Source organism: Sceloporus occidentalis, unplaced genomic scaffold (assembly GCF_023333645.1).
Source record: "Sceloporus occidentalis isolate IW3139 unplaced genomic scaffold, rSceOcc1.0.p SCAF_39, whole genome shotgun sequence".
Classification (NCBI taxonomy): Eukaryota; Metazoa; Chordata; class Lepidosauria; order Squamata; family Phrynosomatidae; genus Sceloporus; species Sceloporus occidentalis.
Window position 1 is genome coordinate 2851744 of NW_028317019.1, and position 72089 is coordinate 2923832.

The following is a 72089-nucleotide window of genomic DNA, read 5'->3' on the forward strand; positions in this document are numbered from 1 at the left end:
GTTCTATTATTGATTAATATTGCCTTTCTTAAATCACAAAAATATATTAACCTAGATCCACTTACCCTAAATTGCCATGTATATTATCATGTACACAGTCTTAAAACTTCAGTCCTCTGTAAATCTATATCTTTAAATAAACAGCTTATCCATATAAGTATCTCATACAAAACATGTAGCCATTTTGCCCCATTTGGATTCCAGAAATTTGAAAAACCCCTCCCAATCTTCTTTAACTTGGTCTTTAGATTTATCTTTCATAAACTGTGTCAGTCTGTCCATTTCTACTCCTTCGTACAGTTTATAGATCCAGTCTTCAACCGTCGGGTTTGTCTGACACTTCCAGTGTTGCGCATAACATATCCTTGCCATAACAACCATGTAATACAACATTTTTTCCTCTCTCCCTTTTATATTCTCTTCAAATATTCCCAATAAAAAACATTCCGGCTTATGTTTTATCTCTCTTCCCATAATTAAATTAATTTGATCATTAATGTCTTTCCAATATTTTTTGGCAAATTTGCATGTCCACCAACAATGGTAGAAGGTCCCAATCTCCTTCAAGATATTAAGAACCTTGCAGTTACAATATTTGTAAGTATATAATATTCAATTCATACAAGCTATTAAAGAAAGAAATAGACCTAAGCGTCCAATTCTGAGACTAACTTCCAAGATCCGCTCTTTAACTCTCTCTCTCTCGATCTCCAACCGACACAATTCCCCCAACTGTCTCTTGGTCTCTCAGACCTTATATCTCTTTCTCACGGAAGCTTCCAGAAGAACCTTCATCTTGCTCTCTGATTGGTCAAGAGAGCCTTCCGTAGCAGTGATGTCATTCTGCATTTGCATAAACCTCCCTTTTCTGCCTGAAGAAGACCTCCATTGAATGGAGCCCAGTCATTACACTTTCCCAAGGCAAGGCTTGCACCTATTTCCCAATGTTGTTCTTGGGGTCTGCCTTCCAGTTGTTTCCAGGTCTTATGGTGACCTTATGGGAGTCTCTGAAGGGGTTTTCTTGGCAGGTTCCTTCAGAGTGGGTTTCCATGGCCATCCTCTGAGGCTGAGAGAGTGAGACTTGCCCAAGGCTTCAGTTCTTTTGGAAGCCTTTTTGCTTTATCTTCTAGAAGGCAGCTGAAGTGTTGCTTCTTGCTCTGAAGAATGAGAGGAACCTTCTGGCATCCAAAAGGATGTCATTCTCTGGAGTTATGTCTGATGATATGTATAAATAGGATTGAAATACTTGTTCATTTATCAAAAGGTTCATAGTGCACCCCATATCATAGAATCTCATAGCTATGTCCCTTAATAGTTAACCAAATTAAACAGTATATAAAACAAAAACATGAAACAAGATAGACAAGGAAACTGTTACATGGATTTATAATTGGTTGACTGGCCAAACCCAAAGGATAGTCAACAGTGGCTCCTTTTCATCCTGGAGAGAAGTGACCAGTGGGGTGTCCAGTGGGGCTCTGTCCTGGGCCCAGGGCTATTCAACATCTTTATCAATGACTTGGAGGACAGAAATAGGGGCATACATATCAAATTTGCAGATGGCACAAAATTAGGAGGCGTAACTAAAACCCCAGAGGACAGGATCACAATTCAAAATGACCTGAACAGACTAGAAAACTGAGCCAAAGCTAACAAAATGAAATTTGACACAGAGAAATGTAAGTTACTGCATTAAGGGCATAAAAATGAAATGCACAGATACAGAATGGGGGGCACCTGGATGAATGAAACTACGTGTGAAAGGGATCTAGGAGTCTGAGTAGACCACAAGTTGAACATGAGTCAACAGTGTGATGCAGCAGCTAACAAGGCAAATGCAGTTTTAGCCTGCGTCAATAGAAGTATAGTGTCTAGATGAAGTGAAGTAATACTCCCACTCTATTCTACTCTGGTCAGGCCCCACCTGGAATATTGTGTCCTTTGGCAGAGAAAGTCCTGGTTAATCCTCTGCCACCCCACTTTTTCAGTGGCTTTCAAAAATGTCCTGGTTTCTCTCTCCTCCTCCCACTTTACCCCTTCTCCTCATCTCTTTTGGGTTGCTGCAAAGTGACTTCCAAGGGTTTTGCACCTCATCAACTCAAAAAGGGGGAGAGGAGAGAAGTTGCCAGGGTCTTCCCTTGCCAGGAGGCTGAGGCAAATCCAAACTGCTGTGCCCTTCCCCTCTATTGTAAACCGCTCGGATTCCCAGTGATTGGGCGGTATATAAATAAAACCTATTATTATTATTATTATTATTATTATTATTATTATTATTATTAGTGTGATCTTCCTCCTAAACAACCTTGGCCATACTCACCACCTTCTGGTGTTGCTTGTCCACATGTGCCTTGCTTTTCCATCTGTGAAATGTAGAGGATATGGGAGACCACCTCTGGATCTAAATTGGGGGTGGGCCCAGTGTCCCTCAAGTCCAGAGTGCTCCCCAGAACTGTATCCCAGCCATGGCCTAAATTATATTTTTTATTATATTGTATATTATATTGAAAGTATTCAAGACAATCTGATCTCAAAGGTAGTAGCTTTTTGTTTGCTAACAGAATTTAAAGTTTATTTCCTGGACTGAATTCTGAAGTGATGAAATGATATTTGGGATGCACCATGTGTTTTCCTCCCCTTTTGTTTAGTCACTCTCTGGATGAGGACTATTTTCTATTTCAGGTGACCTTTGCAGATGTGGCAGTATATTTCTCTGAGGATGAATGGAATCTGTTGACGAAGAAACAGAAACATTTGTACAATTATGTAATGATGGACAATTATGAGAATGTGGCTTCTGTAGGTAAGGAACCTGAATCCATTGCTCTTTCTACAAAGACTGAGGTCCCTTTCATACTATATTATCATGTCACTATGGCTCCACTAGAATTATAGAATCATAGAGTTGGAATAGACCACAAGGGCCATCTAGTTCAACCCCTACTGCCATGCAGGAATACACATTCAAATCACCCACAAGAGATGGCCACCCAGCCTCTCTTTAAAGACCTCCACCAAACTCTAAGGGAGTATATTCCACTGTCAAAGAGCTCTCACTGTCATGAAGTTCCTCCTAATGTTTAGGTGGAACCTCTCTCCCTGTGGCTTGCATCCATTGTGGTGTCTCCTTTTCTCTGTAGCAACAAAAAGCAAGGCTGCTCCTTGTACAACATGACAACCTTTCAAATATTTAAACATGGATATCATATCCACTCTTTATCTTTTTTTCTCCAGGCAAAACATAACCACCTCTCTAAGCTGCTCCTCATAGAGCTTGATGGTTTCCATACCCTTCACCACTTTGGTTGCCCTCCTTTGGACATGCTCCAATTTGTCAACATCCTTTTTGAATTATGGGGCCAGAACTGGACACAGGATTATTCCAAGTGAGGCCTGACCAAAGCAGAATAGAGTAGCACTATTACTTCTCTTGATCTAGAAACTATTCTTGCATAGATGCAGCCTAGAATCACATTGGCCTGTGTAGCTGCTGCATCACACTGTTGGCCCATGTTCAACTTGCAGTCTACTAGGAGTCCTAGATCCCTTTCAAGCCTAGTTTAATTGTGATAGCAACATTCTGTAGAATATTTGAATCTGTAGTTCAGTGAAGCACTATTGCTCTCCAGTTTCTAAGGATTGTAAATACCCCATCTTAAACTGCCAATTCTAGGATTTTATGGGAAGTAGCCATGGAGATTAATGCATTTCACACCCAAATGGTACTCAGCACATTCCTGAGCAGGTTTCCTACCTTTTTTGGCCCCTCTTCAATCCTTTTAAGGGGGAAAGACCTCCCTTGGCCCTGCAATGGCACAGAGAAGGCCCAACAGTGGCAAAATGGCCTCCACTTCCCCAAAGGGATGCTGTTGGATGTTGGGGGCAAAATATTATTTCATTTCTCCCCCCCCCTTCCAGGCAATACAATGGGGGGTTGCCCCTGAGATCTCCTCCAAACCCCATCAGTACTCCATGCCTGTCTTATAGATGTTTTAAGGTTGCTCCCTGGCACTTGACCCTCATCAAAATTGGTGTCCAGGTCCCAGCCCCATTATTCTGCCTTTGGCAATGAGTTATTGGGATCTGACTCCAACTTAATTTAATATCAAATAGGGGGGAGTAAACATAGGGCTAAATCTTGGGCTAACACTTTTCTCTCTTTGATATTCAGTACTATCTGTCATTATCCTTCTTTACAGAAGAACTTGTCAGTCATGAGAGAGTCCATACAGGAGAGAAGCCATACAAATGCCAGCATTGTGGGAAAGGTTTTTCTTGGAAGTCAGACCTAGTGAGACAACAGAGAGTCCACACAGGAGAGAAGCCACACAAATGCCAGCATTGTGGGAAATGTTTTTCTGGGAAGTCAAACCTAGTGACACATCAGAGAGTCCACACAGGAGAGAAGCCATACAAATGCCAGCATTGTGGGAAATGTTTTTCTTGGAGGTCAGGCCTATTCAATCACCAGAGAGGCTACACAGGAGAGGAGCCACACACATCCAAGCAGTGAAGGAACATTATTTTTGTTTTTTAATAATCTTTATTAAATTTTACAATAAAAAGTACAGAAATCAAGAAGATTGACAAAATTTCAAATAAAGTTTTAAAGTTATGGTTTGTTAAGTTTAGGTTTTAATTGCTACTAGTATAGCCAATTGTTTTGGGTTATAAATTTGGCTGGGGATTATGGACTGTGGTTTAGGTTAGTTAGAGGGGGGCTGGGATTTGTTGCAGCTATCTAGAATAGCAATGATAGCATTTGGAATTTGTGGGATTTTAGCCAAAGACAGTTGGGGACCGGTAGTAACAGAAAGGGAGCTAGTTTCTTCAAATGTCTGGGGCAGGGAGAGATTGTGTGTGTGAGAAGGATGGCAAAGTGGGGCTCATAGTGGGGGATAGATGATGGGAATTGTAGGTGGGGGCTAGGTTTGGTAGAAGGTGGAGTTTTAGGTTTTGAGGTTTCAATATATTCTGGCAGTTCTGGCTTAAGCATATTTCTGATATGTGTTTTCAATAAAGGTCTTTGCTGTTTCAACACACTGGATTCTTTGATGCACAGAATTTGTGAATATGCACAAAACTGACACTTTCTTCTCTCCTCAATCCTCAGCTCCATTCCTAGCTGTAAGAACAGCAGAGAGAAACACACATCCATCTATCTATCTATCTATCTATCTATCTATCTATCTATCTCTATCTATCTATCTATCTATCTATCTATCTATGTGTGTATATACAGTATACACAGAGAGACTATTTCCAAAGCAAAGCCTTCCTTTCCTGCCTTTCCTGGGCTCCATTGCAGCCTCTTCAAAATCTCCTCAAAAGAAGGAAGGAAGGAACGAAGGGAGGGAGGGAGGGAGGGGAGGCTGCTGGACCCCAGTACACTCCTTCCCTTCCCTCAAAGGCCGCCAGTGGAATAACAGCAGCAGCAGTAAGGCCCTGGTGATCCCTGCACATGATCAGAAGGGGCCTTTGGATGTATGTGCGCATGCGCAGTCTCAGACCTGAAGCCATTGCTGCCCTCACAATCTGAGGGATGGAAATGGGGGACAACCCTCGTTCCTTTAGAACAATGGCTTGAGGATCTTCTGGGGGGGGGGGGGGGCTTGGGGATAACAAGAAGGAAGGAAGCCCCTTTTTCCTCACAGAAAGGCAGGGGGGGTGCCAGGCCTCCTCTCTCTCTTTCCATCCCTGCCTCCTCGGAGGAGGACTCCTTGGGGCCCAGGTACTTAGGGGGTTATTATGAGAAAAGAGGGTGGGGGTCCCTTAGAGAGAGGCATGGCCATGGAGGGGATCATGATCCAAATATACAAAGGTCTTTGAGGAGCACCCTCCCTCCTGGAAAGTGGAGCAGAGGAAAGACCCTGGAATAATGTGTCCAGTTCTGGGCACCATAATTTAAAAAGGATGTGGAGAAAGTGGAGCATGTCCAAAGGAGTGTGACTAAAATGGTGAAGGGTCTGGAAACCATGCCCTATGAAGAACACCTTAGTGAACTGGGGGTGTTCAGCCTAGAGAAGAGACGGTTAAGAGGTGATATGATAGCCCTGTTTAAATACTTGAAGGGATGTAATCTTGAGGAGGGAGGAAACTTGTTTTCTAATGCTCCAGAGACTTGGACAAGCTCCAAGAAAAGAGATTTCACCTCAAAGTTAGGAAGAAGGAACTGACAGTAAGAGCTGTACAACACTGGAACACACTCCTTCCTCAGAGCGCAGTCGAGTCTCCTTCCTCAGAGGTCTTTAAACAGAGGCTGGATGGCCATCTGTCGGGGATGCTTTGGCAATAATAGGGTTGGACTGGATGGCCGTTGTGGTCTCTTCCAACTCTTTGATTCTATGAATCCATGAGTATATACAGTATAGCCCCCAGAATTCCAAAGCATGGATCTGTCAATCTGCATTAAACCTACAGTGTAGGTGCAGCCTTTATTATCTGTCTTTTATTGCCCTTTGTCCATAAAAGCAAGAAGGGGAATGGCCTCTGCCTGCACTGAGTTCCTTCACTATCATCTTAACTGAGAAGCTCTACAAACCACCCCAAAGGGACGGCCTGCAGTCGCCCCTTTTTCTGATGGATCAGGGCTGTGGCAGGCTCACCCTATGGCCCTGATCTGGCCTTTCAAGGGTGATAAAAGGAGCCACAAAAAGCAGCTCCTTTTTGCGCCCTCAAAAGGGCACCATAGCCGCATTGCCACAGCTATGCAGCACTCGTTTGGGGCTGCGTCATGTGGAGCAGCACATGGCATCAGGGCGTCCTGGGAGGCAGAGTTGGGCATGCATTGTGAGGACACTATGCCCTGACACCGCCCCTATGCCGGCCTTAATGGCCAGTGTGTACAGGGCCTGAGTAACATCAGAGGCAGCATGTAGGCCTGTGGCTCCATCGCAGAGTGGTTTGAGCACTGGTTTATGACTCTGGAGACCAGGGTTCGAATCATAGCCCAACCATGAAAGCCACTGAGTGACCGTGGTCAGGCTACACTCTCTCAGCCTCAGAGGATGATCAAGGCAAAGCCCCTCTGAAGAAATGTGAGAAGAAACCTCCTGATAGGGTTGCCATTGTGAGACTTCGGAAATACTCTGACCCAAAAATCCACAACAACCTTCAGATAGTACAGCAAAGTTTATTGGAGGACTTGGGATTAAGTATTCTAGCCACGTCTTTGTCGAAACTGAGGGTCCCCAATAGAGTCAGAACTTTAAAATCCCCCAAACCCTCCCCTTTGAGTCGATATCCTACTCTCCTGCCTTTGATGTAGCATTCCTCCCTTTGATCTGTAGGAAGGAAGGGGGGGGGTGTTGAGCATTTGGTTCTTGTCTCTTCTATCAAGTAGAGATCTAAAGCTGTATACAGATTGGGTATCAGATTCTCAACAACCCCTCATAAACTGCCCGACTGCCAGGTCTATGTGAGCATGCCCTACGTGACCATCCGGCTTAGTCCCCATGGCGGCATCCCCCCTTATTCTTCACGTTACTATCTGTCTATCAATCTATCTATATCCATCTATCCATCCCTCTATCTGTCTGTCTGCCTGTCTGTCTATCTGTCTGTGTGTTTACCTATCCATTGCTATCTATCTATCTATCTATCTATCTATCTATCTATCTATCTATCTGGCAGCAGACACCCTGAATGCCATCTATCTATCTATCATCTATCTATCTATCTATCTATCTATCTATCTATCTATCTATCTATCCATCTATCTCTCTATCTATCTATCTATCTGACAGAGTACACCCTGAAGGCTATCTATCTCTCTATCTATCCAACTATCTATCTATCTATCTATCTATCTATCTATCTATCCATCTCTCTATCTATCTATCTATCTGACAGAGTACACCCTGAAGGCTATCTATCTCTCTATCTATCTATCCAACTAACTATCTATCTATCTATCTATCTATCCATCCATCCATCCATCCATCCATCCATCTATCTATCTATCTATCTATCTATCTATCTATCTATCTATCTATCTGCCAGAATACACCCTGAAGGCTTGACTGGATTCTGACAGTCTGCCTCCCCAAGCTTTATCTCCCCCCCCCCCCCTTGGCTTGTCAGGATAAGCCAAATGAAACTCTTTAACCAACTTGTCCGCATTTACATCTTTTACATTCACCCATTCAGCCATGTCGACAGGGAAATGTTTCCATTGCACCAAATACTCTAACTGCCCCCGCATCATTCTAGACTCCAAAACTTTTACAATTTCAAAGTGTTCTTCTCCCCCAATCAGCAAAGGCAATGGTTCCATCTTCTCTCCGTCTTCATTACTCCTCGGAATCGCTGGTTTCAACAAACTGAAATGGAAAACATTGTGTAAATGTCTGTACATTTTGGGAAGGTCTAACTCGGCTGTCACTTCTGTGATCAGCCTCTTGACCTCAAAAGGACCCACAAATTTAGGTCCCAATTTTTTGCAAGGTAGTCGGCACTTCAAGTTTTTTGTAGACAGGAACACTTTGTCCCCCACTTTAATATTCCAACTTGGTTTTCGATGTTGGTCTGCGAACCTTTTGTAGTCTAACTTAGCTTGCTTGAGAGCATCCTCAATCTTTCCCCAATTGTCTCTTAATAGTTGGCTCCAATTCCCCACCGATACTGGATCCTCTGGGGCTGGGGCTAGTTGGGGAATTACCCTCGGCTCGTAGCCATACACAGCCTGAAATGGCGACACTCCCGTACTGGAATGTACCGCCATGTTAAATGCCACCTCCGCGTGAGGCAACAAGTCCATCCAATTGTCCTGGAGGTGGTTTACATAGCATCTTAAATATCGTTCCACGCTCTGGTTAGTGCGTTCCACCTGACCATCTGTGGCTGGGTGAAAAGCTGTGCTCAGCGCTAACTCCACCCCCAATTTGTCCTGTAAGCACCTCCAGAATTGAGAAATGAAGGTCCCCCCCTATCGGAGACTATCTTATCGGGCAAACAATGTAGACGGTACACATTTTCTATAAACAGGTCTGCCAACCATGGCGCACTGGGCACCCCCTTACACCCCACATAATGCACTTGCTTGGAGAATAAGTCCGCGATCACCCAAATGGTGTCTCTGCCCCTGCTGTCGGGTAAGTCTGTGATGAAATCCATACCTATGTGTTGCCAGGGCCGATTGGGAGTTTCCAACGGCCTCAACAACCCACTAGGCTTCCCTGTGTTGGGCTTAGCTCTGGCGCAAACCACACAGCTTTGTACATAGTTCTCCACATCCTTTCGCACACCTGGCCACCAATATTTGCTTCGTAGCGTGTGCCAAGTTTTCACAAACCCCCAATGACCCGCCGCTTTAACATCATGGCAGGCTGCCATCACCTTAGCCCTCAAATCCTCCGGCACATATATTTTATTGCCCTTCCCCCACAGTCCATGTTCCGCTTGCTGTAATTCACTCCTCAAACTATTAAATCCTTGGTCCCCTTCGTAGGCGTGGCTGATCTCTAGTAGCAGCGGGTCTAAGCCTGAGGGTGCCCGCTCTTGTTCCCTTTTTGTCTGGGCTCGTGTGGTCACCCCTAGCCCCAGTTGTTGTGTGGTGAACAGCGCCTGTTTCTCCAACTCCTTCTTCTCCCCAGGTCCGTACATCCGTGAAAGGCCATCAGCCAACCCATTCTCCCTCCCTGGGATGAACTTTATGATGAAATTGAATTTAAAAAATTCTTTAGCCCATCGACGCTGTTTTGGGCTTAACTGCCTAAGAGTCTGCAGTGCCTCTAAGTTCCTGTGATCCGTCCATACTTCGAAGGGATGGGCAGCCCCCTCCAGAAATTGCCTCCAAGTTTCTAAAGCCCACTTAATAGCATACGATTCCTTTTCCCAGCATGGCCAATTTAATTGCGTCGAATCAAACTTCTTGGACGAGTAGGCACAAGGTCTGAGCTGACCCCCCTCATCCCGCTGCAACAACACTGCCCCCACTGCCGCATCAGAGGCGTCCACCTGCACTACGAACGGCAGTTCGGGGTCGGGGTGCTTAAGTATTGGCTCTGAGCTAAACAACTGCTTCAAAGTCTCAAACGCCTTGGTGCACTCCTGGGTCCAATGAATCTTGGTAGAGGGCTTGGGTTTTTCCGTCCCAGGGGAACTCTGCCCTCGCCTCTTTCTCCCTTCCCCGGTGGAGGTTTTTAACAGATTAGTAATAGGCAGAGCCACTTGAGCAAAATCAGGGATGAATTGTCTATAGAAGTTTGCAAATCCCAGGAACCTCTGCACCTGCTTGCGCGTTTTGGGCTCAGGCCAATTCAGAACATCCTCGACCTTATGTGGGTCCATGTGCAGCCCCTGGGTAGAGACCCTGTAGCCCAGGAAATCAAGTTTATCTGTGTGGAAGTGGCATTTGGACAGTTTCACATACAGTTTGTGGTCCAGCAGCCTCTTCAACACCTTTCTGACAAGCTGCACATGGCTATTCAGGTCCTGAGAATATATCAAAATGTCATCTAGGTACACTAACACTCCTTCAAAAAGTAGATCATGCAGGACTTCGTGTATCAGCTTCATGAAGCACGAAGGTCCTCCCGAAAGGCCAAAGGGAAGAACCAAATATTCAAACGCCCCCAAAGGACAGTGGAATGCTGTTTTGTACTCATCTCCTTCCTTGATTCTTACTCTAAAGTAAGCATCCCGCAAATCCAATTTAGTGAACACTTTCCCTGTGGATAGCCAGCTCAGCATATCCTTCATCAGGGCAAGTGGATACTTACTGCAGGTGCTTATGGCATTCAGGTTTTTATAGTCCGTTACCAGTCTCAGAGTTCCATCCTTCTTTTCCCTGAAAAATACTGGAGCCCCGAAAGGCGAGCTGGAAGGGCGAATAAACCCCCTGGCCAGGTTTTTCTCAATAAATTCCTTGAGTGAGCTCATTTCCCGGGGTGTCATGGGATACATCTTTGGTTTGGGTGGGGCAACCCCTGGGTTCAGTTCCATCGCACAGTCGGTGTCCCTGTGGGGGGGCAGCGCATCACATTCCTTTTCTTCAAAAACCTCCCTCAAATCTCGGTATACCTCTGGAAATCCTAATGAAGGTTGGAGCCCTGTCCCTGCGCTCATGGCGCAGGGACCTCTCATTTTTACTGTCAAGGCTTGGTTAATCTCGGCGGACGAGTGTCCTTTCAGCCTCAGATGCTGCTCGCATCCGGGGTGGTTAAAAGTCAGCAGCTTATTCTTCCAGTTAATATCAGGGTTATGAAGCGCCAGCCAATCTTTGCCTAGCACCAAGTCCCAACCCTGGGTCGCTCCTATTACAAACTGTATGGGTTCCTGGTGTCCAGCAATTTTCAAGGTTAAAAGTTCTGTCTGTGTCCTGCTGGGCACCCCCCCCCCCCCATCATGGAGCCATCCATCTGCATGAAAGGGATCTCCTCAGGCAGAGGCTCTTGTTTAATTTCCCAAGCCTGCACTATTTTGGGACTCATTAAACACCTAGTGCAGCCCGAGTCCAGGGCTGCCAGCAAAGTCCCCATAGTTCCTTTGCGCTTGTGCCCAAGTTTTACCTCCAAGAAATAAATGGGCACTCCCCCACTCACCCCGTTTGGGACGCTCCGGTCCTGGTCTGCATCCTTCGGGTGCGCCTCCAAGCGCGAAGTTCCAGTCTCCGGGTGGGTGGCTTGCCCCGCATTCTCTCTCCTCGCTCCTCCTCCGGAGCTCGGCGGCGCCTGGCGAGTTGCTTTGTCCCCAGCCTTTTCTGGGCACTTTGCGATGAGGTGCCCCTTCCTTCCGCAAGCCAAGCAGAGCCCCAGCCTCATCCTACGTTGTCTCTCAGTCTCCCTCATAGATTTTTGATGGGTCTGGGCGCCTCCTCCGGATGGTTTAACCAGGGCCTTGCCCTGTTGGAGAGCAGCCCGCTGCTTGGCCAATCGCACCCTCTCCTTGGTGGTTTCAGCCTCCCCGGCCCACCGCATCCACTCCTGCAGCCCCGCTGGGTTGCCTCGCATCATCACCCACTCTAGCAGTTCGGAGTTGAGTCCGTCCTGAAACTGACGCACCAGCATGGGCTCTGGGAAATCTGGGATCTGTGCGGCCACGCTTCTAAACTCCAACACATACTCGGCCACTGACCGCTTGCCTTGCTGCAGAGTCATGAATTTAGTTTTGGCGCGGTCTACTCGGAAGGGGTCTTCAAATCGTGCCCTCAACGCCGTCATGAAGGCCGTCAGGTTCTGAAGCTCCGGTGCCCTGCAGTCGTACAGCTGCACCAGCCACTGGGCCGCCTGGCCTTCCAGCCTGCCAGCCACGCAGCGCACCTTTTCGCCTTCGTCTGGGAAGTAAGCTCCTCGGGTCCTCATATGCCCTGCCACCTGGGCCAGGAAGAATGGGAGCTGCTCGGGATCCCCATTAAATTTGGCTTCCAGCTTACTCGCCAGGAGCTCCCTCAACGCCTCGGCTTCCCCTCTCCCCCTTCTCGGGACCGCGCTCGGTCTACCTTGACACGAGGGGGGTCGCGAGTTGGTCTCTGCCTCCTCATCGCTCGCCTCCTCCGAACCCTCGCCGAGCGACTCCATCTCTGGTTTGGGAGTGGAGCAAGTCTCCCTTTTCTCCGACGCTCTGGTCGTCAGTTGAGACATCAGGGATTTTAGTTCCCTCAAATCCGCCTTAAGGCCAGCCACCTCATCTGCCAGGTTCTCCTCCCTTGGCGTCCTCAGCATGGCCTCTCCTACGGCTTGGTCCCAAGCCGTTACTCTGCGTGCTCTGTGGCGTTTCTTCTCGTCCTCCGGGAGTGGGAACCACAGATCCTCTGGCATCCCGACTCCATCACCCCTTTGTTTGGGCTTGGCTCCCCACTGCTCACCGGCCTCTAGAGATTTCTCCCAATCTGAGATCTCTCCTGCCGCAGCTGGCATCCTTTCCAGTGGCGGGGATTCCTTGGACGTCATGAAGATGGGAGTTTCGACAAACTGTGAGACTTCGGAAATACTCTGACCCAAAAATCCACAACAACCTTCAGATAGTACAGCAAAGTTTATTGGAGGACTTGGGATTAAGTATTCTAGCCACGTCTTTGTCGAAACTGAGGGTCCCCAATAGAGTCAGAACTTTAAAATCCCCCAAACCCTCCCCTACTCTCCGGCCTTTGATGTAACATCCCTCTCTTTGATCTGCAGGAAGGAAGGAGGGGGGGGGTTGAGCATTTGTTTCTTGCCTCTTCTACCAAGTAGAGATCTAAAGCTGTATACAGGGTGGGTTTCAGATTCTTAACAACCCCCTCATAAACTCCCCCCGACTGCCCGGTCCTATGAGCATGCTCTACGTGACCATCCGGCTTAGTCCCCATGGTGGCATTCCCCCCTATTCTTCCTTTTACCATCTATCTATAAATCTATCTACATCCATCTATCCATCCCTCTATCTGTCCGTCTGCCTGTCTGTCTATCTGTCTGTCTGTTTAACTATCTATCGCTAACTATCTATCTATCCATCTATCTATCTGGCAGCATGCACTCTGAGTGCTATCTATCTATCTATCTATCTATCTATATCTATCTATCCATCTATCCCTCTATCGATCCATCCATCTCTCTCTCTATCTATATATCTATCCCTCTATCTATCTCTCTCTCTCTCTCTCTCTCTCTCTCTCTCTCTATCTATCTATCTATCTATCTATCTATCTATCTATCTATCTATCCATCTCTCTATCTATCTATATATCTATCCCTCTATCCATCTCTCTATCTATCCATCTATCTCTCCATCCATCTATCTGACAGAATACACCCCGAAGGCTTGACTGAAGGTGGATTCTGACAGTTTAAACAGCATACCTCCAAAGTGAGCCGAAGCAGCTTTATTTTGGCCTTTCTGTTCATGCCCATAATTTACTTTTATAATTGGGACTGGGGTGTGGGAGGGAGGGACCTTAGGGTTTGGCTATTATTTTAAAGGTATAGTTTACACATATTGTATTTTATTACTCTTTCTTGTAACCTGCCTTTATTCCTTCAGGAAAAGGCGGGATCCAAATAAATTATTATTATTATTATTATTATTATTATTATTATTATTATATTCACCCAGAGTTAGAGGGCATAAGAGTGGAGTGGAGTGATCACTGTTGTATATAATGATGCAGAAATGCATCAGTCAGCCTTCAAAGGAGATAGAAGGAGATGACATTGTAGATTCTTTTCCGTGTATTAACTGAGCTTTGGATAGAGTAGAAGAATGTAAATTGAGTAACAGAACAGAAGTGTAGTAGTAAAGTAAATATGAAATAGAAAAAGAAAGGAAAGTTATAATACATGGTAAAGTATAGAATAAATTAGAAGTGAGGAAGCTGAAATTAGATCTTCTTTCCTATTCTTCTAGAAGTGAGAAAGAAAGGGAGAAAGAAGATAGAGGTGGTAAAAAGTTAGGTGTGTAGCTGAAGGTATGTGTAAGTGTAGAAGGGAGAAGATAGAGTTGGGTAGAGTGGAATGATGAGAAAGAGAGTGGTACAGTTGTGAAGGAGAGAGAGAGAAAGGCGAAGAGAGGTGGAAAGAATGAGAAAGAAGGTAGTAGGAAGGAAGAATAGAGGAGGTAGGAAGGAGAAAGATGTAGATGGAAGAAGTAGATGGTAATAATAAGAACAGAAATAAGAACAAGTGTGATGTATGTTTGAATTGTAATTTTATTGATTGTATGGTTGTTTATTCTGAAAGTAAAAAGAATTTGAACATTATTTACAGTTTGACCTCAGTATCTGCTGAGATTTGGTTTCAGGACCCCTCTTAGTAACCAAAATCCCTGGATGTTCAAGTCCTATTACAAACAGTGGGGTTGTAGTATGATGCGCCTTACATAAAATGGCAAAATCAAGGTTGGCTTTTTGGGGATATATTGAAATGCAGAATCTGTGGATCCTGAGATGTGACTGTGAAATGTTGAAAAGCAGTTGAAATCATCCTATTAAGAGGAATGTAACCCATGTAATTGGACTCATGGAGAAGTGGTCAGATGGGACCAAGGAGAATGTGTTTCTTAGGTTGGTTTCCCTGGAAACAATTGGGAATCTTGGCCAAGGTTGGAGTTGAGTCAGTTGAGGCTGAGAGAAGGAGGAGAGACCTCAGGACAAGAGCATTTCTCTGGGTTAGTTTCCCTGTTTCCTATTTGATATTAGTGTTTTGAGTACTGTCTTTCTTACAGTGGAACCTACTCCTGCTTTGTGAAGGCATCACAAGTTGGACTGGTTGATCTCACCTGAAAGCATCCTTCTTATTCATTCATTCCTATTGTACGTTCATTGAACTGTATGGTTGTGTTATTTATTACATTTCATCCCACCTTTCTCCCATGGGTGGGTCTCAAGGTGGCTTAGGATACAAAATAAAGAATGAACAAAAGCATTTCTTTAAAAAGAACACATACTAGTAAAATAAGGATACTGCTATTCCTTCATTTGGAAGTTCGTTCTCCAAGATCTGCAAGGGATAATCTACAAATGTTAACTGGGAGGGAAAGAGGACATTGGAGGACAATGGCTTAGAGTCATATCACATAGAGAGCAGTAAATGGAGACTTCCATGTTAGTGGGTTGGTGAATCTGCTCTGTCTTTTAGTCAGAGCTCTCTCTGGGGCTGACTCTATTTTGGAAATGGGCTCCAGCCCCATGGATGAAAACCTGGAGGAAATTCAATGCCCCAATAATATGGAAGTCACAGTCTGTCAAAGTTTACATGAAATGTGTGAAATGTGGTTTTTGTTTTGCTGTTGTCTGTCCTGAATTTTCCATCTCCACCGAATGACCCCAAGATCAAGGAAGAAGAGAGAAGGAGAAAACTGTGACTCCTTCCACTTTCTCAACCCCATGCAGAAATGTATGAACCTCTTCCATGGCAATGCTTAGACACAGCTTTGCTCCTTAGAAAACACAAGGCTTGTAATCTTTCACAGAAGACATATTATTTGGGAGGCAGTTCAAGAAAAATCCTGCCAGGAAGGTGCCCTCAATTTCTTTTCTACGCATATAGGCTGGTGGGCTTTTTCATCCACAGTTTTATGGTGGAGGTGGCCTATGACAAACCTCCTTTGAACACAGACAAATGAAGAACTGCCTTCAACTTGACCACTAGCGATCCTGCTAAAAGTTTACATGATGAAGAGAGTTCTTCCTGATAGATCCTATGATGCTTCTCCTTAGTTTCACTTAATTTGCTCAGGTAAAATTGTATTTATTTGTTAGACTGTTCTTATACTTAAAACAAAAATCTTCTCCAGACAATGGTCTTGGAAAGAAGAAAGGTATCTCCACAAAATTGTCTGGCCTTAACATGAATGAGAAAGGCATAGTGTTAAATGAAGAAGAGACAGCGATCGTGACCCAGAGTCCAAAGCAGAAATTTTCTGACCCAGAGGAAGGGAGCCAAGTGAGTCTGGGACACTTTTATGCAAGAGGTTCTTGGCCTTAGGAGAAAAGCCGCAATATGGAAAAGGGGCACCACCTCCTCTTTCTACTCTTTGCTCAAATGGACAGGTTTTCTCTGACCTACAGAGTCAAAGCAGCCCATTTGGATGTTGAATGCGGATTGGAGGATGACTCACATTTGCCGCTGGGATCTTACTGGCATGGCTACAGGAACATGGATCTCATAGAATCAGAGGACGACCTGGAACTAACTGACAAGGTACAGAAGAAGCCTATGCACTTTCCATGTGTTTTAGAGTTGGGCAGCGTGTTCACATCTGGCTGTCTTGGAAAGAGAGTTAATTATTCCTTCCCACTGAGAATTTATCCTTAAAGTAATGGAGGTCAGAGCAGGGGAGCATTAAATCTGCCTCAAACTTTTTACTGAACTCTCTTCCCCCCAATAAATTCAATGCCTTGGACAGTCAAGATTAAAACCAACATGGATTCACTGTCCCACTAAGATGGAAACGACTAAGGGGGTTAGACACAGTGGGATGCAGACCTTTGTCTCTAGTGAGAGCCGTTCGATGAATTTTACGAGGCAAGTCAAGTTTATTTACATACCCCCTTTCTAATGGGAAAAAAGTATATAAAGTGAATTCCTTGCCATGATAAACACAGATTTAGGCTACAGATACAAGGGAATATTTGATTATACAACATTTTTGTTGGAGATTTGGGATATCTGCATTGCATATGTAAACAAAACTAGACACATTTCCTGTTAAACTTCCTGCATCTATTTGTAGAAAGGTACACAAGCCGAAATGATTTGTCTTGCTGGGATTTGCTGTTTTAGTTGATTTGGAGATAGTTATACAAACTCAATTTTTTTGTTTGTTGTATCATTACCTTTACATAACTGTTACTTCTCATTGTTATTAATACAGAATGACAGGGAGAAAAACTGTGCAATCACAGATCATGCGTTGTGGAGTTCCTATTACAGTGGAACAACCATTAATACCATAATGACCATGTGAATCAGATGTGTCACCTACAAGCTGCTCGCAGAAAACAATGTTCACATCACGTTCAAAATCATGCCTTCCAACCCTTGCTTGCCTTGCTCTGGTAGGGGACTTTTAAAAAACATGTGGGATATTCTTTTCTTTTTGTGTATTTTCCCATCCAAAGATCCTGGAAGTTGAGAGAGACAAAACGCCACAGGAGGAGCATCTCCAAACCCAGCGTGACTACTACTGAATTTGGTCAAGAAAAAGAAGCAGGAAAACGAGCGCTTGAAAGAGAAAAGCTCACAGGTGCCACAAGATCTCTTTGCAAATTTAAAGAAGAGTGATTTAAGTCGGGTAAACCTATATTCTAAAAATATGGCAAATTAAAATAGAAGAGCCGACAGCCTTTGAAAACAATTTGAAACCAAACACATGCACAAATATGGATTAAATCCAAAGGCACCGGGAAGCAAAAAGCCAAGTTTTATTTGGCATTCAATGAAATCGGTGTTGGTGCCAATTGGACCCCTGAAGGCGCCCTAGTAGAAAAGGCCCTCTCTCACATCCTCCCACCATAAACAGAGCCCACTGGAGGAACATGGAGGAGGTCCTCTCCAAAAGACTTTATTTCTTAGGCAGATGGGTCCATAGGAAGCACTCCTTCAAGTACTGGGGTTCCAAGCCATTTAGGTCTTTAAATAACTAAGTGCCTAGTTCAAATCGTAGCAGATGTAGTTTTGCAAACTTGCGGGAAGCAGTTAATGAAACCTTGAAGCCCAAGAGAGGTTTGACAGGGATGGGATCCAGTGCTCACATAAATGAGATGCTTCCAGCTGCTACTATTTTCCTTCTTAAGTATGGATCCTTTCCCTCCTCTGATCAAGGTGAAAAACAAACAAACAGCTTCATTTATATACCGCTTCATACTGAACTAACAGTGTCTAAGTGATTTACAACTGTAAGCTAATTGCCCCCAACAATCTGGGAAGTCATTTTAGCAACTTCCTCGGAAGGATGCAAGCTGGAGTCGAGCTTGAGCCCTTTCGCTGGTCTTGAACTCGCAACCTTATGATTTTGAGTGAGTGGCTGCAGTACAGGCATTTATCCGCTGTGTCACCAGGGCTCCTAAAAGCAGAAGCCCTGTGTAAAAAGGAAAACAAATCCATCAAAGGCAAGGATGAGGGTGGGATTAAAGTCTCTCTTCAGCACTCGGACAACCCGTCAGAAGAAGGAAAGGATAAGGTAAAGCACACCCCATAGATCCCATCATCAATGTCTCTCCTGTACCAGTTTAGTAAAATGCATCAGGAGATTTTTGGCTGGCCACTGGAAGAACATCCCGTGGATGATATGTTGGATTCCAGGATGCAACCTCATACTGAAAAAAGCGAGAGGGGCAGGCTGACTTCTGAGCAGGTACATTTCAGCCAGCTAAATGGAGTGTCTCCTCCATGTGCCAGCCAGCTCTTTCACAAGGGACATTGTTTTTGCTACTTCACTGCTTGTTTTGGGATTGAAAAAAAATATTCATTTGCATCTTTTAGCAGAAAGAAGGTATAAAAAGGATTCCCTTGGTCGCCTTTCCTCCATCCTTTCTTCCTTTTTTCTAGAAGCAGGGACAGGATAAGAGCCTTGAAAAAATGGGGGAGAACAAGGAGAACAAGGAAGATACAGAAAAGGAGGATGAGAAGGAGAAGAAAGAAACAAAAGAGGGGGAAAGAGAAGGTAGAGCCAGCATGATGTGGCTATTTTAGTTTTAAACTAGGTCTCCCAAAAAGTCTCTTTGGCCTGTTACAGACAGCCAAAATAAAGCTGCTTCGAGTCACAGTGGAGGCATGGTGTTTCAATGATGCATGAGTCCTAAGAGTCCAGAAGCCACACCAAAGCCATGCTCCAGTCCTTAGGGCTGGAGCGTGGCTTTGGTGCGACTTCTGGACTCTTAGAACGCATGCATCATTGAAACACCATACCTCCACTGTGACTTGAAGCAGCTTTATTTTGGCTGTCTGTAACAGGCCTTTGTCTCCTTTACTCCATCCTTTCTTCCTTTTTTCTAGAAGGATGGACAGGATAGGAGCCTTGAAAAAACAGAGCAGAAGAAAGAGCACAAAGAAGATAAAGAAATTCTTGCAATCAGTCCAGAAAAGAAGGATGAGAAGAAGAGGGGAAAAACCAAGGACAAGACAGAGAAGGTATAGCAAGTATAGCATGCCTGTTTAAATATTAAATTAGGACCCTAGCAATCAGGGTTCAATTCCCTGATCAAACATTAAAAAAACCCACTGGGTGACCTTAGGCAGGTCAAACACTGTCGGCCTCACAAGATTGCAATGGCAAACCCCCTCTAAATAAATTTGCCCAGAAGAACCTAAGACAGGTCTGCCTTTAGGCCTCCATTAGTCAAAAATGACCCGGAGACATGCCAGCACCACCAACAGCAGCACCACAACAAGGCAATGTCACACCTTCTTCCCCTCCTTTCTTTCAATGGCCAGATCCCTGATTTTGTCACATGCTTAATTTTACTTTAGGACTAATCTGCCCAATTTTCTTCTTTCACAGGCCAAAGACAGTGAGGCCAAAGTTGGAGATACAAGGAACCCACCAAAGGGCCCTGTCTACGTTGCAGCTGGGAGTGAGCCCATAGCTATCGCGGAACAGGAGGAAGAAGAGGAGGAAAAGCAACTGGACCAGGAAACATTTGACATTGTACGTTTTCTGCCACTCACATCATGTTGAAAGCATGCAGAAAAGAGTATCCATTGAACTCTTCTTCAGCACAGGATTTAAAATATATTCTTTGTATTGCTTATTGACAAATATAATGTTAGTTCATTTCTGGAATTTGTGTGGCTTCTCTCCTGTGTGGACTCTCTGATGTCTCACTAGGCTTGACTTATCAGAAAAACATCTCCCACAATGCTGGCATTTGTATGGCTTCTCTCCTGTGTGGACTCTCTGATGTGCCAATAGGTATGACTTCGAAGAAAAACATTTCCCACAATGCTGGCATTTGTGTGGCCTCTCTCCTGTGTGGACTCTCTGATGTGTCACTAGGTTTGACTTGGAAGAAAAACATTTCCCACAATCCTGGCATTTGTTTGGGTTCTCTCCTGTGTGGACTCTCTGATGTGCCAATAGGTATGACTTTGAAGAAAAACATTTCCCACAACGCTGGCATTTGTAAGGCTTCTCTCCTGTGTGGATTCTCTGATGTCTCACTAGGTGTGACTTCCAAGAAAAACATTTCCCACAATGCTTGCATTTGTAAGGCTTCTCTCCTGTGTGGACTCTCTGATGTCTCACTAGGTGTGACTTCAAATAAAAACACTTCCCACAGTGCTGGCATTTGTATGGCTTCTCTCCTGTGTGGACTCTGTGATGCATGACTAGGACTGACTTGTAAGCAAAATACTTCCCACAATGCTGACATTTATGTGGCTTCTTTCTTGTGTGGACTCTCTGATGTCTCACTAGGTGTGCATTTGAAGAAAAACATTTTCCACAATGCTGGCATGTATGTGACTTCTTTCTTGTGTGGACTTTCTCATGCCTGACAAATTCTTCTGTAAAGGAGGACAATGACAGACAAGACTGAATCTCAGTGTTAAGAGAGGAAAGTGTTATCCCAAGATTTAGCCCCATATTCACCCCTCCCTATTTGAGATTAAATTAACAAAGTTGGTGTGAGTGACCTGAGCATGACCCTGTTCTACATGCACCCAAATCCATATAATGACTGTATTCTTACTCATAAGAGCTACCAAAGAAGTGATTGAAGGGGAACTGCCATGGAGAAATCAGTGGAAGGAGATAGTCAGGCAGTTAAAAAATATTCCATTAAATGTATATAAAACTATTTCAATTGAAAAGTTGCATCATTTCCTGTGAGACTGCCATAGAGTGCTGAGTCAGAATCCAAGGCATGATGGAAGCTAACTGCAGAGGATGCTTCATGCTGTTTGGCACCAGGATATGACTCACAGCCAATACAGTATATAGCTCACATGCGGATTGGTGTGGGTTGGAGTTGGGTGTATAAGAGATTGTGAAATGGATAGAAGTCAGAGAGGAGAGTTGGTAAATATTTGTTTTATATTGCAACTCAAGATAAAGAACCTCTAAGGACTTGGAGGAAATCAACTGTGTCTGTGAGTTATTTTTAAGTGTGGAAAGTGGTTAGTGCATTGCCAATGCCTATATCTGGAGATTTGCTTCTGTACTCTGCTATGTTATTGTTGAGCTCCAGGAGTGTCGCCTTCAGACTGTGCTATACATTGGCTTGTGAATGGGATCAGAATTCAGAGCCAAGAAGGACCTAAGAGCCGGTGTGACAATCCTGTTTGGCTGAAGTATTTCCACCAAGCACCCATTGCATTTATTTCAGTTTAAGACAATTCTTTCCCCACCCAGGAAACATCCTAAAGCAATTTAAACCTTTTTGAATGCTTGTTTTCTGCCCCCAAGCAACAACTTCAGTATAAATATCAGCCCCAACTGGCTCTTCTTTAGTTTCAGTCCAGTTGCAGACAAACAGTCCATTGGTGTACATTGCTAAACACCTCACTACACTCGCCAGCCCCACTTGTTATAGTAGTTACTGACTTCTCTCCCCTTTCTGGACCCTCAGCAATTGGAATCAAGATCCATCTAGTTAATGTATTACCATTTGCAAAGCCTCACAGTATTTGCCACTCCCATCTTTGTTACCCAGTTCTTCTGTGTGTACATGAACACCTATATGTGTATATGTGTGTGTATGCGTGTATTTTGCTTTCCCCCTAAATAAAACACAAAAACCTGTCTGAAATGCCTCTGGAGTTGTGTGTGTTTCTAGACCTGGTATAGTTGGGGTGAATCCCGAGGTCACTGTTGCCTCAATCTCTCCTTTGAGCTAAGTATGAAATTCCCCTAAATGCATAGCACTTGGGAGTGTCCTGCCCAAACTCCAGCATTTCGAGTGACAAAGAGCCTCTGGAATCAACCACAGAGCTAAGAAAGCTCAGGCTGGAAAAGAAACATGAGAGAAAAAGCAATTTTTGTGTCACCGTTTCCTCTCTTCATAGACATTGCTCATAACTGCTGAATGGAACCCTTAATATGTATGAAAACAAGGGACTGGTTTCAAGTTCATTTCTTAAGTTCAGTGCTCTGCATGGGGCTACCTTTGTACCAGGTTCGGAAACTTCAGTTAGTTCAAAATGCGGCACCAAATTGGTCACTGGAACATCTAGGTCAGACCATATAACACCAGTTCTAAAATCTCTACATTGGCTGCCAATTAGCTTCCAGGCACAATACAAAGTGTTGGTTATTACCTTTAAAGCCCTACACGGCTTGGGCCCGAACTACTCGAGGGAACCCCTCTCCCTACACAATCCACCCCACACTCTCAGAACATCTGGGATTAATCTATTAGATTAATCAAAGGTCAGGCTAAGAACAACTTTCCACAGAGCAAAGACAGCCATGGCCCCCAAGATATGGAACAACATGCTGGAGGAGATCCATCTTAACACCACCTTGGATGCTTTCAAGAAAGCACTTAAAACGAATCCCTTCCGGCAGGTTTACCCACCCGACCTCTTGTAAAGAACTTAAGGAAAAATCTCACTTCTGATCGCAATTGTGCATTTTATACGAGGTTTTTATTTGTCCCAAATTGAGTTTTAAGCATAAAACCTATTATTATTATCTGTCCGGTTGGTGGCTGCCTCCCAATTCCCAAGGCATCTCTCCTGGCCTTTCCCAGAGGCCCCTTCCTCTCCGCACAGAGTTAGGCGATCCTGGCTTTGCTCCTGCCTTCCCCTCCTGGCTCCCAGAGGCCTGATCCCCTTCCCTTTCTCCATTCGCTCTCCAACCTTCCCTCTTGCCCATCTGCACTGCTTTACCATTTCACCTTCAGCATCTCTTTCCTGCCTTTCTGTTTTTCACATTGCCTCCATCACTTTATCACAGACACACATCCACAGTGTGATGCATAAAAGGGACACTTTTAGGCTCATTTCTTGAGAAAGGCATGGCAATCAATATACAACTAATGCATTAGGAAAGGCAGAACAAGGGGTCTGGTACCTGGTTTTTGATATTAGTGAGGGTCAAGTGCCAGGGTCCTCCTTAAAACAGCTTTAAGACATCTCCAAGACTGGGATGGATTACTGTTGGGGTTTGAGGGGAGGGCATATTGGACCCCAGGGGTTCTCAGAGTGGAGGTGGGGGCCATTTTGCCACTGTTGGACTACCTTTGAACCACTGCAGGGCCAAGTGATGCCTTTTCCCACAAAGCCTCTGCAGAGCCTCAAAAGGCTGGAAGAGGGGCCACAAAAGCCAGGAAACTTGCTCAGGGAAGGGCTGAGGACCATTTAGAGGCAAAAAGCATTAATCTCCATGGCTCCTTCCCACAAAATTCCAGAATTGGAAGTTTAGGATTGGATATTTAGAATCCTTACAAAGCGGAGAACAATAGTGCCTCACTAAAACTAGAAATTCCAAGATTCCACAGGAAGTTGTTATGAGATTTAAATTACATGTGAAAGGGAACTAGGAATGGTAGTAGAGCACAAGTTGAACATGTGTCAACAGTGTGATGCAGCAGCTAAAAAGGCCAATTTGATCCTAGGCTGTATCAATAGGAGTATAGTGTCAAGATCAAGGGAAGTAATAGTTCCACTCTATTCTGCTTTGGTCAGGGCTCACTTGCAATGATCCTGTGTCCAGTTCTAGACACCAAAATTCAAACAGATGTTGAGAAGCTGGAGCATGTCCAGAAGAAGGAAACCAAAATGGTGAATGGTCTGTAAACCATGCTCTCTGAGGAATGACTTAGGAAGCTGGGTATGTTTAGCTTGGAGAAAATGCAGTCGCCCCGATCGCGGGGCAGACTGCTTTGCCGCTGCAGTGCGGCAAAAACTACAAGCCCCAGAGTGCTCTGGGGCTTGCCTCGGCTCCTGATTGGCTGGTGGGGCCGGAAGGGCCGGCCCTTCCGGCCCGGGGACGCTCTGGGAGCCGGGCTTGTTGGTGTGGGGCTTCCGGTCCTCCAAGGCTGCCCATTGGTGGGCTCGGCCTTGGGGGCGGGGCCCCGCAAAGGACGCAGAGGGGAGGGGCCGAGCAGTATATATTGCTGCTCGGAGGCCTCTCCTCCTCAGTCGGCGCTTGGCTCCGAGGAGAGCGGAGCCAAGCTTGGAAGGGAGCTAGCCTCGAGCTTCTCCCTTCCATCGGGGGCCGACTGGGCCAAGGTTGGTGGGGTGGTGTGGTTCGGGGAGGCTCCCTCCCCGGATCCCCATTCCACCGGGCGCATCTGCCTTGGTCCGCGGCCTCCATTTTGCCGGCTTTTCCGCGGCCCGGCGGCCATTGGGTAAGTCCTCCCCACCCCCTGGGGTGCAGTTCGGGGGTTGGAGGCGCCATTAAGGGGCGGCTACAGGCACCAGGCCTATAGCTAGGGCCTCAGTTTTGGCGGGAGCCGCCATTTTAGCCTCCGTTTTTGGCGGGAGCGCCATTTTGTTTTTTCCTTTTTGGCGGGAGCGCCATTTTGGACGTGGATTTTGGCGGGAATCGCCATTTTTGTTAATTCAGGGGCTTCAATATTGTATTTTCTCCCCTTTTTAACCCTTTGGGTTAATGTTGCAGTGCTTGGACACTGTTATTTAGTGCTATTTTGTTTGGTCAATTGCTGTGTGGGGTTTTCCACACTTTGATCAAATTCTGCTTGCTAGTGCCTTTGACTGTGTACTGCCTTTGCAGCAGTTGCTTGTTTTACATCTGTTTTGAGATGTCTCCCAAAAGGTCAAAGAGGATTGAGTCTCGCAGGGCTCGGTTGGTTATAAATCCTCATGTTGTGCCGAGTCGGTCTCAGGCCTCCAGTCAGGGGTCTCCTATTTTTCCATCTGTGCATGCTGGCCCGCAGAGTGTGAGCATTCCTCCTGTGGCAGACTTTGCACAGCCAGCTGTTCCTGCTGGGATGAACTCAGACGCTATTGCCAACTTATCTAGATCCATCACTGAATTCATTCAGCATGCTGTGGAGGCTGGTCGGATGCCCTACACTTCTACGCCTGCAGTTCCGGTGATTCAGCCAAGACATCAGGATGCCAGCGTGTCTGTACAGCCATCCACTTCTTCAGCTATTCAAGGCTCTCAGTCTTACGGCGCTGCTTCCCGTCGTCAGGAAGTTCAGCTTTCCAGCTCATCCAGCTCTTCTAGTTCCAGCTCTTCATCATCGTCATCGGATGAGGACGACCTTTCCGGAGTTTCAGCGACACAACGGCGCCGGGAGAGGAAGAGAAAGCACAAGGCTAAGAGGAAACGACGGAGAGTGCGGAAGGCTGGTTCTGTACAATCAGCTTCTACAGGTGGTTTTCAACCTGATGTGCCAGTGGGGAGGGATGACTTTTGGGTCGACCATGCCATGGTCCCGGGTTTGCCGCGATGGGCCATTAAGAAGCGAGCTTGGCGACCCGGGGTGCAAGGAGTTTGGGTTGATCCTCTTGCAGCTGAATTCCCAGTTTGCTCTCCTGGAGAGCGCCCTCCTGGAGCTCATCTGTCTAAGAAGATACGTAACAACATTCTTAGAGGTTGCTACGTAGATGTTTTTACCTTACTGCAACCTAAAGGAAAGGAGGTGGTTGCTGTCACTTCAACCAAAAAGAACAGACATGAGCCCAGGGTGGCTGCAGCTGAGCCTACTTTTTCTAATTGGTTGGAGGGCTTCACCATCTTTGCGGCTGTAGTCTCCATGGCGTTCCCTGAGCGTGCTTGGCATTTGCTTAGCCATCTTTTGAACGTCCAGCGTGCCAGGGTTTTCGCTGGAGATGCAGCCGCTATTGCCTATGATGCCGCTTTTCGACAACATGCCTCACAGAACTCTCGTGAACGTTGGGACCTTCTTCATCACGAGATTTGGCTCTTGGAAGTGGGCACGTCTGCTAGGTTCAAGGGCTCTCTAAAAGGGCCCGCTAAGAAGGACTCTAAGTTTCTGTCTTGTTGGGATTACAATTCTAGTCATTGTACACGTGTTCAATGTAAATATGAGCATTGTTGTTCTAATTGTAGAGGGTCCCACCCAAAAATTTCTTGTTCCCGTCCTGCTCAAGCATCCCAGCCCTTTCGGGGGGGGCGCTCTGCTTCTTCAACCACCGGAAAAGGCGATGGGGCCGGGGGGCCAAGTGCCGGTCAAGCAGGGAGCCAAAAATAATGCGGTTGTCACCACTCCAGAATTTTCGTTAGCCTTTTCTCCGGTAAATCCTAAGGCTCTTATTCCACTGTTGGAAGCTTATCCTGATAAACAAGCTGCCTCCTATTTGGCCAATGGTTTTGTATTTGGGTTCAGGATTCCCGTTTCTGGTCATTTGTCACATCAGTTTCCCAAGAACTTGTTATCTGCCAGATCTATGCCTGATGTACTCCGTTTAAAGGTTAAGAAGGAGATCCAGGCTGGGCGGGTTGCTGGCCCATTCCCTTCACCTCCTTTTGTTAATTTTCATATCTCCCCTTTGGGTGTTGTCCCCAAATAAAGCTCCTGGGGAATTCAGGATAATTCATCACCTTTCTCACCCTCCAGGGTCTTCTGTCAATGATGCCATCCCCGATGAGCTTTGCTCAGTGAAATACGCTTCATTTGATCACGCAGTTCGCTTGGTCAGGTCCTGCGGCACAGGTGCTCTTATGGCCAAGTGTGACATTCAGTCAGCTTTTAGACTCCTTCCGGTTCATCCGGACGATTTTCATTTCCTTGGTTTCCAATTTGAAGGTCAATTTTACTTTGACAAGGCTATGCCTATGGGCTGCTCCATCAGCTGCTCAGCCTTTGAGACCTTTAGCACCTTTTTGGAGTGGGAGTTAAAGCGTAGGGCTTCTTCATCTTTGTTTACTCATTATCTGGATGATTTTATGTTTGTTGGCCCTGCTAATTCTAACATGTGTCTGGATTTATTAACTGCCTTTTCTTCCCTAGCTGCGGAAATTGGGGTTCCGCTTGCGGCTGACAAGACAGAGGGTCCAGCTAAGGCCATGTCCTTTCTAGGCATTCAGTTAGATTCGGTCTATGGTTTTTCTTCCTTACCTCATTCAAAAATTGTTGTGCTATGTGAACTTTTGGAGCATGCTCTCCAGGCTCCCAAGCTTACGCTTAAGCAGGTTCAGTCCCTGCTGGGACATCTTAATTTTGCATGCAAGGTGGTGACTCCTGGCAGAGCTTTCTGCGCTAGATTAGCCAGATCTTTAGCAGGTCCTCGGCTGCCGCACCATCACATTAGGATCACAAAAGGTGTTAAGGATGACCTTCGCATTTGGCTCCAATTTCTCAAGGGTTTCAACGGTATTGCCATTTGGCAGAAAACCTGGCACATTAATGATTCTTTGCAGGTTCATTCAGATGCAGCTGGGAGCATCGGTTTTGGTTTATTTTTCAATGGCCACTGGTGTGCCGAGCGCTGGCCTGAGGCCTGGCAAGGGTCAGACATTCTCAGGGATCTGACATTCTTGGAATTTTTTCCCATTGTTGTGGCCATTCACATTTGGTGCTCTCAATTTTCAAATAAGAGAGTCCTTTTCTGGTGCGACAACCAAGCTGTGGTGTCAATTATCAACAAGCAGTCAGCAAAATCCCCGAGGGTAGTGAGTTTGTTAAGGAAGTTTGTATTGTGTTGTTTGATTAACAATATTTCCTTCCTAGCTAAACATGTTCCTGGTTTAGATAACGGCATTGCTGATGCAATTTCTCGTTTTCAGTTTCAGCGATTTCGACAATTAGCCCCGGAGGCAGACCTTCAACCTACCCAATGTCCTGCTTCAATGTGGGAGGTTGGCTGTCTGAAATAATGGACGGGATTTTGGGATCCATTGCTCCTTCCACTTTAAAGACTTACAAATATGCCATAAGAAAGCTGGCAGATTATTTTAATGACTCTAGAACTCAGCATGTTTGGCCTTTGCCCACCGAGGTGGTTTTGCGTTTTTTAGTTTGGCTACGCCACAATAATGTGGCTCCTAAGACAATGTCCATCCATTTGGCTGGTATTTCTTTTTTCTCTAAGGCTGGGGGATTTGCTGATCCATGTGCCTCCTTTCTGGTTAAAAGGGCGGTTGAAGGTTGGAAACGTGCTTATGCTTGTAATAAGGACACAAGACGACCAATATGTTTACAATTGCTCTGTAAAATTTGTGCTACTCTTCCTGTCATTTGTTCTTCAAAATACGAAGTTCAGCTGTTTTGTGCTGCTTTCGCAGTGGCATTTTTTGGCGCCTTTCGTTTAGGCGAATTAGTTGCTGGGTCCAAGAGCGATTTGTCTGACAGGGCACTGCGTGCTTCTGACTTAACTTTTATAAAGCACGGTGTCTCTTTAACTTTGCGTCGCTCCAAGTGCGACCAGTTAGGTGTTGGTCAGAATGTGGTGCTACGTCGCTTTCGTGGCTCCCCTGTTTGCCCAGTTAAAGCTCTTTGACTCTTCTGGGATGTTAGGCCTTCGTTGGCCGATTTTCTTTTCATACATGTGGATGGTTTCTCCCCTTACAAGATACCAGTTTGTTTCTGTGCTCAGAATGGTCATTTCAAGTTTGGGACTCCCTGCCAGGGAGTTCGGTGGACATTCTTTTCGTATTGGTGCGGCCACTGCGGCCTCTGGGGCTGGCATGCTTGCCAGAGATATCAAGCAAGTGGGACGCTGGAGATCCAAGGCCTTTGCTGGCTATGTTCGCCCACATTTGGATCAATGTGGCGGACATTAAATCGCTCTTGGCAGGGTTGGCGGCAGGCCTCCGTGTAGGCCTTTTGTGGCGGCAGCATAGGCCAGGATCTGAACGTTGGTGGTACCAGGGCTATGGAGTTCTGGTTTGGGAGTCACAAGGTACCCGGGGGCGATGAGCGAAGGCGTCTGGCCATTGCGGGGGCCAGAACGCAGGTGCGCCTCCCGGTGACTAGGGGCTTTGTGAATTGGGGAATGCAAGGCATGGTTTGCGCTCAAGCGGTGTTCCTTAGCCCTAGGTCATCCCAAGCACCGGGTAGGGACCCGGCTTTGGATAATCAAACAACAGGGTGGATGTTTGATTGCACAGATCCTGACCTTATGCTTTGTGCCAACCCTACCAATGGTTTAATAAAGTTGTGGCCTTTCTCCCATATCGGTGTTATGTGGTTATTTTGACAAGCACATACAAGGCAAAATGCAGTCGCCCCGATCGCGGGGCAGACTGCTTTGCCGCTGCAGCGCGGCAAAAACTACAAGCCCCAGAGTGCTCTGGGGCTTGCCTCGGCTCCTGATTGGCTGGTGGGGCCGGAAGGGGCGGCCCTTCCGGCCCGGGGACGCTCTGGGAGCCGGGCTTGTTGGTGCGGGGCTTCCGGTCCTCCAAGGCTGCCCATTGGTGGGCTCGGCCTTGGGGGCGGGGCCCCGCAAAGGACGCAGAGGGGAGGGGCCGAGCAGTATATATTGCTGCTCGGAGGCCTCTCCTCCTCAGTCGGCGCTTGGCTCCGAGGAGAGCGGAGCCAAGCTTGGAAGGGAGCTAGCCTCGAGCTTCTCCCGCCCGCCCACCGCTGTTTCAGGTGGTTTTTTGTCACAACTGTTCGGCAGCATAGGCCAGGATCTGAACGTTGGTGGTACCAGGGCTATGGAGTTCTGGTTTGGGAGTCACAAGGTACCCGGGGGCGATGAGCGAAGGCGTCTGGCCATTGCGGGGGCCAGAACGCAGGTGCGCCTCCCGGTGACTAGGGGCTTTGTGAATTGGGGAACGCAAGGCATGGTTTGCGCTCAAGCGGTGTTCCTTAGCCCCTAGGTCATCCCAAGCACCGGGTAGGGACCCGGCTTTGGATAATCAAACAACAGGGTGGTTGTTTGATTGCACAGATCCTGACCTTATGCTTTGTGCCAACCCTACCAATGGTTTAATAAAGTTGTGGCCTTTCTCCCATATCGGTGTTATGTGGTTATTTTGACAAGCACATACAAGGCAAGAGAAGTCTAAGAGTGGATATGGCAGCCGTGTCAAATATGTGAAGAGATGTCATATTCAGGATAGAGCAGGCTTGCTTTCTGTTACTCCAGAGAAAAGAACATGGAACAATGGATGCAAGCTACAAGGACAAGAGATTCCACTTAAACTTTAGGAGGAACTTCCTGAGAGTAAGAGCTCTTCAATAGTGGAATATACTCCATCAGAGTTTGGTGGAGTCTCTTTCTTTGGAGGTCTTTAAACAGAGGCTGGATAGCCATCTCTCGGGGGTGCTTTGAATGTCTATTCCTGCATGGCAGAAGATTGAACTGGATGATCCTTGTGGTCTATTTGAACTCTTTGATTCTATAATTCTAAAGTGGAATCATAGTGCTCTGACAGTGAATGATGAAAGGGCCCTGAGTCTTCACAGGAAGGGAAATGGATTCAGGTTCCTTACCCACAGAGGCCACATTCTCATAATTCTCTATCATCACATAACTGTACATAAGTTTCTGCTTTTTTGTCAACAGTTTCCATTCCTCTTCGGTGAAATATATTGCCACATCCGCAAAGGTCACCTGCAACAGAAAATAGCCCTCATCCAGAAAATGACTAAACAAAAGGGGAGGAAAGCACATGGTGCATTGCAAATATTATTTTAACACTTCAGAATTTAGTCCAGGAAATATACTTTAAATTCTGCAAACAAGCAAAAAGCTACATCCTCTGAGATCCAGTTTGTCTCAAATCCTTTCAATATAAATAATAAATAAATAAATAAACTTTATTTGTATACCGCCCTTCGAAACATCAGGGCGGTTCACAGCAGACATCCATACAATTATTAAAACAACATATTAAAACCATCAATACAGTAAAAATATATAATATGATAAACAATATAATTTAGGCCATTTCTGGAATATTATTGATTGATTAAGATACTGACTATCCCAATATGTATAGTACATTTAGTCACCAATGAATCATTTAGCCATATCTCCCCTAATTTCAGAGGCAAATTTCATTTTTACAAAACAGTTCTGGGGAGTACTCTGGGCTTGAGGGCCACTGGGCCCACCCTCAATTTAGGCCCAGAGATATTCTTCCATATGCCCCAGCATTTCACAGATTGGGAAAGCAAGACACGTGGACAAGCAACACCAGAAGGGGGTCAAGATGGCCAAAGTTCTTAATGATAAAGATCACACAAGTGAGGAAGTGTACAGCAGTTTGCTTGTGCCTCCGACTCCTGTCAAGGGCAAGACCCTGCCCCCTTCTCTCCTCCCCTCTCCCTTCTATTGAGTGGATAGGATGCACACTCTTTTGATCATGGAACACATTTTGCAGCAACTGAACTGACCTGAGGAGAAGGGGGAAAGTGGAAGGAGGAGAGTGAAATAGGACATTTTCTAAGCCCCTGAAAAAATGAGGTGACAGAGAATAAACCAGGACTCTCTCTGCCAAACTGGGACAGTATGTTCTCCGCTTGCTTTCATGAGCTAGCCCAGACACAGATGAAACTAAGAGTCAGGATAGCAACTTACCAAAGAGCTGTTGTACCTTGGAAACCTGTTTCTGTTGGAGCCCAACTCCCTCCGCTTGGCCTCTGTGTCGGCCATCAGGTGGGCAGGCATCCTGGTGGTCTTGCACTTGGTCACTTCCAGGAAGAGAAGCCCCAAAGCCGTGTACAAGGAGTCTGAGATGAAGGTGCTGAGGAAAGGGACCAGGGTTAGGATTGGCTTGGTAAGAAACCCTGCTGCACTCAAAGACGCAGAGAACAGCATCCTGCTGGTGACATACACAGGTGACATATGCCTCCTTTGGGCCGATGCAGAGGTGGGCCTCCCCTTCCTCCCTCTGCACCAAACAAAGCCCCCTGGACCAAGCATAGTTTCACTGCAGCTCCCCTACACAACAGATACTCCATGCCTTATTAGAGTGGTGGGGGATTAGGGGATGGGGAATTGGAGAGGGCCCTAGTTATGTCCTCGTAACTGGATGTGAAATGAGTGCATCCTTAATAAATAAATAAGTCATCTGCTGAAACGTCCAGAGGTCCCCAGTTCTTTTCCCATCATCAGCCCGTTTCCCAAGAAGGCTGCCTCCGTACTATAGAATTAAGGCACTTTGACACCGCTTTAACCTCTCAGTGCTATGGAGTCCTGGGATTTTACCTTTGGACACTTAGCCTTCTCTGCCAGAGAGCTCTCATGCCACAACAAACTACAAATCCCAGGATTCCATAGGATGAAACCAGGAGAGTTAAAGCGGTTTTGAACTGGATTATTTCTGTAGTGCAGATATAGCCTGAGTCAGTTGTAAAAGGGTAGAAGCACCCATGTTTTGTTTTTATCCTCCTAATAATGGTTTTCCTTTTAAAAAATAAGTAGTTTGTTTTAGTCTCTAATCCTTATTTTTGTTGTTTGTTTGTTTGTTTGATTCTTGGTAATATGAGTTATTCTGGTCTGTCTCCTTCCTTCTTCCCTGAAAATCTATTAATAAGGAAACTGGGGAGACTTTAAAACCTCCCAAAGGAGCCACCATTGGCCTTTTTTGGGGGGAGAAGCTTCCTCTTAGAAGCCAAAGCCCAATGTTTGTGAAGAAGAAGAATAAGGCTTGTATTAAAACTATCCTCCCCATTTCTGATCCCTTTTAAAACGCATGTTCCCCAGAAGGAGCAGAGCTGTGTAATAAGAAAACCCTCTGAGAAAAGAGACACAAGAGACCCAGAAAGAGACCCACTTCCTCCCTTCTGGCCCAAGGAGTCTGGCCTCCTTCTGACTCTGGAGCCTCAGGAGAGAAAGAGAAGCCTCTGTTAAACTGAGGCCTCAGAGAAGGTTCTGGAACATTATTCCCCATAGTCACAAGTGGCACAAAATGGCCGCCAGAAAACAAAATGTCTGCCTCTGCCTCAGCGCTTGGCAGTTGGCAGTTGGAGGCCTAGAACACAAATTACTTCTTGTGATGCTTTGTAATACCCGTATTTTCTGGCGTATAAGACGACTGGGCATATAAGATGACCCCCAACTTTTCCAGTTAAAATATAGAGTTTGGGATATGCTCACCATATAAGACTACCCCTCTTCCAACGCACATCAAATAATTTAAAAAAAAAACCCATCAGATTTGATTTCTTTTTTTTTATTATAAATTTTTATTATTACAAAATTACCACAAACATACAAAATGATTAAACACACACAAACTAAAACACAAAATAACTAACAAATAACCTAAAAAATCCAACCAACAAACAATACTATATATATATGTATACATACACGCATACACCTAAAAATAAATAAAAAATCAGTGAAAGCAAAACAAACAAGCCACACAACACATCTTCTAGTTTTAATCTCCTATACCAACATTAAATTTCTCACTTCCTTTCATTTACTGGAATTCCTCTTATTTTCCATATCACAATCCAACTAACTCTTATACTTATTTGACATGATTCTCTTGTGAATCCTTAATGTTGACTAATAAATCTTATGCCCTGATTCAATAACCTCCATATCTTACATATCTACTGTAACCTAGACTGAATCTCAAAAACACCTTTCTACTTGTATGTATATTTATATATGTATATGTATATTTATAAATCCTTATACTACTGCATATATAGAACTCTGATACATAACCTCATTGTTCTTTACCAAATGCTACACATAATGTCTCCTTTTTTTCATTTTGTAGAAAAACTTCCCAGGGTTCCCATTCCTTATGAAATTGATCTAATGTATTCTCTTTCAGTAGGGTTGTTAATTTATCTAATTCATATATATCCAGCACCTTTAATTTCCAGTCTTCTATTGATGGGGTCTCCTCCGATTTCCAGTATTTTGCAAAGACCAATCGTGCAGCCGATATCATGTAAAATATTGCCTTCTCATTTTCCTTCTTTAAATTCCAGTTTTGGGATAAGTTCAAGAGGTAGACTTTGGGGTCTCCTCTTACTGATAATTTGAATATTTTCTTTATCTCTTTATGGATCATATTCCAAAATCTCTTCGCTTCCGGGCAATGCCACCAACAGTGCATATACGTTCCTACTTCCTTTTTGCATTTCCAACACTTTTGGTTCCTGTTCTTATACATCCTAGCTAATTTAAAGGGTGTGAGGTACCATCTATAGAATGATTTATATAGATTTTCTTTAATTTCTGTACATGGGGTAATTTTAATCTTGGATTGCCACAGATTTTCCCATTCACTTAACTGAATTGGAGTGTTTAAATCTTTCGCCCATTTTATCATGACTTCTTTAACCGTTTCTTCCTCAAGTTCAAGACTTCTAATCAGTTTATATATCTTTGCGATTTGTTTTTTAGGGTTTTTGATTATCCCATCCAATTGTTGTCTTGCCGGTTCTATCCCCACATTTTTACTGTCTATTTTAAATCTTTCTTTTAATTGGCGGTATGCGAACCAATTACATTTGAATCCCTCAGTTTGCAATTCCTCCTGAGATTTCATACATCTTCTTCCATTCTCTATCTTTGTAATATCCTCGTAAGTTACCCAACCATTTTTAAAAAAAATTTCTCTCCGAAATAACGCTTCATTTGCTGAAGTCCATATCGGTAGCTGTGGACACCATCTTCTCTTATATTTTTCCCAGACTCTAATCAATGATTTTCTAATTAGATGATTTTTAAAATTACTATCTACCTTTATTTTGTCGTATAGCAAATATCCATGAAATCCATATATTAAATCAGTTCTCTCCAGATTTATTCTTCTTTCTTTATCTAACCTAATCCAATCTATTAACCAATCTATTGCACAAGCATGATGATACCATTTTAAATTTGGGACAGCCAACCCTCCTTTTTCTTTAGCATCTTGGAGGAGTTTCATCTTAATTCTCGGTTTTTTTCCATCCCATATAAATTTTATAAGATCTTTTTCCCATTTGACCAAAGGCTGATTATTTAGAATAATTGGAATTGTTTGGAAATAAAACATCAATTTTGGGAGAATCATCATTTTGATTGTTTCTATCCTACCCATCCATGAGATTTTAAATTTAGCCCACTTCTCTAGGTCCTTTTTTATCTTTAACCAACATTTTTCATAGTTATTTTTGAATAGATCTCTGTTCTTTGTTGTAATAGTAACACCTAAATACGTCACCTGTTTTGCAATAATGAATTTAGTTTTTTCTTCAAATATTTTCACTTCCTCTTTATTCATATTTATTGTTAACACCTTAGTTTTTTCTTTATTAATCTTATATCCTGCCACTTTGCCAAATCTTTTCAACTCCTTTAAAATAAATTCACTATTCTCTAAGGGATTAGATGTTGACACCACCAGGTCATCCACAAACGCCCTCAATTTATACTCCTCCCCTTTCACTTTGAATCCTATAATCTGTGGGTTTGCTCTAATATTAGAAAGTAAAGGTTCTAATGCCATGATAAACAGATTATACAGATTTGATTTCAATATGGTAATTTAAATTCAAATGCTTATGACATGCAGGTACTTAGCAGGAAACCTTGTTGTATACAAAGCCTGCTTGGATTGGTCAGTTCTCCCTGCCTGCCCAGTGCTCCCTGTCTCCAAGACTATCAGAGCAGTAGCAGCTTTCATACGATCGCTGCATATGGTGGGGATGTGGCCCCAGCCGTTTTTGATCTCCCCCCACCATATGTGGTGACCGCAGATTCTCCAGTCCAGCTCGGAAGTTTCAGCACCTGCCCTATAAGATGATACCTGGCATGTAAGACGACCCCCAACTTTTGAGAAGATTTTCCTGGGTTAAAAAGTAGTCTTATATGCCAGAAAATACAGTACTTGTATTTATTTTTGTGTCCCCCTTTCCTCCCTTCATAGATATTACTCATGACTGATCATAGAATCATAGAATCGTAGAGTTGGAAGAGACCACAAGAGCCATTCAGTCCAACCCCCTGCTATGCAGGAACTCTCAATCAAAGCATCCCTGAAAGATGGCAATCCAGCCTCTGTTTCAAGACCTCCAAGGAGGGAGACTCCACTACACTCTGAGGAAGGTGTGTGTTCCACTATCGAACAGCCCTTACTGTCAGGAAGTTGGTTTGATTCTGTAATTCTAAAGTGGAAACAAAGCACTCTGACAATGAGTTATGAAAGGGCCCTCAGTCTTCACAGGAAGGGCAATGGATTCAGGTTCCTTACCCACAGAGGCCACATTCTCGTAATTCTCCATCATTACAGAACTGTACATAAGTTTCTGCTTCTTCGTCAATAGTGTCCATTCTTCCTCGGTGAAATATACCGCCACATCCGCAAAGGTCACCTGCAATAGAAAATAGCCTTCATCCAGACATTGACTAAGCAAAAGGGGAGGAAAGCACATGGTGCATTGCAAATATTATTTCAACACTTCAGAATTCAGTCCAGGAAATAAACTTTAAATTCTGCAAGAAAGCAAAAAGCTACAGCATTTGAGATCCAGTTTGTCTTGAATCCTGTCAATATAATATACAATATAATAAACAATATAATTTAGGCCATTTCTGGGATATTATTGATTAGGATACTAACTATCCCAACATTGTATAGTACATTTACTCACCAATGAATCATTTAGCCATATCTCATCTAATCTCAGAGGCAAATTTCATTTTTAAAAACAGTTCTGGGGAGTACTCTGGGCTTGAGGGCCACTGGGCCCACCCTCAGTTTAGGTCCAGAGATATTCTTCAGTATCCCCCAGCATTTCACAGATGGGGAAAGCAAGACACATGTGGACAAGCAACACCAGAAGGGGGTCAAGATGGCCAAAGTTGTTAATGATAAAGATCACACAAGCGAGGAAGGGTACAGCATTTTGCTTTTGCCTCCAACTCCTGGCAAGGGCAAGACCCTGCCCCCTTTTCTCCTCCCCTCTCCCTTCTTTTGAGTTGATGGGATGCACAGTCTTTTGAACTTGGAACACATTTTGCAGCAACTGAACGGCCCTGAGGAGAAGGGGGAAAGTGGGAGGAGAAGAGAGAAATAGGACATTTTCAAAACCTGTGAAAAAATGAGGTGACAGAGGATTAACCAGGACTCTCTCTGCCAAACTGGAACAGTATGTTCTCCTCTTGCTTGCATGAGCTGGCCCAGCAGTGACACAGATGAAACTCATAGTCAGGATGGCAACTTACCAAAGAGTTGTTGTACCTTAGCAGCCTCTGTCTCTTGGAGCCCAACTCCCTCCGCTTTGCCTTCATGTTGGCTATCAGGTGGGCAGGGAGGCCCTGCATTTGGGTCACTTCTGGCAAGAGAGGCCCCAAAGCTGTGTACAAGGAGGCCAAGATGAAGTTCCTGATAAAAGGGACCAGGGTAAGGATTGGCTTGGCAATAAACCCTGCAGCACTCACAGACACAGAAAACATCATCCTGCTGGTGACATATGCAGGTGACATATGTCTCCTTTGGGCCGATGCAGAGGTGGGCATCCCCTCCCTCCCTCTGCACTAACCAAAGCCCCCTGGACCTAGCATAGATTCACTGCAGCTCCCCTGCACAAGATATATTTATTTATTTTATTTATTAGAGTATTTATACCCCTCCCTTCAGCCTTGTGAGAGTGGTTTGGGATCAGGGGATGGGGAACGGGAAAAGGCCCTTGCTATGTCCCTGTAGCTATATATGAAATGATTGGATCATCTGCTGAAACATCCAGAGGTCCCCAGTGTTCCTCAGAGGAGGATGTCTTCATTTTGCTTCCAGCTACAAGAAACACAGCTGGATGCTTCTCCAATACCTCACACCCAACACTCTCACCAGGCATGGAATGACCATGCGGGATGGCTTCCACAACTCTATGGTAGAGCCTGGGTCAGTGAATGGCCTGTTGTAGCCTGATTCCACCCGGAGCAACACTGGAGCATAGAGGGTTCTGCTGAGTCAGGCTGTCTGGCCTAGTGGTTCGTCATTCTCCCAATGGCCAAACCAGCAGAACTCTCTATGCTCCAGTGTTGCTCTGAGTGGAATGGGTCTACAACTGGCCCTTCACCAGGGAAGCCCCTAGTCAAGAAGGGCAGGAAAGGAGCTCTCTCTTCTCAGGTTGCTCCCCTTCCATGGTAACCAGCCCTCCTCCCATGATCAGGGGGCACCAGAGGATTGAGCTGATGAAAAGGGAGCACCCAATTCCCATGGCAGCCTTCTGCATGCAGAGAAGCCATAATTCTTACATTGTCTCTGCCCATGTGCAGAGTGCCCATTTTCCACACTATTGCCTGTCCATCTTGTCTTGGGAATATCCTGTTCCAGCCAGATGCAGACCTAAATCCTAGCCTGTATCCTATGCCTAGTGCTGATCAGAGTAGAATCACTGAATCGGTTGGATTTATCTATATGTTGACTCACCAGTCACTTGTGTGTTCAGTGAGTCTACTCTCCAGGGTTAACCTACAGGATTCAGGACTCCTCAGCTTTTTAAATGCAGGAATGCAAATTTTACTTGCTCTGTCATCATCACTGATGAAAATTTGACTTCTGAGGAAGGGAAGTACCTGCTTATGTCCCAGGTGGAGAAGCTCTAGCTCTTGGGCTGGATAAGACCAACATTACCTTAAGGATCTGATCCACGGTCTCCGATCATCATGGCCCTCTCCCCATTAAGACACTGGCGAAAATAATTATTTCATTTTTGCAAATGAGACTATTTGTCTAAGCTTAATTGCTGTGTTTGTCTATGTCAGTCACAGCAGGAGCAAGAGGTGTGCACCTCCTCTCTCTGATTGCTAAAACCACATAGAAATGGATGCATGTACATTTGTATGCATTGTTTCGGAATGGACCTACTGTCAAAATCATATTCATCTTAACTTCTCCTAGTGTGCTTTTAAAACATATCCATACTGCTGAATGTGTTGCACCTGATACAACAAAAGTCTATCAATGTATAGGTTTCAGATTAAGGATTGCATCCTGTATTATGCTCATATTTGGAAAGTGAACATGTACATAAATTCATTTTATAAACCCAGTGAAACAAATATCTCAAAAAGGTAAAGTAAACTACACGTACACACACAATCCCCATAAAAAGGACTCACTGGTGCACTGTGTGTCTGGGGTCTGGAAATCTCACTTCCACCTTCTGGGAAGACAATGCTGCTGGAGACTGAATTTGGGACTTTATGCCTGCAAAGCATGGGCTCACTCTCTCAGCTGCGACCCTTCCACACAATCCTGGACTGAAACATTCAAACAAAGGTCCTCTTTCAGCTCCAGGAATAAAGGCCTACCTTCAGTACAAAGACCCTGATTCCTGCAGCCCCAGAAAGGCCTCTTCTGCAGACCTTTATGGCCAGAGCTTCCCTGGGTCAGAGGCCGTCTCCTCAGCCGTAGAGAAGGGTTGCTCTGAGTGCGAAGGAGGAGAAGGTCCACAGGGCTGAGGGAGGGAAGGCAATGGGAAAAGGTCAGTGCCAATGGCCATGGAGGGCAGAAGGTGACAATGCCTAGGAAACTCCTCTGAGTCCCAGCCCTAGGAATGAGTGGCAGGAGTGAGTCCAGGGGGCTGAGGGGGTCTCCTTTCCCAAAGGGGGAGGCAAGGACCAGTGGGACCCTCCCCAGCTAGAGCCCAAAGGGAGGGTCTCTTTCCCCACCTCTCTCTCCCAGCCCCCAAAGCCCAGCCTCCCCACTGGCCCTGAGTCCCTCAGATCCCCACAGACCCCTTCCTTCCTTCCTTCCTTCCTTCCTTCCTTCCTTCCTTCCTTCCTTCCCTCCCTCCCTCCTTCCTTCCTTCCAGAGACACAAAGGGACACACACAGTCTGGCCTCCTTCTCGCTCTGGAGCCTCGGGGAGAGAAAGAGGAGCCTCTCGGTTCAACTGAGGAAGCTTCAGAGAAAGTTCTGGAACATTATTCCCCAGTCACAAGCAGCACAAAATGGCCACTGGAACACAAGATGGCCGCCTCTACCTCAGCACTCGGCAGTTTGAGGCCTTCAGGGAACCCAAAATGGAGGATGAAAGGGCCCCGAAGTCGGAAGGGCCCCAAACAATCAATAGTGAAGGATATTAATATTGATATTAAGAGTGCCCATCGTCCACAACCCAGCTCAGGCCTTGACCGCTCAGGGAGGCCAGTCCAGCTGCAGGTGGCCCTCCGTCCGTCCTCCTTTTCTTCTGCATTCCTCCTCTTTTCCCCATCATCAGCCCCTTTCCCAAGAAGGCTGCATCCGCACTATAGAAATAAGGCACTTTGCCACCACTTTAACCGCTCAGTGCTATGGAATCCTGGGATTTTACCTTTGGACACTTAGCCTTTTCTGCCAGAGAGCTCTCATGCCACAACAAACTACAAATCCCAGGATTCCATAGGATGGAACCAGAAGGGTTAACCCACTTTAGAACTGGATTATTTCTGCAGTGCAGATACAGCCTAAATTGGTTGTAAAAGGAGAGAAAAACCCAAGTTGAATGTTTATCCTGTTAAAATGGTTTTGCTTTTTAAAAATATTAGCAGTTTGTTTTTCTGTCTAATCCTTATTCTTCTTGTTTGTTTGTTTTTATGTATTATTCTTGGTAATATGAGTTATTCTGGTTTGTCTCCTTCCTTCTTGCCTGAAAATCTATTAATAAGGAAACTGGGGAGGCTTTTAAAACCTCCCAAAGGAGCCACTTTTGGCCTTTTTTGGGGGACTAGCCTCCTCTTAGAAGCCAAAGCCCAACGTTTGTGAAGAATAAGAATAAGGCTTGTATTAAAAGTATCCTCCCCATTTCTGATTCCTTTTAAAACCCATATTCCCCAGAAGGAGCAGAGCTTTGTAAAAACCCTCCCAGAAAATATACACACAAAAGAGACACAAAGAGACACACTTCCTTCCTTTTGGCCCAAGGAGCCTGGCCTCCTTCTTTATCTGGAGCCTCAGAGAGAAAGAGATGCCTCTGTTCAACTGAGGCCTCAGAGAAGGTTCTGGAACATTATTTCCCACAGTCACAAGCAGCACAAAATGGCTGCCAGAACACAAAATGGCTGCCGGAACACAAAATGGTTGCCAGAACACAAAATGGCTGCCTCTGCCTGAGCGCTTGGCAGTTGACATTTGAGGCCTTCAGAGAGAGGGAGACGGATTGGAAGAGAGGAAGGAGATCCTGGAGGGAGGGGGCCTTGGGATATATAGGGCCTTCCTGAGGTATTCGGGGTTCGTTTCCTAACAAAGGGGTTTCTGGCCTCATAAAGGATTTGGGGCAAACTAGATCTGAAAGGCACTAGGAGAATTTTCTCTTGCCAATGGGATTTAAAGTGTATTTCCTGGATTGGGTCTCCCAGCATCCACATGGCCAGAAAGAGGAGGGGGCCCTGCCCTGCAGTAAGGCCCCTCCAATCCCTCTGAACCGAGGACTACAACTCCCACATCGTCTTGTCCAGACACATTGTCAATATCTTTCTTTCTTTCTTTCTTTCTTTCTTTCTTTCTTTTTTTCCTTCCTGCCTTCCTTCCTTCCTTTCTCCTTAGCTGGGTTGTGAGGTGTGATTAGTGGTGTTACTGCCCTTGTTGTCGCTGTGTGCCGCCAAGTTGTTTCTGACTTAGGGCGACCCTAAGGGAAGCCCTTTGCAGGCTTTTTGTGGCAACATTTGTCCAGAAGTGATTTTGCAAGTGCCTCCCTCTGAGGCTGAGAGAGTGTGACTTGCCTAAGGTCACTCAGTGGGTTCCCGTGGCCAAGAGGGCATTCGAACCCTGGTCTCCAGGGTCATAGTCCAATGCTCCAGCCACTGAACCACACTGTCTCTTTCTTGAGGCTTTGTCGTTTTTTGTGGAGGGGCTCCAAATCACTGCCGACTTCTGGGAACCTCTCCTGGGGTTTTCTTGGCAAGAGTTGTTCAGAGGATGTTTGCCATTGCCTTCCCTGAGGCTGAGAGAGTGTGACTTGCCAAAGGTTATATAAGTCCAAAACACACTTTCAGCAATAATCCAATCTGAGAAGGCTTTAACTGCCCTGGCTCAGTGCTAGGGAATTCTGGGAAATGTAGTTTTCTGAGACATTGAGCCTTCTCTTTCAGAGACCTCTGGTGCCACAATAAACTCCATTTCCCAGGATTCCCTAGCACTGGGACAGGGCAGTTAAAGCACTCTCAAAACGGAGTATTGCTGCCGTGTGTTTTGGACCTTTCTTGGCCGCAAAGTGTCCATAGCCTGCAATGCATCTCATAATTCTGTTGGCAGTCCCTCCCTCCCAACACTTTCTCATTTCCCCCCAAAACCAGAGCAAAGCTGGCAGATGGAAAGAGGTTTTAAAGCAGCATTTAAATCTGCCATATTTTATTAAAAGACTAAATGTCCCAAATGCTATTATCAGTTTTCTAGCTATTATTACAGAAAGACGTAGAGTGCAAACTCCTCAAGTACCTTTATATTCTGGAGTGAGATGGGCTTTTCCAACTGACTCTCTGTGATGATCTCCGGTGGTCCAAGCAGCCAAACTACGGCCCTGTAATAATAATAGTAATAATAATAATAATAATAATAATAATAATAATAGTTTTATACTCCTCTCTTCAGCCAAAAGGATATCAGAGTGGATTACAAATTGTTAATTAGACATTTAGACATTATGGCTCTTAGCCCAGGAGACTCTTAACTTCCTTAAATCTCGCTGCCATCATCCAGTGAATTATAAAAGGGTTTCCCTTAACCTACACTGGGACCAGTTAAGGAACCTTATTTCTCCTTCTTTACTGATCTTCCCAAGCATCAACCGATCCAAGACACATGTAAAAGGAGCGTCGAGTAGTAGATACTCCAAGGAGATATTTACTATAAATAACAAAATATAACTAAATATAAGTCATACAAGATATTAAGAATCTTACATGTATAATATTTGTAAGTATATAATGTTCAATTCATACAAGGGATTAAAACAAATAAATAAACCTAAACGTCCAATTCTGAGACTAACTTCCAAGATCCGCTCTTTAACTCTCTCTCTCGATCTCCAACCGACACAATTCCCCCAACTGTCTCTTGGTCTCTCAGGCCTTATATCTCCTTCTCACAGAAGCTTCCAGAAGGACCTTTATCTTGCTCTCTGATTGGTCAAGTGAGCCTTCTGTAGCAGTGATGTCATTCTGCATTTGCATAAACCTCCCTTTACTGCCTGAAGAAGACCTCCATTGACTGGAGCCCAGTCATTACACAAACACTTCAAGGGTCTGTGCCTAAGGACAACTAAACCGCTTATAAACTGCATCCAAACTGCTTCTAGTCTCCTGGATGCTCAGAAACGCCTCGCAAACGAAGCCAGAAGCAGCGTACCGTAAGTGGAGAGACAAGACAAGCGGCTTAAAGAAAGTTAGAGTGTTCAGCAACAGAGCGATCTCTTTGCCTGGAGCCATTGCAGGGGAATTTCCATCCTTGGAGCCAAATGGGGCAGAGGAGCCTGTCCTTGAGGATTTACTCATTGCTGAGAAGAAACAACATATTGAACAGCAACCATGCCCCCAGACTTTGTGACCAAAGAATGCCTTTCAACAGCCCATACTGTTATCTCAGTCTATGAACTCTTAAAGTAAAAACTGGTGATCAACTGAAGTGTCTTAAACTCCCCTTTGATCACTTTATACCAAAAGCTACAGCTCCAAAGGAAAGCTTGGGTCAATCCAGCAGCACAGGACCCAGAAAAGAAGAAAAGCTGGGCTGCAAAGAGAACAGAATCCATGCTTCTAGGAGCAGTTCAGCAGCTGTTTCAAAGGAGCTGGGAAAGGAAAACGCAAGAGGACTCTGCAAGCACACCAAGCCATGCTGCAAACGGCCTAGGATTGATCAAGCAATGGCAGATGGAGTTCCTATAGAGCTATTATACTTCTACATAGACACCCCTGTAGCATTGATATGCTTGCTGTGGAGTGGCTTCCCAGTATATCTACACATAAGAGTATTGTGCTAACATTTGAACCGTCTCCAATTCCTCTTCGGTTGGTGAAAATGAAGGGGTTTTTGACCAACTTTGAAATAATAACAAGGTGAGTTTATAGCAATAATATGACTTCCCTGCTGTTATGAAGTCAACTTCTAAGGCCCTTTTAAAACAGAGAAGACACATGCATAGAACATAATCGAGTCAATGAGCGCTAGCTGTGAAGACAAAGAAAGAGAAGTAATTTTGGGGCGATCTATTCTGACTCCTTTGGATTCTACTATTCTTTCAGAAAGGGTTTTTCTTTTTTAATTTCTTGTCTGATTTTAACTCTTAAGGTTTCTCCTTTTTCCCTGACAGCAGTGAAGATTGGGGCTAGATAAATTGCCAATATTGCTGTTGATTGCTTTGAGGACGCCCTCATTTAGATATAGTTTTGTTGTCTATATTTTAACCGAATTGAATTTTATACCTTTTACATGCAAGAGTATTATGTAATTTACTTGTGTTGTACTTTTATTATGCTGTTCCTACAGCTGTATTGTATTTTAACATTTTGTATGCAAATGGCCTTGGGTCTAAGTATTAATAACTGATTGATTGCTAATGTTATAATTGCAGGGCTTAATTGATTTGTTGGTTCAACTGGCAAAGATCGCAGGGGAATCACTCTCTACTCTGCATCCTCCATCTGGCTAGAAACAAGGAGGCTAAATTACATCTTCTTCATCCTGTCTCTCCAAGGAAGTGGAAAAGAATATTCTTCTCAGTTCCCAATGATCTGGGAAGAGCCAGTTAAAAATGTCAATCATCGTTTCCACACAGGAAAATATATTGTGAATCATTGAATGACAAGCTGAAAGCAACTCTGGTTGGTACTTTATGCATTAGGCTGAATGGCGTTGCTAGAAGCCCTGCCCCAGGAGCTAGGATTTAGCTCCCAAACCTCAGGTCCCGGGAGGATTCAGGGAGAGCTTATGGGAGCCAATGGGGAACGTTGCCTTCTCCTCCTGGTTGCTTTCCTGCTCTCTTTTGACAGGCTTGAAGACAACACAAGGTCAGTTCATGTAGTAATTCTGGAGGAGGAAGAAGAGAGTTCAACTGAAAATCAACCCTCGGATGGGATGGGTTGGGAAAGAAGGACTCAGGCTCTTAGACGTTTCCTGACCTCTTTTACTTTCCCAGTGAGAGTGGGTTTGTTCTTCATTGGAATCCTATTCTTGGGGGTTTACAGACAAGAGAGTCTTCTTAAAGACTAAGGGTTTTTTCCAAAATCCCTCTGCTTCTCCCTCCCAGAGAACATGGCTTCCCTTTGACATCTAGCTATGATGCTGAGTACTACTAAATATAAAAACTTTGGTTGAACCATCATTTTAAACATTCTAATTTTTGTTAATATTTTCCTATTTAGAAATCTGATTATTAATTCCCCCCCCATAATTGAGTATAATTACCTTGTACAATATTATCTAACTTTTACACCTAAATATTTCATGTAGGCGGGACAATCCCGCTTTGGGCGGTGCCGTCCTGGTCCCGGTCCGGTTTGGCGCCAAGACCGGAACGGCACCACCTGCGGCCACCTCCGCCCCCGCGTGCGCTGCGGGGTCCTCCAAGGCCTCGCCGAGGCCTGGGAGCGCTCTCCGCGGTCGGAGCTCCGGCCGCGGAGATGCTCCCTCCCAGGAGACAGCAAGGCCTTGGAGGCAGCTCCGCAATCGTGGGGTCCTCCAACGCCTCCGCGAGGCCTGGGAGGAGGAGGAGGCCGCTTGGCACCGCGACGATCGCCGCAATGCCAAGCGGCCCCCGCGCCCTTTCCCGGCCTGGAAGCAGGCCTAGGCTTCCTCCCAAGCCGGGAGGAGGAGGAGGAGGACAAGGTTTAAAAATGTAGGACCTTTTTTTTAATTTCCTGGCCAGGAAATAAAAAAGTCCTACATTTTCAAACCTTGTCCTACATTTGTCCCGGTTTGGAGGTCCTCAGGTATGGCAACCCTACCCAGGAGCAGAGCTGTGTAAGAAAACCCTCTCAGAAAAGAGACACAAAAGACACACTTCCTCCCTTTTGGCCCAAGAACCCTGACCTCCTTCTGACTCTGGAGCCTCAGGAGAGGAAGAGAAGCCTCTGTTCAACTGAGGCTCAGAGAAGGCTCTGGAACAAAATGGCCACTGGAACACAAAATGGATGCCAGAACACAAAATAGCTAGGGATGGTGGGAGGGACAGGGATTCCAGCCAATCAGTGCCAGTAATGGTGGGAGGGACAGGCTTTCCAGCCAATCAGGGCCAGGGATGGTGGGAGGGACAGGCTTTCCAGCCAATCAGGGCCAGGGATGGTGGGAGGGATTGGGATTCCAGCCAATGGCAGCCCTCAGAGTGTCCTCAGGAGGAAATTATGTGTAAAATACATGCCATAAAAACATCACAAAGTATAAACATTCCAATTACAGTAATCACAGGGCAGTTATGCTGTTATGACCGGAAGTAAACATAGACACAGTTACAATTATATATACAGGCTGAGGTTGACCAGGTGCATCCATGTCCATGCATAGATACTCACATATTTCTCCATGCATTTGCTTATGTTTAAATTGTACGCAAGTAGAAGAGTACATATAAATGTGTGTGTGTGTGTGTGTGTAGTGTGTGTGTGTGTGTGTATATATATATATATATATATGATCCAACATATATGTGTACATGTACTTGCATCTCTCTCTCTCTCTCTCTCTCTCTCTCTCTCTATATATATATATATATATATATATATAAAGCACATGTGTGTACACATGCAGACATTCAGGCAGATATCTATGGGTATGTATAGATGTATCTATGGGTGTTGTATGCAACATCTATAGACTTGAAACATTCCATCTATCTATCTGTATATATGTGGGCTCATAAAGGTATAAGTCTCAGTGCACTTACATAGAGATGCCTCCTCATAAATACATCTATGTATATGCACAAACACACATGCACACATGCATCTGTTGTTCTCCATTGTTCTGGTTCCTTGTTCCAGATGATGCTCGAGAAGAGGCCCTGCCTCCAGTGGAACCGAGGCTGCAGGCGATGAGGAGAGGGATTCCTTGCCCAATGCATCGCTCACCTGGAGGGCCAGCACCAGGAAGGTAAGTCCCCCCACCTTCACAAAGGCCCCATTCCCACTCACTCATTTGCCCTGGACAGAACTGGGCAGATTCGGATGCCCCATATCGAATCTCCCTGGAAACAAGTTCCTACTGCCCTTTACCTCAATCGAGGGAATCTACCCCCTGAACTTGATCCGATCTTGACCGGGGCTGAGTTCATATTTGCCGGCAGCAGGGAAGAGCCGGTTATTTCCAAAAACAAAGGGTCCATAGTCCGCTTTCAGAAAAACCACGCTAAGGGGGATTTGCCCTGGATCTCTTGCGCAAGCCCCTGATCGAGTTGTGTTAAAATCGAAGCGAGTGTGAACTTCCAACTTTTAAACCGGTTTGGGAACCAGGGTAAAATGTAGTCTGAATGGCCCCTACATTTAAAGGTGAAGGGAGCAAGAAACAACAAGCAAAGTCTAAACACTTCCTTTGACCATTGCAGCGTTGGAGCGTGTCGCCACCCTCGAACTGTCAATGGCTCACCTGCAGCAAGGCCAGGCGCAGCCAGAATGTGGCTATACAACTCGGTGTGTGGCACTCCCCACAACAAGGATGTGGGTCTTCCTTTTTTTTATGTTCAAATTTTTTTTATTATACTGAGATATTCCCATGATAGCGTTTAAATTACCAAATATCGACCAAATACTACCTATTGATTTAATGGAATGTTATCACCCTTTTCTTCAAATGTTTTAAGACAACTCCATTCCATTTCTAAATATCCTTTTGATTTCCCTCTTAGTAAGGCAGATACTACATCCATATTTCTAGCTTCATGTATCTTAATCAACCAATCTTCGATAGAAGGATTAATTGTAGATTTCAAACTTGAGCAAATAAGATCCTTGCACATGAGACCATATATAAAACAATTCTATTGTATTTTACTGACTTTATGTTGTGTGTTATATTTAGTAAAAATAAATGTGGTTCAAAGGGAATATTTATATCAAGAATGTTTTGGACGGTTCCATGAATCCTTTGCCAGAATCCTTGAGCTTTAATGCATGTCCACCAATATGAAAGAAGCTTCCCTCGGGTTCCCCGCATTTCCAGCACTTAGTATTGCCAGCTTTGTATATCTAGTGGTTTTTTTTTTTTTTGGGGGGGGGGGGTTTAGATACCACCTGTATAACATTTTGATATCATTTTCTTTATAGTTTAGGCACAGAGTGAATTTATTTGGTCCTTTCCATGATTTTTCCCATTCCTCTATAGTTATAGTTTTATTTATATCACGTGCCCATCTTACCATGCTGTGTTTAATAATTTCATCTTCTAGATCTTTCTTTTAATAGTTTATAATATTTGAAAATGTGTTTACCTTTTTGGTCCATCATAATTTTATCTATTTCATTGTTATCCATCATTAACTCAGGAGCTTTATTATCTGCCTTAAAACGATTGTTTAATTAGTTGTATAAAAACCAATCCTTCATGTTTCCTCTTTCATTAAGTTCTTCCATAGATTTCATATTGTATTTTCTTTCTGGTGTTTTGTTTATTAAATCTCCATATCTTAGCCATGGAGTATCTTTGTCCTTTGTTCTATTGTAATAGGCTTCTTGCAATGACCCCCAAAATTAATGTCTCATTTTATACCATGCTTTAAGCAATGATCTTCTTATAACATGATGTTTAAAAGTATTATTATCTTTTGATTTTGTATACCACATATATGCATGTATACCAAGATTCAGGTTAGCTTTTTCTATATTCAATAAAGTCTTGTTTTCTAATTTGAATCATTCTAGTCATTTGAGACAAGCTGCATAATAATACAGCTTAAAGTTTGGTAAGTTGCATCCCCCCCCCCCTTGAAGCAAAGATCATTTACTAAGGCAACCATAACAGTTTCAACTCCGTATCCCATACTGAAGCCACTTTGAAATGGGTCCAGATAATCTGTTTCATCCAAGACTGCTTGGACATGAAGAGCAACTATCCTCAAAATTATGTTGGTTAGAAATTGAAGACAGGAGACCGGTCTGTAATTGTTCATGTCCAAGGGATCTAGGGAGGGCTTTTCCATAAACGGCCGTAACACTGCTTCTTTTAAGCATGATGGAAAATAGCCCTAACTAAGAGATGTATCTATGATATATTTCAGGTGATATAAAAAGGGCAAGGGTTGGGAGGGCAAGTTCTCCTCTTCACACTTACAAGGAGCTTGGCCAAATCCTCAGTACTCAGATTCAAATTGATCCAGTATGATCTTACTCATGGACACCTCACTTATAGCCTCCGCAATAATGCTGACGTCCAATTTGTCTATTATCTGAGAGACATTATCTGTGAAATAGTCATTTAATGCATCATAGTTAGCTGTGGAAGGCTCTCATAATGGGTTCCAGGAGGAAGGTGCCTGAAACAGGTCCCAAATCCCCCTCCCCCCCACTTCAGCAGTCCCTTTATGCTTCTCTTCCCTTGGCACTTTCATTCCTTTCAGATGCCCCAAAGACCCCTTCTCAGCATGCGCAGGGATCGTAAGGCCTTTGCTGCTGCTGCTGTTTATTCCATTGTCGGCCTTTGGAAGAAGGGAAGGACTACGGCCTTTTTTCCTTCCTTCCGGAATGGAGCCCAAGCTGCGGAGCTGGACTCAGGAGGGAAAGGCTGGGAAGGCTCTGCTTTGTACATATAGCTCTGTCTCTCTGAGTATATATGTGTGTTTGCCTCTGTTTTTATGGCTGGGAAAGGAGCTGAGGGCTGAGGAGAGAAGAAAGGGTACATTTTGTGCAAATGCAGAATTTCTGTACACCAATGAGTCCAGTGTGTTGAAACAACAAAAACTTTATTTCAAACACATAATCAGAAATTCAGTCTTTAAGTCAGAGCTGCCCTCCCCAAAGCAAACATTAAAACCCCAAAACCTAAAACATCACACTCGTCCAAACCTGGTCCCCACCTCCAATTCCCACAGTCTATGCCCCACAGGTAACAAGGCCCCCTTTGCCATTCCCACAAACTAGCCCTTTCTGTTAATATCTGTCCCCAACTTTCTTCAGCCAACATCCCACAAATTCCAAATGCGATCATTCTCATAACTATTCTAACCAGCTATAGCCAATCCCACCCCTCTGTTTAACTAACCTATTCCACCACCATGATCCCGACTCAGATTTATAAACGAAAGCAATAAGCTATAATAAAGGCAAATAAAACCTCAAAATAACAAAATATAATTGAAAAACATAAACAGGCATATGGACACACAAACCTAACACACGAAATCACAAGGGCTTTTTCTTATCACCACAAGATTTAAAATATATTCTTTGTTTTGCTTCTTGATAAATATAATGTTAGTTCATTTCTGGAATTTGTGTGGCTTCTCTCCTGTGTGGACTCTCTGATGTCTTTCTAGGTTTGACTTCAAAGAAAAACATTTCCCACAATGCTGGCATTTGTGTGGCTTCTCTCCTGTGTGGACTCTCTGATGTCTTTCTAGGTTTGACTTCAAAAAAAAACATTTCCCACAATGCTGGCATTTGTGTGGCTTCTCTCCTGTGTGGACTCTCTGATGTCTTTCTAGGTTTGACTTCAAAGAAAAACATTTCCCACAATGCTGGCATTTGTGTGGCTTCTCTCCTGTGTGGACTCTCTGATGTGCCAGTAGGTATGACTTGGAAGAAAAACATTTCCCACAATCCTGGCATTTGTTTGGGTTTTCTCCCGTGTGGACTCTCTGATGTGCCAATAGGTTTGACTTCCAAGAAAAACCTTTCCCACAATGCTGGCATTTGTGTGGCTTCTCTCCTGTGTGGACTCTCTGATGTGCCAATAGGTATGACTTGGAAGAAAAACATTTCCCACAATGCTGGCATTTGTATGGCTTCTCTCCTGTGTGGACTCTCTGATGTGCCAATAGGTGTGACTTCTGAGAAAAACATTTCCCACAATGCTGGCATTTGTATGGCTTCTCTCCTGTGTGGACTCTCTGATGTGCCAATAGGTGTGACATCTGAGAAAAACATTTCCCACAATGCTGGCATTTATGTGGCTTCTCTCTTGTGTGGACTCTCTGATGTGCCAATAGATATGACTTGGAAGAAAAACATTTCCCACAATGCTGGCATTTATGTGGCTTCTCTCCTGTGTGGACTCTCTGATGTGTCACTAGGTGTGCCTTTGAAGAAAAACATTTCCCACAATGCTGGCATTTGTATGGCTTCTCTCCTGTGTGGACTCTGTGATGCATCTCTAGGACTGACTTCCAAGAAAATCTTTTCCCACAATGCTGGCATTTGTATGGCTTCTCTCCTGTGTGGACTCTCTCGTGACTGACAAATTCTTCTATAAAGGAGGACAATGACAGACAAGACTGAATCTCAGTGTTAAGAGAGGAAAGGGTTACCCCAAGATTTAGCCCCACGTTCATCCCTCCCTATTTGAGATTAAATTAATAATGTTGGTGTGAGTGACCTGAGCATGACCCTGTTCTGGATGCCCCAAATCCATATAATGACTGTATCCTTACTCAGAGCTACCAAAGAAGAAATTGAAGGGGAACTGTCATGAGGAAATCAGTGGAAGCAGATAGTCAGGCATTTAAAAATATTCCAATATATATATGTAAAAATACTTTGATTGAAAAGTGGCATCATTTCCTGTGAGACTGCCATAGAGTGTTGAGTCAGAGCACATGGCATGATGCAAGCTGACTGCAGAGGATGCTTCATGCTGTTTAGCTCCAGGAGATGACTCACAACCAATACAGTATACAGCTCACATGTGGATTGATGTGGGTTGGAGTTGTGTGTACAAGAGATTGTGAAGTTGATGGAAGTCAGAGAGGAGAGCTGGTACATATTTGTTTTCTATTGCAACTCAGGCTAAAGAACCTCCAAGGACTTGGAGGAAATCAACTGTGGCTGTGAGTTATTTTTATGTGTGGAAAGTGGTTAATGCATTGCCAATGCCTATATCTGGAGATTTGCTACTGTACTCTGCTATGTTATTATTGAACTCTGGGAGTGTCGCCTTCAGACTGTGCTTTACATTGGCTTTGAATGGGACCAGAATTCAGAGCCAAGAAGGACCTGAGAGCCGGTGTGATAATCCTTTTTGGCTGAAGTATTTCCACCAAGCACCCATTTAATTTAATTCAGTTTCAGACAATTCTTTCCCCACCCAGGAAACATCCTAAAGCAATTTAAACCTTTTTGAATGCTCGGTTTCTGCCCCCAAGCAACAATTTCAGTATAAATATCAGCCCCAACTGGCTGTTCTTCAGCATCAGTCCAGTTGCAGACTTACACTCCGTTGGTTTACATTGCTAAACACCTCACTACACTCACCAGCCTCACTTGCTATAGCAGTTACTGACTTCTCTCCCCATTCTGGACCCTCAGCAATTGGAATCAAGATCCATCTAGGTAACGTATTACCATTAGCAAAGCCTTACACAATTACCACTCCCACCTTTGTTACCTAGTTCTTGCATGTGGTGTGTGAACACCTATATTTGTATATGTGTGTGTGCGTGCATGTATTTTGCTTTTCCCCTAAATAAAACACAAAAACCTATCTGAAATGCCTCTGGAGTTCTGTGTGCTTCTGGGCCTGGTATAGTTGGGATGAATCCCAAGGTCACTGTTGCCTCAATCTCTCCTTTGAGCTAAGTATGAAATTCCCCTAAAAGCATAGCACTTGTGGGTCTCCTCCCCAGACTCCAGCATTTTGAGTGACAAAGGGCCTCTGGAATCAAGCACAGAGCTAAGCAAGCTCAGGTTGGAAAAGAAACAATAGAGAAAAAGGAATTTTTGTGATACCCTTTCCTCTCTTCATAGACATTGCTCATAATTGCTAAATGGAACCCTTAATATGTATGAAAACAAGGGCCTGATTTCAAGTTCATTTCTTAAGTTCAGTGTTCTACATGGGGCTACCTTTGTACCAAGTTTGGAAGCTTCAGTGAGTTGAAAACGTGGCAGCCAGATTGGTCACCTGAACATCTAGGTCAGACCATATAACACCAGTTTCCCTACATTGGCTGCCAATTAGCTTCCGGGCGCAATACCAAGCGTTGCTTATTACCTTTAAAGCCCTACATGGCTTGGGCCTGAGCTACTTGAGGGAAGGCCTCTCCCTACACAATCCGTCCCACACTCTCAGAACATCTGGGAAGAATCTATTAGATTACCCAAAGGTCAGGCTAAGAACAACTTCTCACAGAGCATACACAGCCATGGCCCCAAGTTATGGAGCAACTTGCCGGAGGAGATCCATCTTAACACCACCTTGGATGCTTTCAAGAAAGGACTTAAGACGGATCCCTTCCGACAGGCTTACCCAGCTGACCTCTTGTAAAGAACTTAAGGGAAAATCCCACTTCTGATCACAACTGTACATTTTAAATGATGTTTTTATTTGTCCCAAATTGGGTTTTAAGTGTTTTTGTTGTTTTACTGTGTGTAAATTGGATGCTATTGTTGTTTTGTGGCTAATTTACGGTTGTAATACCGCCTTGCTCCATTGAGAGAGGCGGGTAAATACAAATAAAACATTATTATTATTATTAGTAGTAGTAGTAGTAGTATAATCTGTGAGGTTGGTGGCTGTCTCCCAATCCCCAAGGCCCCTCTCCTGGCCCTTCCCAGAGGTCCCTTTCTCTCCGCACAGAGCTAGGAAATCCTGGCTTTGCTCCTGCCTCCCCCTCCTGGCTCCCAGAGGCCTAGAATCATAGAGATGGAAGAGACTACAAGGGCTATCCAGTCCAACCCCATTCTGCCATGTAGGAATCAAAGCATCCCTGACAGATGGCCATCCAGCCTCTGTTTGAAGATCTCTAAGAAAGGAGACACCACCAAAATCTCAGAGGGAGTTTGTTCCATTGTCGAACAGACCTTACTGTCAGGAAGTTCCTTCTAATGTTGAAGTGGAATCTCTTTTACTGCAGTTTGCATCCATTGTTCCGTGTTCTAGTCTCTGGAGCAGCAGAAAACAAGCTTGACATTCCTTCAAATATTTAAACAGGGCTATCATATCACCCCTTAACCTTCTCTTCTCCAGGCTAAACATCCCTAGTTAGCCAAGTCGTTCCTCATAGTTTCCAAATCCTGCACCATTTTAGTCGCCCTCCTTTGGATATGCTCCAGTTTCTCCACATCCTTTTTGAATTGTGGTGCCCAGAACTCGACACAATATTCCAGGTGAGGCCTGACCAAAGCAGAATACCATGGCACTATTACTTCCCTTGATCCTGACACAATCCTTCTATTGATGCGACCTAAAATCACATTGGCCTTGTTAGCTGCTGCATCACACTGTTGACTCATGTTCAACTTGTGGTTTACTTGGACTCCTAGATCCCTTTCACACGTAGTTTCATTCAGCCAGGTGTCCTCCATCCTATATCTGTGCATTTCATCCACCTCTAAAGCCTGATCCCCTTCCCTTTTTCCCTCCGCTCTCCAACCTTTCCTCTTGCCCTTCTCCACTGCTTCAGTATTTCACCTTCACCATCTCTTTCCTGCCTTTCTGTTTTTCACATCCACTCCTGCTTTCTATCACAGACACACACCCATTTATGTGATGCATAAAAGGGACACTTTGAGACTCATTTGTTGAGAAAGGCAGGATAATCCATATACAAATTACTCATTGGGAAAGGCAAAGCAAGGGGGCTGGGACCTGGACTTCTGTTTTGGTGAGGATCAAGCACCAGGGAGCAGTATTAAGACATCTCTAAGACAGGGATGGGCTACTGTTGGGGATTGGGGGCGTCACATTGGCCCCCTGGGGATCTCAGGGGCAACTGCACATTGTATTGCCTTAAAATAGGAATAAAGTTTTGTGCCTCAGTATCCCATTGCATCCCTTTTGGGAAGTGAAGCAGAACCTCAAAAGTCTGGAAGAGGGCCAAAAAAGGAAACATACCCAGAGATGTGCTACCATTTCAATGAGAAATGAGTTACTGGTAATCTCCATGCTGTCTTCCTACAAAATCCTAGCATTGGTGAGATATCTGGGGGTGGAACTTAGTTTCAGAATTAAAAAGTCCTTTGCTTTCACCAAAAGGTTTATTGAGAAACCCAGGCAGAAGGGTCCATTAATAAGTCTAAGCTGTCTCTGAAGTGTCTAAACGTTTTCCCTCCATTGTTAACTACCTTCACACTCCTCCCTTTTCCTCCCCTTCAGCCCCTAACCAGTCCGGCTGCAAAGGTACCTCTTGCCTTCTTCTTCCACCGTTCACATGCGCCTCTCCCCCCTGGGGCATGTCTGCCACCCAGAGTTCACAGACCAGGCAGTTAATAGCCTCCACAACTGCTTCCCTTCCCCAAAGCCATTCTAGGCCCCAATATCCTTACCAACTACTTAAAACTACTAGCATTTAAACTACTAACAATCCCCCCTAAACCACAATACCATTCTGGATGAACCACAGAACCTGCTTCTGACAATTGGCAGTTTACAATGCAGTATTTGGAATCCTTATAAAGTGGAGAGCAATAGTGCCTCACTAAACTACAAATTCAAATATTCTACAGGATGTTGCTATCACAATTAAACTATGCTTGAAAGAGATCTAGGACTCCTAGTAGACCACAAGTTGAACATGGGCCAACAGTGTGATGTGGCAGCTAAAAAGGCCAATGTGATTCTAGGCTGCATCAATACAAGTATCGTTTCTTGATCAAGGGAAGTAATAGTGCCACTCTTTTCAGCTTTGGTCAGGCACCTCTTGGAATAATCCTGTGTCCAGTTCTGAGCTCCAGAATTCAAAAAGGATGTTGACAAGTTGGAACATGCCCAGAGGAGGGCAACTAAAATGGTGAAGGATCTGGAAACCATCAATTCCTATGAGGAGCACCTTAGAGAGCTGGGTATGTTTACCCTGGAGAAAAGAAAATTAACACTGAATATATCCATGTTTAAATATTGGAAAGGGTCGCATTGAGGATGCAGCAAGCTTGCTTTCTGCTGCTACAGAGAAAAAGAGACACCACAATGGATGCAAGACACAGAGACAGAGATTCCACCTAAACATTAGGAGAAACTTTGGGACAGTAAGAGCTCTACGACAGTGGAATATACTCCCTTAGAGCTTGGTGGAGTCCTCTTCTTTGGAGGTCTTTAAACAGAGGCTGGATGGTGCTTGGAATGTGTATTCCTGCATGGCAGAAGAGGGTTGAACTGGATGGCCCTTGTGGTCTGTTCCAACTCTATGATTCTATAATGCTAGTGGATTCCGGTTCCTTACCCACAGAGGCCACATTCTCATAATTCTCCATCATGACATAACTGTACATCAGTCTCTGTTTCTTCGTCAACAGTTTCCATTCGTCCTCAGTGAAATATATCGCCACATCCGCAAAGGTCACCTGCAACAGAAAATAGCTCTCAGAGTGACTAAGCAAAAGGGGAGAAAAGCAAATGGTGCATCTCAAATATTATTTCATCACTTTATAATTCAGTCCAGGAAATAAACATTAAATTCTGTCAGCAAGAAAAAAGCTACTGCCTTTGAGATCCAGTTTGTCTCAAATCTTTTCAATATAATATACAATATAATACACAATATAATTTAGGCCATGGCTGCGATACTGATGATGGATTAGGATACTGACTATCCCAACACATACAGTACATTTAGCCACCAAAGAATTATCGTGCATTTAGACATTTCTTGCCACATTTGAGAGGCAAACATCATTTTTAATCACAGTTCTGGGGAGCACTCTGGGCTTGAGGGCCCACATCCAGAGATGTTCTCCCATAGCCCCCAGCATTTCACAGATTGGACAGCAAGACACATGTTGACAAGCAACCCAGAAGGCCGAGAAGATGGGCAAAGTTGTTTATGAGGAAGATCACACAAGCTAGGAAGGGCACAGCAGTCTGCTTTTGCTTCAGTTTCCTGGTAAGTACCATTTCCTTCTTCTTTCCTGTCCTCTCCCCACTTTTCAGTTGATGGGCTACAAACTCAGTTGCACTCAGGAACTGAAGTGAGTTGAGAAAGGGGAAAGTGGGAGGAGGAGAGAGCAGCCGGAAAAAGTGGGGTGACAGAGGATTAACCAGGACTGTCTCTGCCAAACTCGGACAGTATATTATTTGCGTCCTTTCATAAATTGGCCCAGAAGTGACACAGATGAAGCTAATAGGAAAGTGACTCACCAAAGCGCTGTTGTACTTCAGCATCCTCTTTCTGTTGGAGGCCAACTGCCTCCGCTTGGCCTCTGTGTCGGCCATCAGGTGGGCAGGGGGTCCTGGTGGTCCTGCACTTGGGTCACTTCCAGAAAGAGAGGCCCCAGAGCCGTGTACAAGGAAGCCAAGATGATGTTCCTGAGAAAAGGGACCAGGGTTAGGATTGGCTTGGCAAGAAACCCTGCAGCACTCAAAGACACAGAGAACAGCATCCTGCTGGTGACATACGCAGGTGACATATGCCATCTTTGGGCTGATGCAGAGGTGGGCATCCCCTTCCTCCCTCTGCACCAAACAAAGCCCCTTGGACCTAGCATAGATACACTGCAGCTCCCCTACACAACAGATACTCCATGCCTTCTTAGAGTGGAGAGGGATTAGGGGATGGGGAATTGGAGAGGGCCCTGGTTATGTCCCTGTAGCTAGATGTGAAATGAGTGCATCCTAAATGAATAAATAACCTGCTTTCCTTCTGCATTCCTCCTCTTTTCCCCAGCATCAGCTCCTTTCCCAAGAATGCTGTATCCACACCATAGAAATAAGGTACTTTGACACCGCTTTAACCGCTCAGTGCTGTGGAATTTTGGGATTTTACCTTTGGACACTTAGCCTTCTCTGCCAGAGTGCTCTCATGCCACAACAACTACATGGAGAGTTAAAGCGGTTTCAAAGCGGATTATTTCTGTAGGGCAGATACAGCGTGAGTCGGTTGTAAAAGGGTAGAAGCACCCATGTCTTGTTTTTATACTCCTAATAATGGCTTTCCTTTAAAAAATAAGTACTTTGTTTTAGTCTCTAATCCTTATTCTTCTTGTTGTTGTTTGTTTGTATGTTTGTTTGTTTCATTCTTAGTAATATGAGTTATTCTGGTCTGTCTCCTTCCTTCTTGCCTGAAAATCTATTAATAAGGAAACTGGGGAAGCTTTTAAAACCTCCCAAAGGAGCCACTTTTGGCCTTTTTTGGGGGACTAGCCTCCTCTTAGAAGCCAAAGCCCAATGTTTGTGAAGAAGAAGAATAAGGCTTGTATTAAAACTATCCTCCCCATTTCTGATGCCTTTTAAAACCCATGTTCCCCAGAAGGAGCAGAGCTGTGTAATAAGAAAACCCTCTCAGAAAAGAGACACAAAAGACACACAAAGAGACACACTTCCTTCCTTTTGGCCCAAGGAGCCTGGCCTCCTTCTGACTCTGGAGCCTCAGGAGAGAAAGAGAGGCCTCTGTTCAACTGAGGAATCAGAGAAGGTTCTGGAACAATATTCCTCAAAGTCACAATCAGCACAAAATGGCCGCCAGAACACAAAACGGCAGCTGAAATACAAAATGGCTGCCAGAACACAAAATGGCAGCCTCTGCCTCAGCGCTTGGCAGTTGACATTTGAGGCCTTCAGAGGAGTGAGAAAGACTGAGGGGAAGAGTGGAAGGAGGTCCTGGAGGGAGGGGGCCTTGGGAGATATAGGGCCTTCCTGAGATATTCGGGGTTCGCTTCCTAACAAAGGGGTTTCTGGCCTCATAAAGGATTTGGGGCAAACTGGATCTGAAAGGCAGTAGTAGCCTTTTCTCTTGCCAATGGGATTTACAGTGTATTTCCTGGACTGGATCTCCCAGCATCCACAGGGCCAGAAAGAGGAGGGGTCCTGCCCTGCAGTAAGGCCCCTTCAATCCCTCTGAACTGAGGACTTCCTTCCTTCCTTCCTTCCTTCCTTCCTTCCTTCCTTCCTTCCTCCCTAGCTGCCTTGTGAGGTGTGATTAAGCCCTGCTAGTGGTGTAACTGCTCTTGTTGTTGTTGTGTGCCTCCATTGTTTCTGACTTATGGCAACCCTAAGGGAAGCCCATCTCAGGCTTTTCTTGGCAACATTTGTCCAGAAGTGGTTTTTGAAGTACCACCCTCTGAGGCTGAGAGAGTGTGACTTGCCTAAGGTCACCTAAGTCCAAAACAAACTGCAGCAATAATCCAATCTGAGACTGCTTTAATTGCCCTGGCTCAGTGCTAGGGAATTCTGGGAAATGTAGTTTTCTGAGACATTGAGCCTTCTCTGTCAGAGAGCTCTGGTGCCACAATAAACTCCATTTCCCAGGATTCCCTAGCACTGGGCCAGGGCAGTTAAAGCGCTCTCAGATTGGACTATTGCTGCCGTGTGCTTTGGACCTTACTTGACCTCAAATGGTCCATAGCTTGCAATGCATCTCCTAATTCTGTTGGCAGTCCCTCCCTCCCAACACTTTCTCATTTCCCCCAAAACCAGCACAAAACTGGCAGATGGAAAGAGGTTTTAAAGCAGCATTTAAATCTGCCATATTTGTTTTTAAAAGACTAAATGTCCCAAATGTTTTGTAGCTATTATTACAGAAAGACGTAGAGTGAAAACTGCTCAAGTACCTTTATTTTCTGGAGTGAGATGGGCTTTTCCAACTGACTCACTGTGATGATCTCCGGTGGTCCAAGCAGCCAAACTACGGCCCTGGAATAATAATAATAATAATAATAATAATAATAATAATAATAGTTTTATATCCCTCTCTTCAGCGAAAAGGAGATATTCATTATAAATAACAAAATATAACTAAAATATAAGTCCTACAAGATATTAAGAACCTTGCAGTTACAATATTTGTAAGTATATAATGTTCAGTTCATACAAGCTATTAAAGAAATAGACATAAGTGTCCAATTCTGAGACTAACTTCCAAGATCCGCTCTTTAACTCTCTCTCTCGATCTCCAACCGACACAATTCCCCCAACTGTCTCTTGGTCTCTCAGGCCTTATATCTCCTTCTCACGGAAGCTTCCAGAAGAACCTTCTCCTTGCTCTCTGATTGGTCAAGAGAGCCTTCCGTAGCAGTGATGTCACTCTGCATTTGCATAAACCTCCCTTTTCTGCCTGAAGAAGACCTCCATTGACTGGAGCCCAGTCATTACACTTTCCCAAGGCAAGGCTTGCACCTATTTCCCAATGTTGTTCTTGGGGTCTGCCTTCCAGTTGTTTCCAGGTCTTATGGTGACCTTATGGGAGTCTCTGAAGGGGTTTTCTTGGCAGGTTCCTTCAGAGTGGGTTTCCCATGGCCATCCTCTGAGGCTGAGAGAGTGAGACTTGCCCAAGGCTTCAGTTCTTTTGGAAGCCTTTTTGCTTTATCTTCTAGAAGGCAGCTGAAGTGTTGCTTCTTGCTCTGAAGAATGAGAGGAACCTTCTGGCATCCAAAAGGATGTCATTCTCTGGAGTTATGTCTGATGATATGTATAAATAGGATTGAAATACTTGTTCATTTATCAAAAGGTTCATAGTGCACCCCATATCATAGAATCTCATAGCTATGTCCCTTAATAGTTAACCAAATTAAACAGTATATAAAACAAAAACATGAAACAAGATAGACAAGGAAACTGTTACATGGATTTATAATTGGTTGACTGGCCAAACCCAAAGGATAGTCAACAGTGGCTCCTTTTCATCCTGGAGAGAAGTGACCAGTGGGGTGTCCAGTGGGGCTCTGTCCTGGGCCCAGGGCTATTCAACATCTTTATCAATGACTTGGAGGACAGAAATAGGGGCATACATATCAAATTTGCAGATGGCACAAAATTAGGAGGCGTAACTAAAACCCCAGAGGACAGGATCAAAATTCAAAATGACCTGAACAGACTAGAAAACTGAGCCAAAGCTAACAAAATGAAGTTTGACACAGAGAAATGTAAGTTACTGCATTAAGGGCATAAAAATGAAATGCACAGATACAGAATGGGGGGCACCTGGATGAATGAAACTACGTGTGAAAGGGATCTAGGAGTCTAAGTAGACCACAAGTTGAACATGAGTTAACAGTGTGATGCAGCAGCTAACAAGGCAAATGCAGTGTTAGCCTGCATCAATAGAAGTATAGTGTCTAGATGAAGTGAAGTAATAGTCCCACTCTATTCTACTCTGGTCAGGCCCCACCTGGAATATTGTGTCCAGTTCTGGGCCCCACAATTCAAAAAAGGATGTTGAGAAACTGGAGTGTGTCCAAAGGAGGGCGACTAAAATAGTGAAGGGTCTGGAAACCATATCCTATGAGGAACGACTTAGAGAACTGTGGATGTTTAGCCTGGAGAAGTGAAGGTTAAGAGGTGATATGACAGCCCTGTATAAATATCTGAAGGGATGCCATATTGTGCTGGGAGCAAGCTTGTTTTCTGCTTCTCCTGAGAACAAGAACCGGAGGAAAGGATGCAAGCTCCAGGAAAAGCGATTCCACCTCAACATTAGGAGGGACATTGGAACACACTCCTTCCTCAGAGTGTATTGGAGTCTCCTTCCTTGGAGGTTTTTAAATAGGGGCTGGATGGCCATCTCTCACTATGCTTTGATTGAGAGTTCCTCCATGGCAGGGGGGACTGGATGGCCCCAGTGGTCTCTTCCAACTCTATGATTCTCTAATTCTCTGATTCAGAGATTACAATGGGACAGTCTCAATGCTTAAGGTAAGGAGCAGCAACCTGAAGTCACAATAGCGCCATCTGAATACTTCAGGCAAGGTGCATCAGCCTGAAATCAAAATGGGCAGACTCAATGCATGAGGGCAGGAGCATCAGTCTTAGGTCACAATGGGCCATTCTCAATCCTTCAGAGAAGGTGCTTAAGGCTGAAGTCACAATGGGCCAGTCTCAATCCTTCAGGTAAAGAGCACCAGCCTCAACTCATAATAGTCCTATCTAAATCTTTAAGGCAAGGAGCTTGAGTCTGAGATCACAATGGGCCAGTCTCAATCTTCAGTGAAGGAGCATCAGCCTGACATCACAATAGTCTCATCTTAATTCTTCAGGTAAGGAGCATCAGTCTGAGATCACAATGGGACACCATCAATGCTTCAGGTAAGGAGCATCAGACTGAGGTCACAATGGGACACTATAAGTGCTTCAGGTAAGGAGCACCAGCCTCACCTCATAATAGTCCTATCTAAATCTTTAAGGCAAGGAGCTTGAGTCTGAGATCACAATGGGCCAGTCTCAGTCTTCAGGAAAGGAGCATCAGCCTGACGTCACAATAGTCCCATCTTAATCCTTCAGGTTTGGAGCATCAGACTGAAGTCACCATGGGCCAATCTCAATCTCTCAGGCAATGAGCATCAGCCTGAGGTAATGGGCTGGTCTCATTCCTTCAGGTATGGAGCACCAGTCTGAAGTGGCCATAGTCCCATTGGCCAGCTTCAAGAAGAGGCGGAGCTTCAGCTTCTCTATTTAGCTTTGCGCGCAGAAGAGTGAGAGAGGAGTAGAGTTTTAGAGGGAGAAGGAGACAGACAGACATTAAGGGAGGAAGGAAGGAAGGAGAGAGAGGGGAGTGAAGTGAAGTGAAGTGACAGCAGAGAGACAAGGCCTGGAACCACTAGGCTTCACTGCTGCACTGAGGTCTGGCTGGGCCTGGCTTGGGTCTACTGCTGCTGCTGCTTTCCTTTGGCCACTGCCATTAAGGAGGGGAGGAAGGAGGCCCAGCAGTCCTTCTAGGCAAGGCCCACTCTCTCTGAAGGTGGGAGAGTGGGACTCCCAAAGGGAATTTCAATGCTTTTAATGGTGGCTCTCATGTTGTAGCAAAGATGATGATGATGATGATGATGATGATGATGATGATGATGATGATGATGATGATGATGATGATGATATCAGGCCTGGGGGGGAGGATAGAGCTGCCCCCAGACCTTAATCATCATTAATGCCACCATCACTGGGCCTTCTTGTTCTGCACCACTGAAATGGCCATGGCTCAGTGCTATGGAACTCTGGGAATGTACTTTTGGTTTGGCATTTCAGGTGTTGTTAAGGTTTGGAAATCCTGTTTGAGGATCCTTCTGACTTTGGGGCCCCTTCATCCTCCCTTTTGGGTTCCCTGAAGGCCTCAAACTGCCAAATGCCAAGTGCTTAGGAAGAGGCAGCCATTTTGTGTTCCAGAGGCCATTTTGTGTTCCGGCGGCCATTTTGTGTTCCAGAGGCCATTTTGTGTTCTGGCGGCCATTTTGTGTTCCAGAGGCCATTTTGTGTTCTGGCGGCCATTTTTTGTTCCGGAGGCCATTTTGTGTTCCAGAGGCCATTTTGCGTTCTGGCGGCCATTTTGTGTTCTAGAGGCCATTTTGTGTTCTGGCGGCCATTTTGTGTTCTTATGGCCATTTTGTGTTCTGGCGGCCATTTTGTGCTGCTTGTGACTGAGGGGAATAATGTTCTGGAACCTTCTCTGAGTCTCAGTTGAACAGAGGCCTCTCTTTCTCTCCTGAGGCTCCAGAGAGAGATGGAGGCTCCTATCTAATTCCTCTTGAGAGTTTGTCCATTTTGTTTGTTTGTTTGTTGTTTTTTCTGTTTTTTAAATATTGCTTTGGATTTAATACTTTTTTAAGGAGAGGAGGGTACCATTATTATTATTATTATTATTATTATTATTAACCTTTATTTATGAAGCGCTGTAAATTTACACAGTCTGGTTTTTAAAGGCTGCAATAGATTCCTCCCAGAGGACCTGAGGGTGCAGTGGGGCAGATTATATGGAAGCAGGCGATCCCTCAAATAGGTTGGACCCAAGCCATGTAGGTTTTTAAAGGTTATAATCAACACCTTCTACTGTGCCCAGAAACTAATAGGCCCGGAAACTAATAATAAATCAACTTCCAAAATTGTATCGCTTTCCCACAATTCCACCATATTTGATAGACTGAGCCCTGCTCCTTTTCACATTTTCAACACAAATTACTGCAATGCTTATACATCTTGCTTATTCTCTCTGGTGTTAAATACCATCAAAATGTTTTATAATCACTCTCTTTGATGTTTAGACTGCAAGTATAGTTCAATCTTTTTTTCCAAGTGTATTCCCATTGGTCTAATTCAATTACAAAACCAAAGTTTTGAGACCATCTGATCACATTTTCTTTAATAATGTTCTCTTATGTACAGATTTTAAGAATACAATTATAAAGTCTTGCTAACAAGGCATCTTTATTTGACATAATTTCTTGTTCTAGATCAGAGTCTGATTTGCAAATACCGGATTGTTTTTTATCCATTAGGAAGAGCTTTCTTAATTGTCTGTAAAAGAACCATGAAAGATAATACCCTGATAATTACGATCTTCTTGTGTCTTTATTCTAGAACCAGTTCTATTTGCATCGATTCTTTATAGGAGATCCAATTTGCGTCCTTTTTTGAATCTCTGGTCTCTTTTCTCAGGAACTGCATCTCGGCCCCCTTGGACACAGCTTTGGGGCACCTTTTGCTGGAAGTGACCCAAGGGCCAGACCACCAGGACCCCTGCCCACCTGATGGCCGACACAGAGGCCAAGCGGAGGGAGTTGGGCTCCCAGAGAAAGAGGATGCAGACGTACAAGAACTCTTTGGTGAGTCGAGGTTCTTGACTATTAGTTTCATCTGTGTCACTGCTGGGATAGTTCATGAAAGCAAGCGGGGAACATACTCTCCCAATTTAGCAGAGACAGTCCTGGTTAATCCTCTGTCGCCCCACTTTTTCAGGCGCTTCCAAACATGTTCCGGTTGGTCTCCCCTCCTCCCACTTTCCCCCTTCTCAGCTCACTTCAGCTCCTGAATGCCATTCAGTTTGCCCCCCATCAACTCAAAAGTGGGGAGAGGAGGGGAAAGAAAGAGGCAGGATATTGCCCTTCCCAGGAGACTGAAGCAAAAGCAAACTGTTGTGCACTTCCTAGCTTGTGTGATCTTCTTCATAAACAACTTTGGCCATCTTGACCACCTTTTGGTGTTGCTTGTCCACATGTGTCTTCCTTTTCCCATCTGTGAAATGTTAGGGGACATGGTAGAACATGTCTGGGTCTAAATATGGGGTGGTCCCAGTGGCCCTCAAGCCCACAGTGCTCCCCAAAACAGTTTGTTAAAATTAACTTTGGCCTCTGAAATGTGGCAAGAAATATCTAAATGCACTATAATTCTTTGGTGGCTAAATGTACTGTATGTGGTGGGATAGTGAGTATCATAATCCATCCTCTATATCCCAGACATGGCCTAAATTATATTGTTTATTATATTGTATATTATATTGAAAGGATTCAAGACAAACTGGATCTCGAAGGCAGTAGTTTTTTTTCTTGCTGACAGAATTTAAAGTTTATTTCCTGGACTGAATTGTGAAGCGATGAAATAATATTTAGATGCACCATTTGCTTTCCTCCTCTTTTGTTTAGTCACTCTCTGGATGAGGGCTATTTTCTGTTGCAGGTGACCTTTGCAGATGTGGCTGTATATTTCACTGAGGAGGAATGGAAACTGTTAACAAACAAACAGAGACTGATGTACAGTTATGTGATGATGGAGAATCATGAAAATGTGGCCTCTGTGGGTAAGGAACTGGAATCCATTGTCTTTTCTATGAAGACTGAAGTCGCCTTTATGCTTAATTATCATGTTGCTATGATTCCACTAGAACTAGAGTTGAAATAGACCAGAAGGGCCATCCTGTTCAACCCCCTTCTGCCATGCAGGAATACACATTCCAAGCCTCTGTTTAAAGACCTCCAAAGAAGAGGAGTCTGCCAAACTCTAAGGGAGTATATTCCACTGTCGAAGAGCTCTTACTGTCCCAAAGTTCCTTCTAATATTTCGGTGGAACCTCTTTCCCTCTGGCTTGCATCCATTGTGGTGTCTCCTTTTTTCTGTAGCAGCAGAAAGTATGCTTGCTCCATCCTCAATACGACTCTTTCCGATATTTAAACAAGGATATCATATCCACTCTTAACTTTCTTTTCTCCAGGGTAAGCATTCCCAGCTGTCTAAGTCGCTCCACATAGGGCTTGATGGTTTCCAAATCCTTCACCACTTTGGTTACTCTCCTCTGGGCATGTTCCAATTGTCAACATCCTTTTTGAATTGTGGGGCCCAGAACTGGACACAGGATTATTCCAAGTGAGGCCTGACCAAAGCAGAATAGAGTGGCACTATTACTTCCCTTGATCTAGAAACTATACTCGTATTGATGCAGCCTAGAATCACATGGGCCTTTTTAGCTGCCGCATCACACTGTTGGCCGATGTTCAACTGGTGGTCTACTAGGAGTCCTATATCCCTTTCAAGCGTAGTTTAATTGTGATAGCAACATCCTGTAGAATATCTGAATGCAAAGTTTAGTGAGGCACTATTGGAGAGACACCAAAGGAGAGGGGCCTTGGGGATTGGGAGCCAGCCACAAACCTGACAGATTTTATGAACTGGTTTGAGGGAACCTCTGAGAATTGGTTCAAATCTTTGTTTTCAGACATATTTAGGGGTTGCATTTAGCAATTATGAGTGATACCTATGAAGGGAGGAAAGAGGGACACAAAACCTACATTTTTCTCTTAGGATTCTTTTCCTACCTGAGCTTGCTTAGTTCCATGGTTGATTCCAGAGGCCCTTTGTTACCCAGAATGCTGAAGTCTGGGGAAGACACCCGCAAGTACTATGCTTTTAGGGAGAATTTGGTACTTAGCTGAAAGCAGACATATAATTTGGTTGGGGCAAGAGCGACCTTGGAATTCAGCCCAACTATACCAGGCCTGGAAGCACAGAGAACTTCAAAGGCATTTGAAATAGGTTTTTATGTTTTATTTAGGGGAAAAGCAAAATACCCGCATACACACGCACATACAGATATAAGTGTTCACACACACACACATACACACCCGTACTAGGTAACAAAGGTGGGAGTGGTGAATAGTGTGAGGCTTTGCTAATGGTAAAACTTTACCTAGATGGATCTTGATTGCAATTGCTGAGGGTCCAGAAAGGGGAGAGAAGTCAGTAACTCCAAAGGCAAGTGGGGCTGGTGAGTGCATTGAGGTGTTTAGCAATGTAAACTGACAGACTGTCTGTCTGTAATTGGACTGATGTAAAAGAACAGCCAGTCTGGGCAGATATTTATACTGTGATTGTTTCTTGGGGTCAGAAACAGAGTGTTCAAAAACGTTTAAATTGCTTTAGAAAGATTCCTGGGGGAGAGAATGGTTTGAAACCAAATTGAATGTAATGGGTGCTTGATGCAAATATCTCAGACAAAAAGGATTAGCACACTGGATCTTGGTCCTTCTTGGCTCTGAATTCTGATCACATTAACAAGCCGATATACAGCACAATCTGAGGGTAATGCTCCCAGATGCAGCCAAGAATAACATAGCAGAGTATGGAAACAGATGTCCAGATATAGATATTGGCAAAGCACTGGCCACTTTTCACTTAAAAATAAGACACAAACGCAGTTGATTTCATTGAAATACTTGTAGGTTCTCTATTTTGAGTTGCAAAATAATACAAATATTTGCCAGCTCTCCTCTCTGACTTCCATCAACTTCACCATCTCTTGTACACACAACTCTGGTCCAATCTACACCAATCCGCATGTGAGCTGTATACTGTATTGGTTGGGAGTCATCTCCTGGAGCCAAACAGCATGAAGTGTCCTCTGCAGTTAGGTCGCATCATCCCTTGGGCTCTGACTCTGTACTCTATGGCAGTCTCACAGGATATGATGCCACTTTTTAATCAAAATATCTTTACATATATTTAATGGAATATGTTTCACCAGCCTAACTCTCTGATTCCAGTTATTTTCTCATGAAAGTTCCCTCAATCTCTTCTTTGCTAGCTCCTATGGGTAAGGATACAATCATTTTATGGATTTGGGGTATCCAGAACAGGGTCACTCACACCAACTTTATTAATTTAATCTGAAATAGGGAGGGGTGAACGTGGAGCTAAATCTTTGGGTAACATCTTCCTCTCTTAACGCTGAGATTGTCTTGTCTCTCATTTTCCTTGTTTACAGAAGAACTTGTCAGTCATGAAAGAGTCCACACAGGAGAGAAGCCATACAAATGCCAGCATTGTGGGAAATGTTTTTCTTTTAAGTCACACCTAGTGAGACATCAGAGAGTCCACACAGGAGAGAAGCCATACAAATGCCAGAATTGTGGGAAATGTTTTTCTTTTAAGTCACACCTAGTGAGACATCAGAGAGTCCACACAGGCGAGAAGCCATACAAATGCCAGCATTGTGGGAAATGTTTTTCTTTTAAGTCACATCTAGTGAGACATCAGAGAGTCCACACAGGAGAGAAGCCATACAAATGTCAGCATTGTGGGAAATGTTTTTCTCTGAAGTCAGACCTAGTGAGACATCAGAGAGTTCACACAGGAGCGAAGCCATACAAATGCCAGCATTGTGCGAAATGTTTTTCATTGAAATCATACCTAGTGATACATCAGAGAATCCATACAGGAGAGAAGCCATACAAATGCCAGCATTGTGAGAAATGTTTTTCTCGGAAGTCACACCTAGTGACACATCAGAGAGTCCACACAGGAGAGAAGCCATACAAATGCCAGCATTGTGGGAAATGTTTTTCTCGGAAGTCACACCTAGTGACACATCAGAGAGTCCACACAGGAGAGAAGCCATACAAATGCCAGCATTGTGAGAAATGTTTTTCTCGGAAGTCACACCTAGTGACACATCAGAGAGTCCACACAGGAGAGAAGCCATAGAAATGCCAGCATTGTGGGAAAGGTTTTTCTCAGAAGTCACATCTAGTGACACATCAGAGAGGCCACACAGGAGAGAAGCAACACAAATCCCAGCAGTGAACTAACATTATTTTTATCAATAAGGAATACAAAAAATATATTTTTAATTCAGAGGTGCTACGAAAAGGCCCTTGTGATTTTGTTTGTAAGGTTTGTCTGTCCATATGTCTGTTTGTATTTTAAAGTTGTATTTCAATAAGTTTAGGTTTTATTTGCTAATAGTATAGATAGTTGCTTTGGGTTATAAATTTGGCTGGGGATTGTGGGTCATGGTATAGGTTTGCTAGATGGGGGGCTGGGATTTGTTGCAGCTATCTAGAATAGTTATAGCAATGATAGCTTTTGCAATGTTTGGGATGTTGGCTGAAGAAAGTTGGAGGCCGGTATTAACAGAAAGGGGTCTAGTTTCTGGGAATGGCAAAGAGGGGCTTGTTACCTTTGGGGCATAGATTATGGGAATTGGAGGTGGGGGCTAGGTTTGGAAGAGGGTGGAGTTTTAGGTTTTGAAGTTTTAATGTATTTGCTTGGAATGGGCAGTTCTGGCTCAAACACTGAATTCCTAAGTGTTCTCAATAAAGTTCTTTGCTATTTCAACACACTGGATTCTTTAATGCACAGAAGTTCTGAATTTGCCCAAAACTGACCCTTTCTTCTCTCCTCAGTCCTCAGCTCCATTCCCAGCCATAAGAACAGCAGAGGCAAACACATACACAGACATAGAAGATACATACAGAGAGCTTGATTTCCAAAGCAGAGCCTTCCTTTCCTGCCTTTCCCTCTGCACCTTGAGCTCTATTGCGGTCTCTTCAAAGGAGGAAAGGAGGGAAGGAAGAGGAGGCTGCTGAACCCCCAACGCATACCTTCTTTTCCCACAAAGGCCTTAGCTGAATAAGCAGCAGCAGTACCTAGGCCCTGGCAATCCCTGTGCATGCTGAGGAGGGGCATCGAGGAGATGTTGCGATCGCCCAAGACCAAAAGCCTAGGTGACTCCAGCAGCAACTCAGTGACTAGTTGTCTCAGCTTGGCTAGGGAGTCTGTTAAGGAACAGGACGGACCTTAAACCGACAGAATCCCCAGACTTTCCCTAGTCTTTAAGCTTAGGTAAATGCATTAGATGTGGTCCATCATACGGATAGGTATCCTGCTCAAGCAAAGATTGTCTTTATGGACCAAAGGCACTCCCCTTACCTGCTCTCTGATGGAGAACCCAGCTGGTAAGGCCCAATCCCAGGTGGCTGAGCTATCATCATCCAGCCAGGTCTCCATGAAACAAGCCAGGTCAGCCTCTTGGTCCAGTAGGAAATCCTGGACTATCTGTGTTGTATTTTTGACTGACCTGGCATTACACAAGAGCAGGGAAAGGTTCTGTGGTTGGTTTGGTATGCTCTCCAGCCCTTTTGGAATAGCAGGGTGAATGGAAGGGGAGAGATATATCTGTCAGGGTCTTAATTGCAGCCCCTCTTGCAACACAAAAGGCAGTACTAATGGAAGTGAGTTTTTTGTTAGGAATGAAAGAAAGTATCAACATATCCCTTTTATAACCATATGAATCCACCGCACTCCATTCACCAATAAAGCTAATTGATTGGATAGCCCTTTCCCGCACAGTGTTCTCCCACCCTTTTCTGCGCAGTGTCCTCCCATCTGGGATTCTGGCACTTTTCTAAAAGCAATTAAGCTCTCATGTGCCTTTTCTCAACCACTGCACCTCTGGCCTTGGACCACAGAACTCAGCCACACAACGGTTTTCATTAACATTATGGCTTAACTATATAGATAGCTATCTATAATATAAAACCCTATCAATCTCCACATAATATGATACCATATGAAAATATAATAAGCACAAACCTTATACTTTGAATTATTGCATTCTGGGAGTCACTGCTGGGAGGAGTCTCAACTTTAAATTCTACAGAAGGCTGGCAGAGGCGCGCGCCGTTAGTTCTGATCTCAGCCTGAGTTTCCTTGCCTGAAGAATTGAGACGGCAATATTGTGACTTCAGGGTGGTGCTCTTTACCTGAAGGATTAAGACTGGCCCATTGCAACCTCAGGCTGATGTTCCTTGCCTGAAAGATTGAGACAGGAGAATTGTCACTTCAGACTGGTGCTGTATACCTGAAGGATTAAGACTGGCCCATTGTGTGTCAGAATTAGTGTATAAGAGTTCTGTCATAAAGAGTAAAAATATTAGAGTTTGGTTATTAAAGTAGGAGTTATAGTTGTAGTTCATAGTAGGTAGTGTAGAGTGATGGGTTATAGAAAGCACATCATGGAAAATGATAGAAGGACAGATGGAGTGGCTTTTAGATGAAGGAGAGAGGGATGGGGTTGCAGCTGTAGATGGTTATCAAGGAGGAATGAAGCTGGCTTGGGAATACCGCTCTTCAAGGTGAGGCTGTCTGGGAGAAGGGAAGGGAAGTATAGACAACCTTGGTATCTATGCAACCTCCGCTTGTGTTGCTTTAGCTTAGGAATGGGGGGCTGGCTTAGGGAGGGGTTGAGTAGGTTAAGAAGGGAGCAAGTGCCTTTGGACTTCAGACTTTGCAAAAAGGTGTTAATGGATGTTTCTGCCTGGATTCATCAATAAAGCTTCTTTTGTTTCAAATGAGATTTATTTTTGAGCACAGGACTGACTCCAGATCTCACCGATTGCAAAGTATCACACTTTTAACTCCAATGGAGACCCAGGAACAAGAAGAGTCCTTGGAGAACCCGGTGGTTCTGGAGAGTCTGGTGGTGTCTTCTTCAGAGGAACTAGGCCAAGCCCAAGACTGGGAAACCTCCTGAAGCTCACACTTCCCAGGTCACCACTGGAGGATTTGGGTTTCCGGCCCCAGACTGGGGAAAGGAAGGCCATTGGGGGCAGAGTGACAGCCTGAGACCTGGCAGTGGGGGAGTCACTTGATAGCCGCCCCAGCACAGAAGAACCCCAGGTAGACGTTTATCGAATGGAGGAAGACATAAAGGAATTAAAGGACCTTATGAAGTGGATGGTGCCCAAGTTAAAGATACGGAGGAGGAAGATGTGAGAGGCGAACCGAGGGCAGCTGATGCTCCTTGCCTGAAGCATTGGGACTCTCCCATTGTGACTTCAGTCTGATGCTCCTTGCCTGAATCATTGGGACCTT

At 44.5% G+C, this 72089-nt stretch overlaps 1 long non-coding RNA gene across 1 annotated transcript; it reads right to left on the minus strand.

Annotated features, from left to right (window-relative positions):
* Nucleotides 1–33612: 33612 nt before the first annotated feature.
* LOC149290413 (uncharacterized) lies at nt 33613–39672 on the minus strand. The gene is made up of 3 exons (XR_016277234.1): nt 39516–39672; nt 37425–37584; nt 33613–36571 (listed from the first exon to the last, which is right to left on the minus strand). It is a non-coding gene; the product is annotated as an uncharacterized LOC149290413 (long non-coding RNA).
* Between the last annotated feature and the right edge of the window lie 32417 nt (nt 39673–72089).